Source organism: Mytilus trossulus, chromosome 1, assembly GCF_036588685.1.
Source record: "Mytilus trossulus isolate FHL-02 chromosome 1, PNRI_Mtr1.1.1.hap1, whole genome shotgun sequence".
NCBI lineage: Eukaryota > Metazoa > Mollusca > Bivalvia > Mytilida > Mytilidae > Mytilus > Mytilus trossulus.
The window spans coordinates 19,455,195-19,527,283 of record NC_086373.1 but is presented as its reverse complement, the minus strand read 5'-3'; the positions used below and the strand labels follow the sequence as shown (position 1 = coordinate 19,527,283).

Here is a 72,089-nt window from a genome sequence, read left to right as displayed (position 1 = left end):
ATCATCTGCGAACCCGATATTCAATAACAGTCAAGTATTTCGAGATAGTGTCCGTTCAAATTTACCATGACAACATTTTGGAATTGAAATAAGATAAAGGAATATATTTCTTTTGAAGTTGACTCTGCCGGATTTTAGGCTTTACGTTTTGTCCTTTTTAGTTTCAAAGTGTTTCATTTTTGGAAAACGTTTGGGATTTCAAATATTTGACATCGAGCATCACTGAATATATATATATATATTGTTGGGTTGATGTTTAGACGAGTTGTATATATATACTTTTGGAAGATGACCTAGACAAGTTAGCAAGATCCCTCAGAATTAAGGAATATTTTTCGAAAGACACCACAAAAAGTTCCACTGATAGTGACACAAGTGATCTCGACTCAGATGACGACCAAGAAGATGTCGATATTCCCAGATTCAGGAAAAAAAGTTCATGGATTCCTAAACCCAGTAAATGTGCTACTTTAGAACATATTATTGACAAAATTAAATCCGACGTAACAAATCTGTCCACTGCTACTTCCCAAACATTCAACAATTTATCTTCTGAAGAAAACGAAGCTGTCCGGTTACTTAAAAACAGAGACGACATTATAATTAAACCAGCAGATAAAGGTAGCGCTGTTGTCGTCATGGACAGATGTGACTACATTCAAGAGGCGGAACGTCAACTCTCTGATGAGAGATTCTATAAGAAATTAGACTCTGACCCCACCCCTCAATTTAACACAGAGATCACCACAAACCTGAAAAACATGTGTGAACAGGGACACATTGATGAAACCACATTTAAATATCTAAAACCAGAAAAATCAAAGCCGGGGCGTTTCTATCTACTGCCCAAAATACATAAAGTCAATAATCCAGGTAGACCAATTGTTTCCGCCAATGACCACCCTACAGAAAAAATATCAGAATTTATTGACTTTCATCTCCGACCACACGTAGAAAATTTACCATCATATATTCAAGACACAACACATTATCTTAAAAAAATGGAATCTTTGAACCCTCTCCCACCTGAAACGATCCTTGTCTCGCTTGATGTTACCTCCCTCTATACTAATATCCCCCATGACGATGGTATAGAAGCCTGTAGGGAAGTCTGGAACTCTCGTAACACCTTACATCCACCAACTGAATGTCTCATCCAGCTTCTTACTTTGGTATTAAAATGCAATAACTTCACATTCAATGGTGAGCACTTTCTCCAAGTTAATGGAACAGCAATGGGAACAAAGATGGCCCCGTCTTATGCCAATATTTTTATGGGGAAATTAGAACAGAGAATTCTCAATTCTTTTCTTTATCAACCCCTCTCTTGGTTCCGATTTATTGACGATATTGACATGAAGTGGGATAATACTGAACAAGAACTAGATTTGTTTATTCAACATGCCAACGATGCCCATCCCTCAATAAAATTCACATATGAAATCTCTGACTCTAAGATCACATTTCTTGACACTACAACGCAATTGAGGGATGGAAACATATTTACAGATCTGTATTGCAAGCCCACAGACAAACATCAATATCTGTCGCCTTCAAGTTGTCACCCTAAACATTGCACCAAGAGCATTCCCTACAGCCAGGCCATACGAATAAAAAGGATTTGCTCCACCAACGATGTTGCCAAAAAACGACTACAAGAACTTCGCGGTCACCTAAAACATCGGGGCTACAAAAGGAAAGACATTGATAAAGGTTTTTCTCGTGCTAGCAACATCAGCCGAGATGAACTTTTACAACATAAAGTCAAAAAGGTCAACAGGAGGGTGCCTTTTGTGTTGAATTACCATCCAAAATTTGACAACTTGTCTCACCTTATCCGCGAAAGTTGGAAAGATATCGAAAAACATCCTAAACTATCCAAGATCTTTCCCGAGCCACCTGTACTGGCTTTCCGCAGGCCAAAAAGCCTTAAAGACTTGCTGGTGAGAGCTGAGTTATGCTCTCAAGCAGGCTCTTCGTCAGTGGGCTCTTGTAAGGGTTGTGGAAACAAACGATGTCTGACTTGCAAACAAATACTGGATACCCAGACTTTTAACAGTCACTCCACTGGTACAGAATACACCATATTTTGCAATGTTAATTGCAAGACTACAAATGTTGTGTATCTCCTACAGTGTAAATGTGGTAAACAGTATGTTGGCGAGTCAGAACAGCCGTTTCACAAACGAATGAACGGTCATCGTAGCGACTACCAATGCAAGCCAGACCTCCCTCTTAGTCGTCATTTGAGATCCCCTGGCCACACTAAGGCAGATCTCAATCGACTGACCATTACTATCATTGACCACAACTCTGCTTGGTCTAGGGAGGATAGACTTACTCGGGAAAGATTTTGGATAAGAAAATTAACAACTTTGGCACCAAATGGGATAAATGAAAAGATGTAATTCGCCACCATGCAGTGCTTCACATCTGGGTTATATTACTTATTATTACAGTCCCCGTTTTTATTTCTATCCTTACTCATTTCTAAAATATATCTGTTGAATATAACAATCTAATTGCTTAATTTTTTGAGGGATGTATAAGTACCAAGCCACGTCCAACTATTTTACTTTAGTCAAAATTTGTTATTTTTTTTAAAAGGCCGTTTGTTTTAAACATCGCAGACTCTAATATAACTACACTACAGTTGTTAAATCTGAAATATTTAGAAATTTAGACCGTTCAGTGCTGTTTATTTAGAAATAAGACCGTTCAATGCTGTTTATTTGGAATTCTTATTAACGCAATCTTTCTTGTAACATCATATTTATCGACACTGTTAAAGCTTTAGAAATGTGCTAGTTCATATCGCACATTATTATTTTTATTTAAAACATTTATTTGAACTCTCTGATGTAATTAGTCATATAACCTATTTCATATTCAACATATTTTTGCAATGATGCAAGCGTCTTAACTGATGTTCGGTTTGCCTTTTTTATTGTATAAATTTCAAGATTTAGTAAAAGTTTAATCTAAGAAGACTTAAAGATGATTCATTTAACATCAGAATCTGACTGACGAAGGATATCTGTTATCCGAAATATTTATAAATAATTACATTTATAGTTCCTTTTTGTGTTATTGGTGTTGTTATGTACACTTTTTAGGCGTTTATATAATTTATTTTATTGTGTACATGTATCGTTACTTGTAACGATCCAGCGCCCTCGTGGGAAAAATCGTTGACTATTATTCAGACGTTATATATATATATATATATATATATAAGTACGTCTGAGTCAGTGACAACCCTACAACAGATGTATCCATCGGATCGCCATCAATGATGGTGATACATGGCTGTGTACATAATGTATATACAACTCGTCTAAACATCAACCCAACAATGTTAGATCTGTAAATTTGCTTTCGCAAATTTTTGGTTCTTCCCTCGCCGGGATTCGAACCCATGCTACTGTGATATCGTGACACCAAATCGCCTGCACTGCAGCCGTCCCGCTAGACAACACGACAACCTGGGCTCTCCGAAAAAAAAGAGCATTTCGGTGGGCATGTGTTACCTTTCCACGTCAGTTTTAATCTAGCGGCGTACTACAGTACATGATATATAAGGCATGAAGATGTTATTGTTACAGATCAGCTAAATTATCTATAGTAAAGGATCCTATAAATTAATGCATGATACAGTCACAGAAAATAATTATATTCATAAGTACGTCTGAGTCAGTGACAACCCTACAACAGATGTATCCATCGGATCGCCATCAATGATGGTGATACATGGCTGTGTACATAATGTATATACAACTCGTCTAAACATCAACCCAACAATGTTAGATCTGTAAATTTGCTTTCGCAAATTTTTGGTTCTTCCCTCGCCGGGATTCGAACACATGCTACTGTGATATCGTGACACCAAATCGCCTGCACTGCAGCCGTCCCGCTAGACCACACGACCACCTGGGCTCTCAAAAAAAAAAGAGCATTTCGGTGGGCATGTGTTACCTTTCCACGTCAGTTTTAATCTAGCGGCGTACTACAGTACATGATATATAAGGCATGAAGATGTTATTGTTACAAATCAGCTAAATTATCTATAGTAAAGGATCCTACAAATTAATGTAATATACAGTCACAGAAAATAATTATATTCATAAGTACGTCTGAGTCAGTGACAACCCTACAACATATGTATCCATCGGATCGCCATCAATGATGGTGATACATGGCTGTGTACATAATGTATATACAACTCGTCTAAACATCAACCCAACAATGTTAGATCTGTAAATTTGCTTTCGCAAATTTTTGGTTCTTCCCTCGCCGGGATTCGAACCCATGCTACTGTGATATCGTGACACCAAATCGCCTGCACTGCAGCCGTCCCGCTAGACCACACGACCACCTGGGCTCTCAAAAAAAAAAGAGCATTCCGGTGGGCATGTGTTACCTTTCCACGTCAGTTTTAATCTAGCGGCGTACTACAGTACATGATATATAAGGCATGAAGATGTTATTGTTACAGATCAGCTAAATTATCTATAGTAAAGGATCCTACAAATTAATGTAAGATACAGTCACAGAAAATAATTATATTCATAAGTACGTCTGAGTCAGTGACAACCCTAGAACATATGTATCCATCGGATCGCCATCAATGATGGTGATACATGGCTGTGTACATAATGTATATACAACTCGTCTAAACATCAACCCAACAATGTTAGATCTGTAAATTTGCTTTCGCCCAGAATAAAACAGAACACTGTTTCAATCAGCTGTTTTAAGATGATTGTTTCTTAATATGACTCATAATCATAAGAGTAATGTAACAGGTGTCACTAGTTGAACAGGAATTGACGGCTCTTCTATTACACTTGCGTTTACTTTTGTGACTTTTTGGCTTACTCCTTAGTATTTTTTAGTTCTATTCCACCAATATAGTCAACATACTTTAGAAATAAATCAGTTCAGGTGCGTGATTGATATACAGGAACGTAAAGTAAGTGTTGATGACAGCTTCTTCAAAGATGCACCTGTATTAAATTCGCGTCGGCATGACGAGCTAGACAGTTTGTTTCCAGAGGAATAAGAACTTAACAATTCATTTTGCTGATTATTTTAACTACTTTGAGTGCATTTTGTCTTTAAAAGATAAAGTTCATACCATACACATGATGAACTATGATATTCAGGAGCACATTTCCTTCTACATTTAGATTAGAAAAAAATATCAACTATTACTGACCTCACCATCACCACACTGTATATGATGGGTGCACTCGCTAGCGGTTTCAACTCCACTGCAGGACCAACATTCTTGTTTACACTCTAGTGTGAGACAACAAATTAAAATACATTAAAATGAATGTGATCATGGTAAGTATAATCAAATAAGGGTTTATTATCACAAACAATTCCATTGCAGAGTTTTTTTTAAGAAAACCATTTGGGGTTGTGGTTATTTTTTAAACGGTTTTTCCAACGTTTTGAAACGAATCCTCATAGTTCACATTTTAGATAAATTTCTTTTTTATCATGCTTTATTAAAATGTATTTACGAATTTCTTCAAATATTCGTGCTTGTAGTAAGATACATACAAGCTAAGCATTATGAATATAGTGTAAACATTGTTCATGAAAAAACATACCTGTGTGACCAGCAAAAAATCGAAATGATTAAATATTAAATCAAAATTAAAGCAAATAATTGTTAGGTAGAGCTATTTTCATGTTCCTTTTTGTATATAACTCTTTAATTGTTTCCTCCTTGTGTTATAGAGCTTAACTCTTGAATAAAACAATACCAAGCAAATAAATTTTATGTTGCAAACAAAAGTAATAGAGCAGCATCTTATGAAAGATTCTGGTCCCCGCCACATACATTTTTATCGAGATCTATCATCGCTTATACTTTAAATTATACTATAGCGAGCAGTTGGTATTAGATTTTTACTTTATTTATAGACATACATGCATACTAATGGTAAGATTGCAGTGACTATGTGTTAGTAGTGAGAGAAGTGTGACTGTGAGTTGATATTGTTTTCTTTCATAACTATATTGTATTATGAATATCAATTTAAAAAAAAAAAAAAAGGATAGTCTTGTATATAACTTTCAAAGTTTTCCCAAAAAAACACAGTCAGGTGGTGATTGTAGGGCTATTGTAAAATCCTGACTATTGAAAAACAAATAAAATATAAAAACAAAAAAGGTCCTTGGCTTCAAATATTTGGCTTAACATCGTTCCTGATGCAGGTAAATCCTAAAAAGCGCTTTGACACATGAACTTTATATAGCTTGTTTTTCATTTTTTACAAATTCCTTACCGCAATGAAAAACCTAATTTTTGGTTTCTTTTGGTTTTTTTAGCTTGTTAAATTGTTCCTTTTAAAATTGTTATACGATGATTACTGATGTACCCATATTATGACTATTCTATTAATTGTGACTGTTTATTTAACGCATCATGTAAATGTAGCGGAATTTGATGAGACTGTTATTAAAGTGAGAGGGTTAGCGCTATAGAACCAGGTTTAATCCACCATTTTCTACATTTGAAAATGCCTGTACCAAGTCAGGAATATGACAGTTCTTGTCCATTCGTTTTTGATGCGTTTTGTTATTTGATTTTGCCATTTGATTATGGACTTTCCAAATTGATTTTCCTCTGAGTTCAGTATTTTTGTGATTTTACTTTTTACACAAATTAATGATCACATTGACAGTATACTATTAAAATCAAATGAAATATCTGTTTTATGTTCTATTCCTGAAACTTTTTTATTTGTATAAATCAGAACATTTTCTATATTCAGTGTAGCCATCATATATAAAAAAATATGAACTAAATGAAATGAGCATCTACTAGTCCAACTTCCTCATCTGTTCAACTGTATTTATATCTTGAATAAATACATACCTACAACGGATATGAGAAGCACAAAGACAGACCATTGGACTGAAATGTTAAGTAATCCTATAGAATTGTTTTAAATCAAAAGATCAGAACAGATTGAAATAAAATAAGTTCTAAAGGATTTCATCTGTTATAGCAGAATATATTTTATTGATGACGTCACTAACTACGTGACCAAAAGTGAATTCAATTAAATCCGGATATTAAGAAAAACTTTCACTATTTGTAACCCAATTGTGTTAGCTCTACACATCTCTGAATTCATTCTAAAACTTATATTTTAACAGCAGTTGCTTTATGTGCTTATGTGTGGAGATAAATATTTAATTTTTAAGTTTTAAGTTTTCACAAGAAATCATCAAGCACAGTTCTAAAATATAGCATGAAAGGTTACAAATGCGATTTTACTGACCTAAATTTCAACAGCATTTATAAAAGAATATTTCAACACGACGGATGCCACATGTAGAGCAGGATTTTCTCACCCTTCCGGAGCACGTGAGATCATCCCCAGTTAATGGTTGAGTTCGTGTTGCTTATTCTTCAGTATTGTATGTTGTTCCATGTGTACTATTGTTTGTTTGTTTGTCTTTTCAGTTTAGCCATGGCGTTGTCAGTTTATTTTCGATCTATGAGTTTCATAATTTGACTGTCCCTCTGGTATCTGTCGTCTCTCTTTCATATCTGTTGTGTTTTACTTGACACATATGGCATCGATTGTGATTGTGCACCATACATTTTGGGGATTTGGTGCTGAACTTATATGCAAGATGCTTTTCATGCTGCAGAACTAAGTTAAATCAATAAAAGTAAAACTGTGTCCCAATTGATTTTTACTTGTGATTTATTTTTGCCTCTTTTGTGAGTAGAAAAATAACGTTTCTAATAAATCGTTGAGAATATTTCAATGTTTTTGTCATGCCTTATTTAACAATATCAAATAAATTTTAAAATCGTGAAAATTAATCTCAACGAATTGGCGTGGAAAAAGGTAAACCCTACATAAAAAATATGTGAAAACCGGTAGGTTTACAGTGAGCAGATCAGCGTTTTGTGATCTCTATATTAAATTACATTTGTTGAAATTGAGTTATTAAATTATAGAGAAGTGATATGATTGATCCTAAAAAGACATAACGAATAAGGACCTGATCACTACATGTCATCGTACGATTTTCCACAATGAGGATAACGTCTACCTTACAGTAAAATATAACATGTATTTTTTTTTTCAAAGAGAAAACAAATGGTCTTCGTTTTATTAAAGCTATAAAGCTATAATTCGCTATACAGGGATTAACGACAACCTCGGTCTTCTGACTTAGGACCAGTATATACAGTATTTGTCGGGGTAGCCATATATGTGACATTCAAATCTATCTAAATAGAAAAGGTACCACATGTGGCAGGATCTGCTTACAATTCCGGAACATATGAGATCTTCCGCAGTTTTTGATAGGATTCGTGTTGCTTAGTCTTTAGGTTTTTTCTATTTTGTGTCTTCTGTATTTTTATTCGTTTGTTTGTCTTTTTATTTTTTAGCCATGGCCTTGTCAGTTCATTTCCAATCTATGAATTTGACTGTCTCGTTGATATTTTCGTCTCTCTTATATATACCTCCTTCAACACAAAATAAGAACAGATAAAACATTTATAAAACTTGTAAATCAGTTTTCAGTTTAATACAATTATATTTTTCATTTATTTTCCGTCAAAAAACGACACAACAATACATCTATTTTTCATGGAAAAAAACGATCTGAAAATGCTTTACATGAATGTTGTTACACATATTATTCCTACTATAAACATTATTATGTATAATTGATTGAACAATGGTTAACTTACTTACACGTTTTCTCAGACATCCGCTTTCAAACAAGACCTCAGTCGATAAGTCGGCAAAATGAGATAAGATAGTACACATAAGTATACATGAACATTTTGGTAATATATAAAGTGTTTCTTATCATTATTCGAATCATCATTTTCAATACCAAAATAAGTTCCTGTTTATGCATCAAATTTTCCAGGATTCAAATGAACATGTCTTTTTGTGTGAAATCTTCTCATCAACTTTAAGTGTTTTATCAGTGCTTGTACCTAGAGCTTATTTCTGTGTAGAAGTAATTGTAGAACATTTTGATCAAGAACGTTATATATAAACAACTACAGAAGATTATAAAATGTGGACCAAGATCTCCAAGTCTGTTCATTTATCAAAAGCTATTGAGACTTTCAGATGATAGTTATTTCTTAGCTGATGATTAATGTATTTAAATGTTTCTTGAATTACCTAAAAGCGAAGCTTGAGTTATGTAGTGTTTCTGACATTATAAGGGTTTTTCCATCTGTAACAAGACAAATGATTGTCCAACATTCGATGATTTCCGAATAACAATAATTCTAGGAGGTTAATGAGAAAATTTATCCACACACAACAAATACATTCCCTGTGTAAATGTGATAGTGTTTTATTTTTCCGTTCCTAGAACGCAATTGATGTTAAAATATTTGTGAAGTTCTACTATATGCTTCCCGGATGAATTATGAACATTTTAGGCAGATTGATTTTTTTTAAAAAGCATAGAAACTGTTAAAATCAGAACATGCATTAAACCATATTTTCAATAACGTGTATTTGAAAGTATTTTTTTTAAATGCCTTTTTTGATGTTTAACCTGATTAACTTTTCAGTTGCTTTCAAGTTAAATTCAAAGCATTATTGAGTCTCTGATATTCTCACTCAAATACATATAACCATCATATGTATCAGGCTTTTATCTTTAATTTATTTTGCTTTATCTAATAGGTTTATTTATGCCATTTTAAATTACTTTCTATACTTTAGTTGACAGAATTTCTCAGAAAACTTATACATATATCATTATTCAATATTGTAGTTTTGATAACGTGTTTAATGATCTTCTTTTTCATTACAATTGTTCCAGTTTGTAAAAAAAACGGGAGATTAAAAACAGTTACAATTTGTTGACAAATTGCTTGTTGATGAATGTGTTTTCTCAGCATTTAACATATTGATATATGCTCTAACAATATAGCAACATCAATACACGATAACAATACAGCAAATATGAAGTTATGCCTCGTTGACTTGTAAACAGACGTAGTTTAGTGCAATCAACATATCAATAAACAAAAAGTCGTGTATTTATTTCATGTATAATGAGAAACTTCTCATTAAAAACCTGCATTCACTCAGTTGTCAATTATCTAATTATCTTATTAATTTGATAGATCTAGAAGGTGTCTACATATTGAAATAAATCATTTTTATTTTCCCACATTTATGAAATCTATCTTCTTTCCACTTTTTGAATATGAAAATATGAATCCGCCGCTGAAAACTTTCATTACGTCATGCCATTAACATTTGTCTTAACCAAAATAAAATTGAGAAGGAAATTGGGAATGTGTCAAAGAGACAACAACCCGACCATAGAACAGACAACAGCAGAAGGTCATCAACAGGTCTTCAATGGAACGAGGAATTCCCGCACCCGGAGGCGTCCTTTAGCTGTCCCCTTAACAAATATATATATACTAGTTTAGTGATAATGAACGCCATACTAAACCCTGAATAAAGTATATATTGTTCTATTGTGCATGTGTACATGTGTATTTAGCGATCATCCATTTTCCAAAACAGACTAGTCGTGGGTTACTATGTATATGCATGCATGAGTGCAGAACATATAATTAACATACTATATAGTAAAAAATCATTTCAGTAGATCACGGAAAGGGGAAGTGGTCTAGAACACAGTATTATTTTATTTAGGGGGTTCACTATACACGCAAATTTTTATTAGTCTTCACTTCAAGGTTAATCGAGCAAATTTTATTAAATAAGGCTTTTTACAGGTTTTTTTACTTTACTACGGGCTCATGAGGATCTTAAATCTGATTTTATTGCTGTGTCCACAATAGTCACCAGCAATATTATTCTACGTATTTCACCTGTATCGGTTTGGACAATTCCATGGACTATTCCATACACACACCATTATGCTTAAGGGGTTTTCATATGTCATGTCAAGATGATATAGGCTATTTACCGTTGTTTGCCACAAAAAAAAATCTGGTAAAGTCACTTTTCTGAAAAACCAATATAAATATAATTAACATATTTATATATTTAATCTAACTGTGTTCATTGACCCGAATGTTTTAATGACAACACACACCTACTATTCGTTTTGGTCTATTCCATGACATTTGCGCGGGAAATATTCATCAGAGACTTAATTTTAATGGACGTTCATTTGGAAAATTTTACTATCTATTTTATATGAACAATTGTCATATGCGTTTGTGTTTCGTACATTTAAAGGATCAACGTTATTTAAATTCCGTATATCTTCATTTGACATCAGGTTTGTACGCATTTAGTCTCTTCTCTAGTCTATAATCTAAACTGAAGGCCGTGAAGGGACACATGTCATGATGACACGTGCTGCACAACCCCACATGTACACATTTCAACATCTATATGCATTTCATCCCCTAATGTCAGTCATGATAACACTGGCATTAACAGCGGAAACCGTGTATTCGCGAATTCTGTCTTTCGCCTGCTATTTACGATTCCGTACAACATTGTATGTTGGGGGTTTACATTATGAACGATTCCATATACCATTGTAGAACAGTTTTTTTTTACATGTTTAGTCGTATCTGGTATCTTAATGAAAACGATGTACATAATTTCTAAATATATGTTGAAGGAAACAGATAAATTGGTATACAGAAACATGACATAAGTTTTTTGTATGTTCAGTCATGCAGGGGACTTACTGAAATAAGTGATTTTTAAATCACTTTTTTTAGTAGAAAATTCAATTTGCAAGGTTTAGTCACAAATTGGGATTTTGTAGTTTTTCAAAACTTAAAACAAATAGATTTAAATGATATCTTTTATTTAGTACATGTACATTTAAAAAAAAAAACATTTTTGCTACTTTTAAGTAGCAAGGTGTATGCCTTTGATGCTATCATTTAGCTGAAAATTCTATTATAGTTGAAAAAATGCTATAATAATGGCTTTACATATTGAACTGATACTTTTTTAAATGATTTTTCCCAGCAATGGGAGTATTTTTCCTGTGAAGTTCAAGGTTTCATCTTTCAGATTATGTAATGAAATTCTACTGTTTGCGATAAAAACATATTCACTGTTTATGGGTGTTGAAATTAGGTCTTACATAGTTGATGCGTATCCAATCTGTATATATTTCAATGGTGCTCTCGGTAAGGCCAAAAAATTATATGTTTGTTTACGGGTACCTGACCGATCCTATTTTGAGCACCCACCCTAAGCCATTTTATTGCCGTCGTAAGAAATAATCCAATCATTATAAATAGGGGAACTCTAGCCCCATGGACAACTCAGACCATGCAAGATGGACCACACAATTCAAAATCATGGCGCAAAAAATAAAATGGACAAAATAATAAAAAGAAAATACCGACCTACCTTCCTACCCTAAATATTATGATGATGTAACCTTAAACATGTAAGTTTTCTCGTTTGAATTGTTTTACATTGTCTTATCAGGGCCTTTTATAGCTGACTGCGGTATGGGCTTTGCTCATTGTAACATGTACAACAATCAAACATCAACCCACACTAAACTGAATGTAATTGAAAGACATCTAGAGGTTGATATCAGAGGCGGATTTAGGGGGGGCCCTGCTTTTCGAGAAAAAATTTGGTTGCTTATATACAAATGTAGGGAATCACTGAATCGTGACTGGAGCTAGCCCCCTCTTAGGTCAGTCAGTGGGCCCCCACTTTAGAAAATTTCTGGATCCGCCACTGGATATACAGTATCGAACAGAAGATAAAAAAAAGGGAACAATATGGTGAATTTTAGAGATTTATATTATTTCATGTACATGCATTTGAAATATTTAAGATATATTGTTTCGATTTTTTTAGTTCTAGGTTCCACGGTGACCTAGCTTTCATTTTCGAAAACTGTGATTTAAATGCTAGTCTATTAGAGGGATATTTCCTTTTCATTGGTTGTAGATATGGAATCTTATTTCACCATGAAGTCAAATTTGAAAATGACTTTGGGAATGAAGATATCGTAAAGACTGAATGTCAGTTTTAGTCTTATATATGTACTTCATAATTTTAGTCTTGCATGTATATAATTATGTGTACATATATTCAGTGACAATGGTAAATAGACACTGACAAGTCTTAGATAATATTTTATATTTTTGAATCTTTTGTCCGTTGACTAAAATTAGGTGGAGGTTTGTGTGTTGTTATTTCCAACAGAGGTAATAAACTCAACACATATCAATATGTGCATGAAGCAAAATGATAGTTGCTAGATACGGAATGATTGTACCACAAGAAAGTTTTAACCTGTGTATCTATACTTAAAAAAAATATGATAAAAAAAATCATGTCTTTTTCAGGACTTCTGAATCCAACCATGAAGTATGGAATGTTTTTGAGATGTGGTTTTGGTCGATGGATGTTAATGAAGGACCTGTAGTACAAAGTATATCACTGAATTTAGCTCTTTGTCTAAGTGTATTATTGAATACTTTGCTTTGAGCTCAGTTCATTGTTATGCAAATCATTCTTTGTGAAATAAAGATTTGACAGAAAACTCTCATGTACAAGGATTTGTCAAAGTAGTATCACCTCTATTTACAATGTAAGTATTAGGGAGATAAAAGCATTCTATTTTGATTTGAACCAAACATATTATAAAAAAAGGAACAAATTTACCCGAGAATGCTACTACCACTACTAGCAATATGATGCTAGGTTGTTTTAATACATCTGTACTAGCTGCCTACTGATGACTTGGTTCTGAGTGTAAAAGGTCCTTCAACTATGCGGGGAAAAATTATAAGGCATATCTAGGCTTATCAATTTCTAAAACAATATTTCATTGTACATGTTTGAAATTTTTAAACAACCACAGAAATTTTTGCAGTTGAAATACATGGCGGTATCCTGTCGTCGTCTTCCCAAGACGGATGGTTTCCAGATAATAACTTCAGTATAAGTAAAAGAAGCCTTAAAATTATAACATACTGTGGATTCATTTATTTTCGTGGGTACCAATTTTCGTGGATTAAAGAAAATTTGCATTTTCGTGGATATTTAATTTTGTGGTTTTGCCGAAGTCTGCATACAAGCCTATAGAAAATTTGTTAATCGTTGAACATTTAATGTCGTGGTGAGACTCTACCCACGAAAGCCACGAAAATTGGTATCCAAAGAATAATAATGAATCCACAGTAATATTTATAATCATAAAAGGAAGCTTGGGATTGTTTTTTTTTTTTGGGGGGGGGGGGGGGGGGGGGTTATATTTATAGTCCCTTAGGTTTAGGAATAAGGGTTCCAAAGGTGACCAAAACAAGCATTAATCTTTAATTTTTACAAAAAGTCGTGTATAAGTATTTCAATTGTTCTGAAATTGTACCATAATATTGAATACCATAAGTAGAAGGTTGAGGTCTATTTTGTGGGTTATGGGGCAAACAGTCTAGGAATTAAGGGCCATAAACAAACATTTTTGTAGATTCCAGACAATATATTGGAGTTATTTCTTTGTCCAGAATGGTTTTTGAATTACCTAAAACCAATGCTTTATGAAATCTTCTTTAAAAATTGGAGTTTAGTTTTCTCTGTCCAGAATAGTAGTTGAATCAACTTAAAATAATGCTATACATGTACATTTGTGTATATACAATATACAATGCAAAATTCACTTTACTACCAACTGATAAATTTAAGCAGTCTTTAATAGCCATTCAGTGATTACAAGCACTTTGATTATCATTCTAGGGTTATGCCCTTTCACAAATGGAAAAATTTCTCAACTTTGTCTCAACTAAATTTAGTGAAATGTGTATATAATGCTTACTACCTCTAAAATCAGTTTAAGTTAAATTTTTGGCAGCTTCACTTTATGTACCTTTTTAACGTTATATGCTAGTGGGGGCATCATCATCATGACTGTATGACATTTATATTTTAATACTTTGTTTTATTAAAATGAGTAGTTGAATAATTATTGTATTCAAACCTCATTAGAAATTTGATTTGAGATCATTTTTATATGACCGCAAAAATTGAAAACTTTTTGGTTGTACATTGGTATCACGTTGGCGTCATCGTCTTCATCCAAAGACATTTGGTTTTCGAACTCTAACTTAAGTAAAAGTCAATAGAAATATATGAAATTTAGACACAAGGTTTATTACCATGAAAAGAAGGCTGGGATAGATTTTGGGTATTTTGGTCTCAACAGTTAAGGAATAAGGGTCCAAATTAGCATTGTTCTTGGTTTTTGCTCTATAACTCAAGTATTAGTAAACAGAAATCTATGATATTTAAACATAAGGTCTATGGCCACACAAGGAGGGTTGGAATATATTTTGGTAGTTTTAGTCCCAACAGTGTAGGATTTAGGAACCAAAAACAGGTCCCAAATAAGCATTTTTCTTGGTTTTTTGAACAATACCTTTAGCATATAAGTTAATAGAAATCTATAAAGGTTTATGACCACAAAAGGAAGGTTTGGATTATTATTGGGAGTTTTGGTCCCAAGGATTAAGGGGCCAAAATTAAACTTTGTTTGCTTTCATCAAAAAATGAATTATTGTGCTTCTTTGATATGCCAAATCTAACAATGTTAAGATTCTTAATTTTTGGTTCTGTTTTTAAATTGATCTACATTTTAAAGGGTCCAAAATTAAAATTAGCTTGATTTTAACAAAAATTGAATTTTTGAGGTTCTTTGATATGGCGAGTCTTAACATGTACTTAGATTTTTGATTATGGGCCCAGTTTTCATGTTGGTCCGAATCGGGGTCAAAAATTATTATACTAAATATTGTGCAATAGCAAGAAATTTTCAATTGCACAGTATTCTGCAATAGCAAGAAATCTTTAATTGCACAGTATTGTTCAATAGCAAGAAATGTTCAATTGCACAGTATTGCACAATAGCATGAAATCTCCAATTGCACAGTATTGTGCAATAGCAAGAAATTTTTAATTGCACTGTATTGCACAATAGCAAGAAATATCTAATTGCACAATATTGCACAATAGCAAGAAATTTTCAATTGCACAGTGTTGCCAATAGCCAGGAATATTCAATTGCACAGTATTGTCCCGTTTTCAAAGTGGTCTACATTAAGAATTAAAGGGTCAGAAATTGAACTTTGTTTCATTTCAACAAAAATTGAATATATGGGGTTCTTCAATATGCCGAATCTAACCGTGTATTTAGATTTTTAATATTTGGGCCCGGTTATCAAATTGGTCCACATGGAGGTCTAAAGAGTCAAAAATTAAACATTATTTGATTTCATCAAAAATTGAATTATTCGGGTTCTATGATATTCTGAATTTAACCATGTATTTAGATTTTGGATATTGGACCAAAATAGGTAAATGTCCAATTTAATAAATTTTTAAGTTGAAGTTCTTTAAAGACCACATTCAATCTGTGTCAGAAACCTATGTTGTGTCAACTATTTAACCACAATCCAAATTCAGAGCTGTATCCAGCTTGAATGTTGTGTCCATACTAGCCCCAACCGTTCAGGTTTCCACCTCTGCAGTCGTATAAAGCACCATGCGGAGTATCTGTTCCATTCATTTGTTATTTCTTAATTTGTGTGAATTAACTGTGTGTGTCCCCATGTCTGTTACAGTAAATGTACTACACTTGCATACCACAACAAATACTGTATTGGTACATGTATCACTTATATTTGTATCCATATAACAAAACAAAAATGAAAATGAATAATTTTGCAATACCTTTTGAGTACTAAATAGCTTTTTAGGTATTTAGACATATTAAGACTTATTAAGTAGATGTTGATGATATCTGCTTGACATGCTTCAAATTCAATCAGATTACTTTTGGAGCAGTTATGAGTCTTTGAAGCATGCTCACAAAGGTTCTTTTGGTGAAATCATTTTTATATTGGTCAAAATTTGTCTTTGCTTCGACCAGCTTTGGAGGAGATATAAAGAATTGATATAAATCAGCACAGAGGTTTACTTCCTATCTTATTTAGCCCCAATAATCATGTCAGACATAAGTCATTGCCATTACTTAAAACCAATAAATGTATTTTAATCTGAGGAAGAAATTCGACATTTTAACAAAAAAAAATACTATTGATACTGACGATCCACCACAAAGTAATGTAAATAGAACCATACCAATAGTAAGCAAATACATATAAAAAAGATGAGGTATGATTGCCAATGAGACAATTCTCCACAAGAGACCAAATCGACACAGAAATTAACAATTGCTCTCCCAGCTACAAAATGTATCCAAAACCAAAGATGTAGAACATGTTCTATCATAATCATTTGGTAACTAATGTTATTACTGTCTCCCCATGTCTGTATTGAACATAAAAAAAATATCAAATAAATAACACTCCTAATGCTCAGATCGATTGTCACCGTGCAACACAGTTATTAACACCATTAGGAAAAACATAAAACTTTTAGTCATAAGACACTGTCAAACATCCAAACACACTATCCACACTCATCTGTGTCCACACTTGTTTCATAGGAAAAAGAATGAAAAAATGGTATTGATGTTTGATTATAAAATTTTTAGTATTGAAATGTATTGATTGTATTCAAATGGTTTCGACAACTCTCAGCACCTATGTTTTTTTTTATTGATTTAAGATATCACAGTTAGAGTGAACGATTTTCCGTTTCTGTGTGTGTTACACATAATGTCGTGTCGTGGTTCTCCTCTTATATTTAATGTGTTACCTCAGTGTAAGTTTGTTACCTCAATTTTGTTTATTGTCCATAGATTTACGAGTCTTGAACAGCGGTATACTACTGTTGCCTTTATGTACTAAAAGAACCTCAAGATATTGAGAAGATTCCTTTTTATGTTCACGTCAAACTCTAAAGGTAAGGGAATCCGTTCGGAAGTATAATTGCTGATATGACGATATGAGAATATTCTTCGAGTCTTCTTCCATTTACTCCAATCAATGAAATACCGTATTGAGCTGTGTTATTCTACTTGTTTTATACAAGTTTTGTAAATACAAAAGTATACATAAGAATGAAAAAAAGTTATTATTGCCATGGTGACAACTTTTCACAAGAGACCAAATGATACCGAAATCCACTACTATTGATCACTATACAGCCTTCAACCATGAGTAAAACCCATACAACATAGTCATTTACAAATATCCAGAAATTACAAATGCCAAGAACATACAAACGAAAAACTTACCGTCTTTATTTATGTACTAAATGATGAACGAAAAACAAATATGATATACAGCAACAACCGAAAACAGTCCTGCCATTTCTGAATTTTTATTTCCAATCTACTTGATTATAAAAATTAAAATATAGTATGATTGCCAATGAGAAAATTCCCACAAGATACCAAAATGACACAGACCTTAACAACTATAGGTCACCATACGGTCTTCAACAATGAGCAAATCCCACACCGCACAATCAGATATAATAGACAAATGTCCACAAGATAGGAAAATGTAAAACAATCAAACGAGAAAACAAACGGCCTTATTTGAATAAAGTAATGAACAAAAAACAAATATATAACACATCAACAAACGACAACCACTGATTACAGGCTCATAAATTGGGACAGGCACAAACATAAATAGTGCGGAGGGATTAAACATGTTAGCGGGATCACAACCCTCCCCCTAACCTGGGACAGTGGTATAACAGTACAACATAAGAACGAACTGTAATAATTAGTTGAAAAAGGCTGAACTCATCAGATGGACAAAAATACAAGTTAATGTGGCCGGGTACTTGTACATCCCGACAACAAAAAGACACTAAGAACAGATCTGAGAGTACTCGCAGTTATCTGACAGCTAGTTCAAAGCCACTAACAACTAATTAAAAAATCATGCATCTCAGACTAAATTCTGTTCGTTTATTTACGGTCTTCAACACGGAGCGTTGGCTCACACCTAACAGCGAGTCACAAAAGGCCCCAACATATTACTTGACGTGTAAAACCTTTCAAACGAGTAAACCAACGGTCTAGTCTATATAAAAAAAAACGAAAAACGAGAAACACTTATGAACCACATCAACAAACGATAATTACTTAATATCAGATTCCTATATATATGTGGTTTTATTTCATTTTGTGTCGTTGGGTTTCTGTCTCATTGCTATTGTCATAAACACGTGAAACTCTTTTGGTTTTACACTATCCGAAACATTTGTTTTCAATCGTTGATGTGTGAGTGTAAGTGCCTCCGATTAAAGATATACTTATACCGATTTCTAATGTGATTCACATTTTTGATGTATTCCAAAATCTTTAAAGGGTCCTGTAAGAAAAGGAATTATATATTTTATAAATTTTGAAAGACCTATAATTGATGTGTTCTACTTGCATTTAAAAACAAAACAATGGATTTCTTGTAATGTATATTCAAACATTTACACATTAGTATTTCCGAATCATCATCATGATAGTTTTCATCGAGTAATAATACCCATGAAATGTATACCAATCTATCCCAGTAGCGTATTCATCATGATGGCCATGAAAATAAACTCCATTTAAATTTGAATAATGGCAGCTGGCATACCACCAGGCACCTTTAAACAGTACAGCGCAGTTAGATCCATGATCGTCATTATCTCTGTCAAAAGTAGTGAACTTGTGTCCATTCTGTATTGTCAAAGAATCACCTAAAATTAAATAGAGCTGTACAATGTTAATAATCATCTGATTAATTATTTCATATTATTGTTGTGAGGTTTTTTTCGGTCTTAGTTGCGTTTCGTTAAGGTTTAACAAAAGTTTAAGATGAAACAAATGTCATTAATATAACCGAGACAAGACACCATTGCAAAAATAATAAATGTTGTTTCTAACACACTCAAGGGTGTCTCCTTCAATCTCCAGTTTCAAATGAGCAGATAACAATTGGTTTAGATAGTTGCCTTTCCTGGTGATATTCGAAATGGTTTGAATTTACTCAAACACGCACTCTTTGCTTGTTGATGAAACAGAACACTATTGTTCACTTATTCCCGGAAATAGATATGTGTTTTCTTTTTAAAGGCCAAACAGCAACTGTTAACCATGAAATCCACAGTAATTAGGTTTGACAAAATAATAAAATGCTATCTCATTAACAATTATAAGCTATTAAGTCATTTTAGGTGTTTGTCTGGCCAGACACAATGGGAACCAGTTCACTACTTTTGACCGAGACTATGATAGTCATGGATCTAATTGCGCCGTACTGTATAAAGGTGCATGGGGGTATGCCAGCTGCCATTTGTCAAATTTAAAATGGAGTTTATCATCATGTCCATCATGATAAATATGTTACTATTGTTTTGTATCGCCAAGTAACAGAAATATATTTTTCAATTAAAATTTTCCTTCTTTCGGAAAATGCACTACATTGAGAACAATATTCATAAAAGAGGTATCCACTTAATTTTGAAAAAGAAGAAGACATAAGTCCAGGAATAATAAAATATTTTGATCATATAATGACAGATATATGAATATATAGTTCTTTGGGAAAGTTTTTTTTATCAAATAATATAAAGATGTGCCTTTTGTTCTAAGAAGTAGATTTTACAAAATAACAATTGTTTTATCACTTCCCTATTGATTCTCATTTTGATGCATTTCCAATTATTCACAAGAGCCTGTAAGAAATGAACATGTATATCGTCAAAACCGAAAAATGAGGTGTTCTGCTGACATTTAATAAGATAACAATGTATTTTATATAATTTTATTAAACATTTTCCCATTAATATTTTCTAATCATCATCATGGTAGTTTTCATTGAGTAATAATACCCATGAAACGTATACCAATCTATCCCAGTAGCATATTCATCATGATGGCCATGAAAATAAACTCCATTTAAATTTGACAAATGGCAGGCGTCATACCACCATGCACCTTTATAGACTACTGCGCAATTAGTTTTATCAGCATCATTATCTCTGTCAAAAGTAGTGAACTGATGCCCATTCTGTCTGGACAGAGAATCACCTAAAATAGAAAAATAGAGCTGTATATTATAATAGATTTAGTGTCTTATAATTCTCATAAATAGTTAGTTTGGGTTGTGTTCACGTCAATAGTTATCAAAGGTACCAGGATTATAATTTAGTACGCCCGACGCGCGTTTCATCTACATAAGACTCATCAATGACGCTCATATCAAAATATTTATAAAGCCAAATGAGTACAAAGATGACGAGCATGGAGGATCCGAAATTCCCAAAAGATGTGTCAAATACGGCTAAGGTAATACTAGTATATGCCTTGGGTAAGAAAATCCTTAGATTTTTAGTATTGTAAACCGTCAACTTTTTTTGAGTTTTGAAAACAAGTTTAATATGAAACGAAGTAATTCATTCAACCTTTATTATCCAATAGTAACACTTGTGGAGTAATGTACAATAAAGAATAGGGTGTATATCATAAGATGCTATGGATTATTTAAACATCAATCAATGAATTCTGTTTTTGAAACAGTCTTTGTTTTGTGACAGTTACAGTTATTTTAAATCTGAGTATTGATCTAACAATTTATTTTATGGGCTTTATTAGTAATCATATAGTATGAAAGCCAACAACATATTTTGTACTAGTATATGCCTTGGGTAAGAAAATCCTTAGATTTTTAGTATTGTAAACCGTCAACTTTTTTTGAGTTTTGAAAACAAGTTTAATATGAAACGAAGTAATTCATTCAACCTTTATTATCCAATAGTAACACTTGTGGAGTAATGTACAATAAAGAATAGGGTGTATATCATAAGATGCTATGGATTATTTAAACATCAATCAATGAATTCTGTTTTTGAAACAGTCTTTGTTTTGTGACAGTTACAGTTATTTTAAATCTGAGTATTGATCTAACAATTTATTTCATGGGCTTTATTAGTAATCATATAGTATGAAAGCCAACAACATATTTTGTGGCGTAACTGAACGATAGAAATATGCTTCACCAACAAGTAAAGAGCACGTGTTTTCGGTAAATATTTATACATATCGAAGTCTATCAGGAAAGGCTTCTTATTTACTGAGTTGGTCATTGACCAAGGACAAAAACAAACTATTCTATAAAAAAACAAACCAATTATAATGGGGCTAATATAACTTAGCTAATCTATGAATATCAATTAAAGAAGATAGTGTACGATTGCCAATAGTTTAAACATATTTATTTATAGTAGATTGGGAAACAAGTTTTGCAACTTATATTAATCCCTTTCTACTTTGCGGGTGCGAGTTCTGCCTTGTAGCGGCATTAGCCTACTCTTTTTCGAAATCTACAAGGGTATCTTTAACGTTCAAGAGATATGACTGTCTCTAAACACGGGTCAGCCATTTATCGTCCCCTTCCGACGGACTATCATCGTTTCCTCAAGACCATACTCGCAAACGGTGTCGAGGGAGAGCCGAAAATTGAGTTCCTGAAATTTTCATCCCAAACGGGAATCGAACCAGGAACCTTTGTGTAAGTAGTCCGATGCACTTACCACTACACCACGGCTCTCACGATTGCCAATGAAGCAACTCTCCACTAACGACCTACTGTCATAGAGATTAACAACTTTAGGTCTCATGTGCTCGAAAGAGCAAGCATGTGCTACTACACAGTACTATCCGTCTTGTCTTTCAAGTTAATTCAATCCGGTATATGGTCTAGGAAGGAAACACAGATATGTGTACTGGAAACGTTTTGGTATTTAATTCATTCAAAATGTTTCATAATTTGCAATGACGGTGTCTTTCAGTGTACTATAAGTTATGTATTTGCTCATTGTTGATTGCCGTGTATTGCAATATAGTTCATAACAATTTATGCCTTTGATTTCTGATGGATAAGTAGTTACAAGGCAAGCATATCATACCTTTTTATAAATCATGTGTAAAATTGGTCCTTGAATTGTTAAATAGATATAGAAAGATGTGAAAAGAGTGCCAATGAGACAACTCTCCATCCAAATAACAATTTATAAAAGAAAACCATTATAGGTCAATGCACGGACTTCAACAGGGAGCCTTGGCTCACTACGAACAACAAGCTATAAAGGGCCCAAAAATTACTAGTGTAAAGCCATTCAAACGGGAAAACCAACAGTCTAATCTATTAATATATATATATATATAAAAAAGCATGACTTAAAATAACTTTAAACATTTTTACCCCTTGCAAATAAATTTCATTTGTTTTTCACGATAATAATATAAGTTCATGCTTATTCATGGTAGTTTGACGTTATTTTTTCATTGATACCCACATAAATCGATGTGGGATTCATTCATGTAAATTTGTTCAAATTGACTCAATGTTATGACAAATACATAGAGCACTGCTATCGATATTGTTTTGATAATACAAAAATGTATACCATACCTGCAGTTCCATCATATTTACTGACCAATAACCGGTAACATACCTGCAGTTCCATCATATTTGCTGACCAATAGCCGATAACCATTCGCCTCAGAAGATATATGGAATGATAGATATTCGGCAAACTTTGTTACCCCGCTAAAATCTGTCATCACTACCTTCAATTCATGGTTTCCGTCTGATGTCAGCTCATGTATGTTGTCGTTTCCTGTGAAATAGATTAGTTTAAACATATTTATTTATAGTGGATTGGGAAACAAGTTTTGCAACTTATATTAATCCCTTTCCACTTTGCGGGTGCGAGTGCTGCCTTGTAACGGCATTAGCCTACTCTTTTTCGAAATCTACAAGGGTGTCTTTAACGTGCAAGAGATATGGCTCTCTCTTAACACGGGTCAGCCATTTATCGTCCCCGTCCGACGGACTATCATCGTTTCCTCAAGACCATACTCGCGAATGGTGTCAAGGGAGAGCCGAAAATTGAGTTTCTGAAATTTTCATCCCAAACGGGAATCGAACCAGGAACCTTTGTGTTAGTAGTCCGATGCACTAACCACTACACCACGCCTCTCACAATAGATACATATATAATGACATAACTTACCGAATTAGGCTATATACCAGGTTTGTAATAACATGAGCAAAACGATGGATGCAACATGTGGAACAAGATCGTCAAAACCTTTCGAAACACCTGCAATCACCACAAACTTTTCTTGGGTTCGTGTTGCTTATTTCTTATTATTTCATTTTATGTTGTGTTTTGCTTATTATTAGTTTCCTTTTTGTCCTTTTTCTTTTGTAACTCCGAAGTTGTCAGTTTATTTTTGATCTATGAGTTTGGAAGCCCTCTTGAATCTTTTCCTCCTCGTTTACAACAGATTATTAACCAATCGGGAAAAGGTATAAACCGGTAATGATAAGAGAACTCTAGGTAATCTGCTACGTTCATTATTTACGATAATGATTTCTGGTAACAAAGAGGTAGTCAGAAAACTCACAGTGTAGTGTTATAACTTCAACATACAAACATTTTGTGCGATCAAATCGAAAAGATGATAATATTGCACAGCACTTTAATCTGAACAGTGACGAGATTGACCAGTAATCATACAACACAATCAAACCAAAAAACAAACCCAAAGTATTTGAACCTGAAATTTGCATAACAAATGTCGTCAATGAAACGATATTTATACTATGAAAATAGATAATCATTAAATGAATAAAACGATTTATAACTGATTAAGAGAAACAGCCTTAAAAACTATAGACCAACTCAATTTCCGAGTTATTTATTTTTAGCAACTTTCGCGAGTAGAACATTATTGTGGAAAAAAGACACGAACATGTAAAACTTGAGGCTTCTTGTTTTAACTGGATATAAGGAGATGTGATTTGAGTGCTAATGAGAATATTGTCCATTCAAGTCGCAATAGTAAAAGTAAACTATTATCCGGTCTTCAATCTCTTCAGGATATAAAGGACCCAAACAAATGTCTAGTGTAAAACCATGCAAACGGGAAAATTAACGGTCAAATCTACATAAAAAGCGAACATCACTGAACATCAAGTTCCTGACTTAGGATAGGTGTAAACAAATGCAGCGGGTTTAAACTTTTTAATAGGAACCAACCTTCACCCTTACCCGAAACAATAATTTAACATCACGACATAGTAAGTCACACTATAAAAATGAAAGGAAATTGCTTGTTCCTTGGCACTTATTTCTTTAATCTTTCTCTTTTTATTTTACCTAACCAATATTCGTCGTTTGCGTGTCCAAATCCAGTTTTGTATGCTTGCCAGTCTCTATAAAAATTGACTGATCCATTTATTCTTCGTTGAATAACCTGAAATATAGTTATCAAGTTTATTTTTTGAAAGAACGAAAAGGAGTTACACCTAGACCGGTTTTTAGTGGAGTTTTTAATGGAGTTCGTGTTGTTTTTTATTTTTTATTTATAACTGTTGATGTATATGTCCATTGGTTTTGTGAGTCTTTGTTTACTCCTTGGTTTTGATTGTTATTGTCTAGAATATGATACATGTATCGTAAATGAAGTCAACAGTAGTATACCGCTGTTCGAAAATCATAAATCGATTGAGAGAAAACAAATCGGGGTTACAAAGTAAAACTGAGGTAAACACATAAAGTATAAGAGTAAATCGACTAAACAACAGAAACACCGAAGTGCTACAAAAAACAAATGACAACGCTACACACTCAGAAACGAACCGAACTACAAGATAACAACTGTCATTTTCCTGACGTGGTACAGGACATTTAAATGGTGGGTTGCACCTGGTTTTTTTGGCTAGTTAGACTTGCTTTTATTGCAATGTGAAATATAACACTGAAACGATAACGATAACATGACAGGAATACAGCACAAATAAATACAAGAACATTACCGACAGAGAAAAACACAAATAAACTTTACAGTAGTACATTTTGACATGCTAATAGCTATCAAAAGTACACGGTTTATAATATTGTAACATTTTATCAATATTCAGGACAAATAGATATACTTTTTTAAGGGAACTCACCTTGTTCACAATCATTTAAGTTTCACTTTTTATGCATCATTTTGCAGATGCCAAACATTGTTTTAATTTATAATCGTTGATACATCATTTTTATACTGTAGTTAATATGTTATTCAGTTTTGATATATATGCCATTTGGTTGAATACATCTTAACAGATTTTAAATAAACATTGAATGAACTACAGTTCTGTTTTCCTAACGCAAAATTTGGAGTAAATTGGCTTTTATACATCGATGACTTTGATCAGACAGCTCTTTGTGTTTTTGCGTCACTTATACATCATTGGATTACAAATCTTAGATTTGACCGTTCCTGATTCAGGCAAATCTAGAAAAAAAACATCGAACGCATAAAATGTATTGTTATGCGTTTACTTTTCTACATTGGTTAGAGGTATAGGGGGAGGGTTGAGATCTCACAAACATGTTTAACCCCGCCGCATTTTTGCGCCTGTCCCAAGTCAGGAGCCTCTGGCCTTTGTTAGTCTTGTTTTATTTTAATTTTAGTTTTTTGTGTACAATTTGGAGGTAAGTATGGCGTTCATTATCACTGAACTAGTGTGTGTTTGTTTAGGGGCCGGCTGAGGGACGCCTCCGGGTGCGGGAGTTTCTCGCTACATTGACGACCTCTTGGTGACCTTCTGGTGTTGTTTTTTTATTTGGTCGGGTTGTTGTCTCTTTGACACATTCCCCATTTCCATTCTCAATTTTATTAATAGTAGTTTTCATCTTTAAAGCCAGTTCAAGATTCAATTGCAATAACAAAATCAATGATGATTCTCCATTAAGAATGTAGTATATTTCAATATTGTTACTAGACAATAAAAACAAACGAAGACTTCGTGTCTATCAGGACCGTTCAAAACAATACGATATGAAACCAAAGAATTAATACATACTTGAAAACTTCGGGTCCTGTATGACAAAAAAAAAGACATATAAATAAGTCACCTAAATAAGGGAATATATAATTTCAATAGGACTAAAGTCTCCTTAAATGTACATGTAACAAACAAACTTACAGTCCAAGTATGGAAACTTGAATCTACGTAGCAATAAACAGATGCCGGAAGCTGCATTTGTCCATATGGGTAAATTGTATGGACGCCACTTACAGATAATTGTAAGTCGGTACATTCTCGTGGAAGTCTTGAGGCTGAAAAAATATCCAATATGATAGATATAATCATTGTTATTTCTTCTCATAGATATAATCATTGTTATTTCTTCTCATAGATATAATCATTGTTATTTCTTCTCATAGATATAATCATTGTTATTTCTTCTCATTATGTAACTGACAAAACACATATATTTATAAACAGAATGTATAAAAAATTAAAAACCAATTGTTCAGAGAACAATTGAAGGTCTTTCCACAAAAAAAATGTATTTTCATATGAAAGTAGTAACATTAAGTTTTAAATGTCATTTCAATCGTCGAATGATAGCTTATTGTACGCTGATTCAAAAAATATATGGTTTCCATACAATATTTTTAAATATGGAGGATAATTTGTTCCTTCCGATTTGAAAAAATGTTAACTCAGATTATATTTGAATATTTACTTGAAACTGATTCCAAACATATCTGGTTCTACATACTTTTATACTAATAAAGTATACAAAATAGCTACTTTCGGTTTACTCAAGGTCACTTCCGGTTATTCTTTTAAGGTTAAATGGTTTCATACTCATGGCCAAAAGTCACATGTCTTTATCATGTAAACATGTGATGTAAAAGCAAAGATCAAAATCTAGAACGTCAAATAGAGCTATGACATTGAGATCAATTTCAAGGTCATAAAGCAAGGACCTAAAATCAAAAGACCATAGGTCTTAATTATATTTGGTTAATGAGTTATATCAACATACGCATATTTTTAAATACAAGAGGACAGAAAACTCCTTTTACGTTGCACGTACCCTTGCAATCAAAATTTACGTGTTACGACATGTCGCAACTAACAATTTAGTAAAAATGATTTGTTGATATCTTATATGGTTTTTGGGATTAAGTGAAAATAAGCCAAATTCAAAAAATTAAAATATGACCTTGACCTTTGACCTTTACCTAATTGTCATTTTTTTTACCAAGGACCTCAAATCACAATATCCTAGATCTCTATCACTTATGGTTTACAAGATAGAAATTCATATCACTTATATCAAATGCATAAGGGGAAATAACTCTCATGTGGAGCGTTCATATTGCTTCGGTCAAAATAGGACAAATCTTGCGAAGGATATAATGAGCAATTTATAAAATAAACATGTCGTAAACTTTTACGGTTGCGAAGGAGTCGTGGACACAAGAAAAACGGTGTTTGAGGAGATAACTCCTACAAAGAAAAGTAGTCCGTTACCCAGGGTAAATTTGAAAAGCGCATAAATTGTTCTATATCATATACCAAATATCTAAGCGACATATTACGAAACAAATGTTTATCGCAAGAACAAAATTAGGCAGAAGAAAAAAAAATAATAATCAGAAGAAAAACAATAGGTCTTTCTACAGAAAAGTGGAAAGACCTAATAATTTCTTTAACTGTCAAGTAACAAAACACTGGATTTAAATACTGTTTTTAAGCAATTTTAGTAGAAATTTATTTTAACATATTTAAGTCCAATGTCACCAACAAAAAAAGAGCCTGTCGATAACTTAATATGCTTGTGATGTTAGTCTAATAAAAAAAACGAACGAAAAAGGTGAATGTCAAGAGAAACAACTCAATGTAACTGTGATGGACTTCAATATCAAATATAGGAAGAAGTTTAATTTCTTTGCAAAACATAACTGTTCTGGTATAATTGCAGTTAACAAGTCTACGATCTACTGTGAAAATCTTGTTTTGACATTATAGAATATCTATTGTTTATGGATTGGAATGTGACCTGTTGTGTTTTGGATAATTTTGACATAGACAGGCGTGCATATCTCCCAAGGACAATACTCACTGGTATTACGAGTTAGAAAGGCAGTTCATAATATTTATAGATTAAGATGACAGTAATTACTGATGTTCAAATCTCGTAAATTGATAGAAAAATTCTTCTTATAGAGCAGTTATTATGTACACATGTAGCGCGTTTCGTCTACAAACTGAGCGAAAATGGAAAATTAGATCATATATGGTTTATATCTCTGTCCTGAACGTTTACCCATTTATTTGAAATGTAGTCATGTCATGTTATGTCATTTTAGTGTTAAATTTAACATTGGTATAAAAGCGGGATGTTTGGGTAGCCACAAAACCAGGTTCAATCCACCTTTTTCTTTAAATGTCCTGTACCAAGTCAGGAAAATGACAATTGTCATAGTTCGTTACTGTTTGTGTTGCTGTGTAGTTCTTTTCTGTTCCATTTTAATGTTTCTGTTGTTTCGTTATTTTCCTCTTATATCTATTTGTTGTGTTTCCCTTAGTTTTAGTTTGAGACCCGGTATTTTTTTCTCTCAATTGATCTATTACTTTCGAACAGCAGTATTCTACTGTTGCCTTTATATAAGTCTATGTGTGTTTGCGATTGTTTTTGTTGTATTTCGGTGTTCCTGTTGTTTCTTTGTTTTCCTCTAACAGTTTAATACAGATTTGGTTTGAAACTCAAATTTCAACAGGTGAAAAGCGAAATATATCGTTTGAATGTTTGTTGGTGAAACAGGAGATAACCACTCTCTTCTTTGGTTAGAATACAGGAAATTCGTGCAAAAAAATTATAATTAAGATACCAAATAGATATACAACCCATAAGTCAATGACAAACTAACATCACTATAACATAATATTGACTCAAATAAAATTAGGAAATATAATTATAAATTGAGTTGAATTTATTGTTTCATAGCTAATTATTGTCGTTCCAGATTTATAATCGCTTTTAATGACTGATTTCCGATGTCGGCAGTAAATGCGTCATGTGTGCAATGTTATTAATAACACTAACTATTTAAAATCTTATCATGAGTTATAAAATCTTAAGTTTACTTACGCAGTTGACCAGTACTTGTGCAATTCAATTTATCATTACATAGTCTGGTATCGCAACAAAGTGTGCATTTCACATGATGGCCTTCTGATCGTCGTCCCAGAATCGAACTACCAGAATTACTACAAGCCTTTATCGATAGAAAAGAAAATGAATTGTATCATTTGTTGAAGGAATAAACAAATTCAGATTATGTTTTATGAAAGCAATTTTACTTTTTACAGATTTTGAGAATAATGCACATATCTTTTCCGCAGTTAAACACCTTAGTCTTTTATCTCGTTTTAAGGAAGGAAATTCTGTGAACGATCTCTACTAAGTAGACGTATATGTTTTCATTCATTTTGTGTTTTGCTTTTATTATCTATAACAACCTAAATTAAAAGTTAAACGAACAGTTAAATGGAGAATATTTGTCTCGTCTTTCAAATTATTAGTTTGCAAAGTTTATTACCAGTGATGAGCCACATCCATAATCAAACTCTACGGCACCAGATTCTGTTACAAAATTGTGCATATAGCAAACCTACAATAAAAAAAATATTACTTACAATAGTTAGTCTAAATAAACAACCATTACTCATTTGACATGAAGCTTAATGCGTAATACAAATATAAAGGAAAACATAATAGAAACATGTAAAACTTGAAGCTTCTTGTCTTAATTGGATATAAGGAGATGTGATATTTGTGCCAATAAGACAACTCTTCATCCAAGTTACAAATTGTAAAAGTAATAGGTCAAGATACAGCCTTCAACACGGACATTTGGCTCACACTAAAGAGCCCAAAAAATACTTCTGTAAAACCATTCGAACGGGAAAACCAATGGTTTAATTGTTTACTATTTGATACTTTTAAAATTGCCCCTTGGTATCTTCTCTTTTGCAATTAACATACTAGTATTCACCAAATTTGAACAATTTAATCAAAGAGCATAACCAATATAACATACCTTGACGTTAAAAGCAATTGACCGCTTCCTTAAATTCTCATCTCATGAAGAAATTTTGTAGAAAATCAGCTTCACAAGGATACAGGAACAAGTTGACAAAAGGAAAGGTACAACTTGTTGCCAAGGTAATTATAACTTACCGGTTCACTCTGCTGAATACTTTAACACTATAATCTCAGAGTTTTGTTTGTGAATTAAAATAAAAAAAATATTAACCTTCAACCACGACATACATGACCTCATTTTATTTTAATTGTTCATGTAGATCTAAAAAAAATCCTTATAACATATAACTTACCTCACCATCATCACACTGTATACGATGGTTACACTCGCTAGCGGTTTCAACTCCACTGCAAGACCAACATTCTTGTTTACACTCTATAATTAGAAAACAAAACATTCATAAAAGTTTTGAAATGTTGTCATACTTGATTGTATTGTCATAAACGATTCCAGTGTCGAACGTTGTTTTGAGTGTGATATGAATAAATTATAGGTTTATCCAAAGTTTCGTAATCAATCAAGTGATGGGTTCCGTTTACTATAAAATCATGTGCTTGAGATCTTTATTTTGAAAAAAAATACGAAATTACAAATTAGGATGTGACCAGCAAGAAATCGAATCACTTGCCCGGTAGTCATCACTTCTGTGTTGACTTGAGTTATCATTGATATTTTCATAATTATAAATTAACAATTAACAAAACTTTGAATTTTGGAAAAACCAAGTTTTTTCAACCTCAAGAATAGAGTACCTTAGCTGTATTTGACAAAACGTTTAGGAATTTGTGGTATTTAATGCTCTCCAACCTCGTATTTTATTTGACCTTTTTAAAATGTTTAGATTCAAGTGTAGCCAATGAATCTTTTGTAGACAAACGCGTGTCTTGCGTAAATATTAAATGTTAAGCGTGGTATCTATGATGAGTTAAATTGATACACTATTGAAACAAAATATTAGCAAATATCTATGACAAGTTACAATCAACAATAAAAATAAATTGAGTCAACAAATTGTTTTTTCTGTTGTGATGGTGATGTTTTTTTGTTTTTTTTGCATGTTATATGAAAAATAGAAATGGACAGTGCATGATATTATGATACTATGTTAATAATGAATGGAGAATTGGAATGGGGAATGTGTCAAATTTACAACAACAAACAAAAGATAAAAACCCAGCCTAAAGCCAACAATGGGTCTTAAACATTGCAAAAAGTTCTCGAATTTGGGGGCGGATATTTACTGGACCCTGTGTAGCAGTTCAGCGAAAATGGATGTCATACTAGACTAGCAAAAAGGTTACTCCAACAGATACAATCATATGAATACTCACTCTAAATGAAAAAAACCTTATGAAAATTACATTTATTTATAAATTGTTTTGATGCTTGAATTTGTTTAACGTTATATAATGTTTATAAATACATACCTATAAATGATATTAGAAGCAAAATGACAGCCCATTTAACTGAAAATTATAAAACATTTGCTTTAAATAAAATATCTCATATACTAGTATAACAAATTGAAAAAAGAAAATATTTAAGTAAACAGAATTTGTGTAATTTTGTGAGGTCCATGATTTACTTATTTTAAACCATTTTCAAAAGCTCTGTATACGTTTTTAAATATTCTAAGCATTGCATGTTAACCACAAAACAGTAGCATCATATTTTCATGTACGAAATGTAAGTTTTAATTGTAAATTTTTCACAAGAAATAGATAAGTACCGGTCCAAAATTTGTGATAATCAAAGTAAACAGATGCTTTTTTACTGAGTAGAGTTGCATCAATGTTCCTGGAAAAACTCAGAGCCGTGGCGTTCACCGAACAACATGCTATAAAGGGCACACAATTACAATTGTCAAACAATCCAAGAAGGATAATAACGGTCTAATAGATATAGAAGATGTGGTATGAGTTCCAATGAGACAAGACAAATCTCCATTCAAGTCACGATTTATAAAAAAAAAAGACTTTTGTATACAGCATTCAACACAGAACTCTCGCTCACACCGAACAATCTATATAACATTCGAGAAACGAGAAATACTTATGAACCACTGAACAAACGACAACCACTGAACAAACGACAACCACTGAACAACCTTAGGACATGTACACCAGTATTTGGCGGGTATTAATGTTGGTTGTGAGCGCAAATATCTCCTCTATCCAACCCTCAATTCATTGTAGTGCTACAACAACACAACATAACAACATATAAAATATGTATTACTCTCTAGAATCAGTTCAATTTAGATAATGTTGCTCATTTATCTATCTCATAATCATTAACTAAAAAAATTAATAAACAAAACGATACAATCTAAATCTACGGCATACAATAGATCTGATAATGTTTTACATATACGCTGTTGTACTCAATCAAACCTTAAACATAACTATTTATGAAAGACTGAAGCAGAAGTATACTGACTTACACATTATCTCCGACTTCCTATTTCATTCAAGACTTTCAGTCGGCTTAAATGAGATAAGAGAGTACACATTAGTATAAATGTACTATTCGGTAGATTACAGACAATACAATAGGTGTTGTTTATTATTAAGTCATTTTTCATTTTCAAAGCCACAAATCAAACGTCTAATTCTTCGTTAACTGAAATAATCAGGTAACTCGATTCGGTCGAAGAATGTACACCATTAATCAATCATAAAACAGAATAGGCTAGGAGTGGTCAATATGAGTGAGCACAAGATATAGGGAAGATGTCGAGCGTTAATTAGAGAATTTAAAAAAAAGCTTTTCTTACCTTTTCTGAAGGATTATAAACTGACATCAAAAAGTAGAAGGATAAAAATACCGAAATTAAAACGGAAAGTCCCTAATCAAATGCCTAATCAAAAGCTCAAACACATCAAACGTTTTCTTGGATTTTGTTTTTGTTGTTTTGTTGACTTTTATTGTAGCGTTTCTTTTCTTTTAAAGTGACATAGAAATTTTATATCCATGTTGTGTCTATTTATATGTTATATATGGGGACAAGCCTAAAACTATTACCACCTGATTTCCTGAAATGTCCATCTCTATTTATTTGTGGTTCTCGTAATTCAACCCTATACCATTGTGTAGTCCTACCACTCCATTCTTTGACAAATTGTTATACTGTTTTCCTTTAATATGCACTTTTCTTCTCAACACGTAGCAAGAAACATCCCCATCGGCCGCCTTATCTACTTGTTTGTGTTTGTTCTTTAAAAAGCATGCCACAAGTTTTACTTATTCCCAACAAACAAATTATTCTCTTTCCATTGTCATTCACACACTTCACGACAGTGAACAATATTACCTAACATAATATGATAGTTTTAAATGCACAGCCTTTTGTAGACTCTTTTGCTATATTTAAACTTTATAAAGGTTTTGCTTACAAGGAAGAAATTCAAGTCAATAATACGAGTGGCTGTGTGTTATCCTACCGATGAATGAATGGCGGTTTGGAACACCTTCTTTACGAGGATAACGAAGGAAAAGGTATGTATATAAATTCATTATAGATACCAGAATTTAAATTTTATACTTACGCCAGACGTGCGTTTCGTCTACAAACGTCTCATCAGTGACGCTCAAATCAGAAAACGTTCAAAATACCAAATAATGTTGTATCAAATGGCAGGTTGAAATGTATTGATTGAAATTTAATGATTAAACCAATTCTCAACACATACTTCTTTATTATTCTAAAACATTGTAATTAAACTGAACATTGGTGCTATTTGTTATTGAATGTGGATTTAAACAGATTGTTTATATTGGTCAATGAGGCAACAACCAAATAACGAAAACAACTAATAAACTCATCATAGATACCAGGACTAAATTTTATATATTCGCCAGACGAGCGTGACGTCTATTAAAGACTCAGTGACGCTCGAATCAAAACAAGTTTCAAAAAGCCAAATAAAGTACGAAGTTGAAGAGCATTGAGATCCAGATTTCCCAAAAGTGTTGCCAAATACAGTTAAGGTTATCTATGCCTGAGGTAGAAAAGCCTTCGTATTTCAAAAAATTTCAAAATTTTGTAAACAACTTATTTATAAATATAACAATATCAATGATAATTCATGCCAGCACAAAACGTAAACGATATCAAGAAGGATATAAACAACCTCCATTCTTATTGATAGAATTACCATCGTTAAACACATTATAAAGAATGAATACCTTTTTCCAAGATGTGACTAACTTCATTGACACACAATTTTAAAGGTACAGATAAACCTGGTTCATATGTTTTTTAAATGTTAATACTATTGGATAGAATATCTCTTGAGTTGTAACATTTTGTTATAATCCATAGTAACCTGATACAAGTGTTCTGTTTAGCTGTTTTGTGTTTTAAAATATTTGGAACAAAAGAGAAAATTTGTACACGTAAATTTTAAGTTAAACCTTTTTCTGCAGAGTTGATTTATGATGTACACACTTAAGATAATATAATTTCCATCGTTTCCAAGTAATGGTTTAACATAATATAAGCCAAAACTTAAAAGGAATAATATATGTTCGTTTTTTGGATCTAAAAAAATGTTGTTTTTTTTAGCTAAATTCAAAACAAGGTCGAAACTTTTACGAATATAATAACTAGTGAATATTGTACAGATGTTCTTTGTTTATTTTTCCGGAAAAATCTACTTCAGAAAATGTTTACAGAAAAAAATAACCAAAATAAATCGCTAAGGTCAACATTAGCACACCAAAAACAAAACTTGCCATAGAGGCCATGTTTTATCCGTGAGTTCGGCATCTGTGTGTTTCATAATATCACAGAGATTTATTTTCATTGGAGAAATTATTTCATTATCAAAATACAGAGCATTTATTATTTATGCCAAGTTTGTTTCACATTTGGTTGGTTGTTTTAAAGACGATTAAGTAACTGTTAATTTGAATATAAAATCAATTAAAAGTGACCAAAAGAATTCGGCATTCCATTATTTAGAATAACTTTGATTTTCTACACATACAGACTAAAGGAAAAAGATAAACAAATATTATTCTCCTGAAATTCTTAAATGTATCTGCATCGTTTACCCAGTATTTTTTTAGAACATTAAAAGACCAGCAAAACAACTTACACAAAACAAATATACATATTAATATAAACTATAAACTGAAACTGTATAAGAAATGAACAAACAAAATTGAAACAAAACTTCACAAGGGCATTCTTTATATAAATTCAAAACCAATTCTTCAGAGAAAAATTGAAGGTCTTTCCAACTCGTAAAATCGTGGTAAATCAAACTGATGTAAACAAAAAATAAGATAAATAACCTCACAATTTATAACATGACCTTGACCTTTGACCTCGACCTCAATTTCCTTCAAAAAGATCAAAAGACTGTATGCCTCTACGACTTATAACGTATTTATCCAACATATCGCCTATCTTAAATTTTCAAAGGGAAATAACTCCTATAAGATGTCTTCCGATCACTCCTGTCAAAATTAACCAAATCATTTTATAAGAGTAGACAAACAATTTGGTGAAACAGATTGTTAAAATCTTTTACGGTTTTAGAGATATAGCGATAACAAAAAAAAGGGGACGCGGGTAGATAACTCCTGTAAGAATAAGTGTTTGGGCATACAGGGTGAGTTTTGAAACCCCAATTACTGTACAACATCATTGGCCAAAATTCCTATTGATATGTTGTTTAACAAAAAATCATCTCAGACGGCAGAAGAAAACAAATAATAATCAGAAGAAAAACAAACGGTCTTTCCACGAAAAGTGGAAAGAATTTATAAGATTGGACTACGTTGGTTAATGATAATTGGTATCATAATATTCATGAATTCTTGTAAAATAAACTAATACATTACTACTTTTTACTTATATTTTAGGTAAATGTGAATTAAATTGGTGATATAACTTCACAATGGCAGATGAAGAGATATATAACCGTGTGGACAGCAGTTTCAGTAAAGAAACTATACTACATAAATCTATCAAAGATACTCGACCAGATTTACTTCAGTGCTGGTTCGCCTCACAGAATTGGGATGATGTTAATACCGGTAATAGATGGAGCCAAACTCCCCTTCATTATGCTGCAATAAAAACAAACACATATGTCCTAGAGGTACTCCTACATGTACCTAGAGTTGATGTTTAAACGGATACAATGTTTTACACAGTTTAATTTACCACATTGTTGCTGTAGACGATTGGCAAAGAACCATTCAAGTCCTACTAAGTTTAGGAATTGATATCAATCAACAAACTAAGCACGGATATTCTATACTTCACTTAGCAAGCAGAAATACTATACCACCACGTGTCCTCCGGTTTATAATCGAGTCGTGCGCTGTGTTGAATGTAGGCATGATAAACAAAGATGGGGAAAATTTTCTTCATTCTTTTATACAAAGTATAAACAAAACAAGCCCTGTGTCGGATGAATTCAAAGATAGATTCGCACTTCTTGACGACATTGTTAGAGGAAAAATAGCATGCTGTGTACAAAACAATTTGATAACATTGTTGAAACAAAGAGATTTAAATGGTACAACCCCTTTTCTTCTGATAATAAACCATTTCGATAGATATCGAAACGTAAATGCCATCAAGGTTTTGCGGAAAATGGCTGAGGCTGGGGGATGCTCAACGATAGCAGACAATCTTGGAAACCATCCAATTCATTATGCTATAGCCTGCTTGCGCAAAACACCTGTTAAGATGCTGCAAATGCTTATTGAAACCGGAGCCGATACAAATGCTAAGAACATATATGAGCAATCGATAGCCCATTTAGTGAGAGTTGATAGCAAAGATTTAACCTTTGAAAGAATCAAATCAATAGTAAATATAATGAAAACAACAGACATTAAATTTAACGCATCTGATAAATGGGGCTGTTTTCCGTTAATGTATATTAGTGCATTTTACGATTCCGATTGTCTCCCTTTTCTGAATGATATAACTTCAGCATCGACCGTTCTAAATGCAATAGACAACAATGGGTCGTCTGCATTGCATTATGCTGCCTACCACGATTCTGGCACTTTTGTCAATTTGTTGATTCAAAATGGCGCAAGAATTGACACCAGAGACAAACTCGGCGAGTCTCCAATCGAAACAGCTAAACGTCATCTAAGAATAAGTTCAGAAGAAGCTCTTGATGAAAGCACAACATCGGAAAGCTAAACGACAGAAACATACAATTCTTTGAAAATTTTAAGTCATTGCAAATATCCAAAAAAATAGAAATGAACATGGACCAATTTGTTGAAGAACTTCTTGATCACAAATACAGAAATGCAGGAGAAGAAGAGGAAGAAATCAATTCCACCATCTGCTTTTTTGTAGAATTATTATGCAAAATGGTCTCAAAATACGACTCAAGATTTGAAATGACAGTTTTTCAGTCGGGTAGTTCAAAAGAAAAAACAAAAGTAAATGCTCCAGATGAATTTGATTTTGTCCTTTGTTTAGATAAAATCAGCGAATTTTGTGACATCGAAGAAAGAAAAAGTCCCGAAGAGAGAAAAATTCCAAAAGAAAGAAAAAGTCACAAAAAAAGAAATACTCCCAATGAAAAAATGAATAATAATGTGTTATAGCTGAAACTTATTGAAGGCCATCAAGACGTATTAGAGTTTTTTGATGAAAATGGAGTTTTGATTTCACCTCCAATATTCATTTACCTCCACAAATATTTGAATCAAGCCTTACATGATCCCAGTTTATGGGAGAATGATGAACTCCGTAATCTATGTTACGTTTTTGAAATGCCATTCTTGCAAAAGGACATGAAAACGACAGTTTTTATGGTCCGTCTTCTGTGGTTTGGTTCTAAACATAAACAACTCAGGATTAAGATAGACATGGTTCCCGCCATCAGAAAAACTGCTTGGTGGTCAATTGACCCTAATTCGTTACCAATTATGACTCAGAAGATTCAAGATGCTGGCTGTCTGCTTTTACTTGACACAACTTCCGATGAGCAATCGTTCACCTCTGAATATCTCAAAGAATTTATAGTGGATACAATTGATCGAATCAGACCAGTACAAACCAATTTACGCGTCTCTACGGCGCCAGCAGAAATTTGCCTAATGGAAACTTTTCCTCAAATAGTACGCGATAGTTACGCACTTGCAAAGCTCTTTGTTGACATCTGCAATGTAACTGACATAAATAGCTATATGTTGAAAAACTGCACATTTCACGTATTACAAGAACTTCGATGGAGCCCAAATATACCAGATGACATTTCAAAATTACCATCACTTATGGAGCTTACAGTGAAGATATTCATGAAGCTTTTAGCCTACAACAAAACTTATTTTTTGCCTAGATTTTTCCTACTTTTCCTCAAGACCAAGACATTCAAGATAAACAGCATGAGAAATGGGAAATTAAATTCGTTCTTAAAATCTTAGGACAGAATCTGTCATTAGATAGTGATGAAAGTGATGATTATGACGATTATCATGATGATGATGCTGATGATAATGAAGATTATCATGGTGATGACTCTTCTGATGATGATTATTGAAGATAATCATGAACTTGATATTCATGAAAATACTGATCAGAAAATGATTTTGTCAGTATGAAATTTACAAAGTACTCAAAGAATTTTATCAAATGAGATGAAGAATCTTTTTTCAACAAGAATATTATTTTAAATCGAATTATTGGAAAAATAATTATCATAATAAATGTGGATTTTTTTTTAACTTGTCATTTACAAAATGTAAGTCGTAGTTTTCTGACATGAAAATCAATTAATTTTATTTTCAATCGTCTTAGGATATATAATTTTGTGCTCGTGTTCTTATGGTTTAGAACAGTTGCTGTAAAATCATGAGCAAACTTAAATGATCTGATTATATCTTTCAGAGCACGTGAGACGACCCCTCGTTTAACTGTGTTTTTTTGTTGTTCAATCTTTAGCTTGTCACAATTGATTTTTTTTGTGGACAGATGTCTGTCTTTTCGTTTATTGCTATTGATTTTTTTGTCAAGCAATTGCCGGGTTTTTTTTTCGACTTATATTTTTAATTGTCCCATTACTAATTATCAGTCATTACGATAATAGAAAAATTTCGTAAAATAGCGATAAATGTATATATTTTACTCAATTGTTTTCCATGGGTACTTCTAGAATCGGGAGAGCTGGGTATCGCCCTGATATAAACCCATACTGAAGTTAAGTATAAACAAATATGTTCCCCTCATAAATGTATGATACTTTCTTTTATAATACTAGGATACAAGTACATTACAAACCATATATAATACATGATGCTGACAGATCGATAGTTTTAATTATATAACATTTATTTCCCTTTTCAAGATTGCACTGATAAATGCATTTCTCCACATACAAAGTACTGTAAATAGATACAAGAAGATGTGGTATGTTTGCAGATGAGACAAATCTGCATCCAAGACACAATTTGTAAAAGAAGAAAAAAACATCACTATAGGTCATAGTACGGATTTCAAATTGGATCCTTGGCTTAGACCGAATAGCAAGTTGTAAATGGCCCCAAAATGAATAGTGTAAAATCATTCAAACGGGAAAACCAACGGTATAATCTATCAAAAAAAAAAGAGAAACGATAAACACTTATGAACAACATCAATAAACGATAACTACTGAAGATCAGGTGCGGATGCAAACAAATACAGCGGGTTTAAACGTTTTAATATGCACCAACCTTCACTCTTACCTGAAACACTAGTGCTACATCACAACATAGAAGGAAGCCCTATATCAATTAACTAGAGGCTCTCAATAGCCTGTATCGCTCACCTGACTCTACCTTGGGTTTTGAAATCATATAAAAAAAAAAAAAAAAAAAAATGCTACAAAGTTACAAAACTTGGTCAGCCCCTCATAAGGAACATTCATGCTATGTTGGGTTTCATTCCATTCAGTGGTTCTCTAAAAGAAGTCATGTGTATGCATTTCGCATACCCGGGTCCTATGTTAAACTAAGTCACCCGCTGGCGGCTATCTTGGGTGATGGATCGGCTACAAAGTAACAACACTTGGTCGGTAGCTCATAAGGAACATTCATGCCATGTTTGGTTTCATTCCATTTAACAGTTCTTTAAAAGAAGTCATTTGTATGCATTTCCAATAGGGTCCTATGTTAAACTAAGCATTTTTTTACATAAATAAGGCCGTCAGTTTTCTCCTTTGAATTGTTTTACATTGTCTTCTCGGGGCCTTTTATAGCTGATTATGTGGTATGGGCTTTGCTCATTGTTGAAGGCCGTACGGTGACCAATAGTTGTTAATGTTTGTGTCATTTTGGTCTTTTGTGGATAATTGTCTCATTGGCAATGATACCACATCTTCTTTTTTATAAGTCCCCCGCTGGTGGCCATCTTGGATGATGGATTGGCTACAAAGTAACAACACTTTGTCAGCACCTCATCAGGAACATTCATGCTATGTTTAATTTCATTCCATTCAACAGTTCTCTAAAAGAAGTTTTGTGTATGCATTTCCCATAGGGTTCTATGTTAAACTACTTTTTATCTATAGTGTCTGTTTATTTAACGCATCAATGTAAATATAACGGAATGTGATGAGACTGTCATTAAAGTGAGAGGATTAACGCTATAGAACCAGGTTTAATCTACCATTTTCTACATTTGAAAATGCCTATACCAAGTCAGGAATATGACAGTTCTTTTCCATTCGTTTTTTATGCGTTTTGTTATTTGATTTTGCCGTGTGATTATGGACTTTCCGGATTGATTTTCCTCAGTTCAGTATTTTTGTGATTTTACTTTTTTCATGTATCACGTGAAGACTGCTTAATCCATGTGATTTTCGCAAAGGCACTCATCTCAGAAAAAAATGTCCTATATACCTTTATATTTAAAGGTATATATTATATAAAGGTATATAGGGAATAAAGGACTCTGAGACGAGCGCCTGTGGATTTTCGTACTTCCAATATGATCAGTGGTTTAGTAACTGTATCTTTTATACTTACCGTCATATTTTCGTACCATGTTTACTTTCTGTGTGGTCATCTGTCGGCACTGCATCTAACTAGACGGATATGAAAAACTATGAAAAGAGGCTTATCAAATTAAGCCAATACAGATTATAATGCGATACACATGATACAGTCATTACGAACGTCAATGCCGGACTAGGTCAGATATTAATGCTGACTTCTCGTAGATCTGAAGAAAATAACAGCAAAGAAAACAGAAAATGGTTAGAACAAGGCAGAAATCCTAAATGAACATGATGAATACATTCACCAACAAATTTGACGGACGGAACTTTTTTCAATTGTTGTTCCAATTTGAGTGGTATAGTTTTAACAGATACTGAATACAAAATAAAAACAAAATCATTTACCGTTAAAATCTATTCAATTCATGGTAACATGAGGTAACAAAAATAGAAAAAAACAAGACTTTAAAAGTTACATGTGTATAAATTTTACATGCGCTCAGACCACCTTCTCTGTATTGCCCTTTATCAGATACGCTCCATGTTGAAACCAGCTTAGTTTCATTGTTATATATAACATGTATAAACGGACAAAATATTTCTTAGAAGTCATGTCAGTACCAAAGTACATACTACTGAGCTGATGATACCCTTTTCGGGACCGGTAATTGCCAAACTGCAGCGGTATGAAACCATCATAGTGATATAGTATAAATCGAGTGCGTCCTCTGCATTTGTTTTATGACCTCATCCCAATCTCCACCAACGCTTCAGTACACGGCCCGTTTTTCAGCTCTAATAAATAACAGTATTTTGCTCAATTTTGAAGTAATTTGAAATCATGCAGTGATAGAATCATATAGTTAAACTATTTTATTTGGGTCTATTTCTGATCATAAAAAAATGTCTGCTCTTTTCTAAAACAAAACATAATATAAGCAAATCTCGATGTATGTGCGAAATCTAAATCTAAGGTCCGAATCCATCCTCATCTTTTTATTCAACAAAAATTCGAGAATTCGAACACGGGCTCAAACTCAAATTCTAACTTAACATCGAACAACGATGGTTTGCAATACTAGGGGGAGTAACTCAAAAGAAAAATGGCAACTTCCGTTTTATGTCGAGTCCAAAGTTTAAGAAAAGATTTATTCCTTTCGGTGTCAAGATGCTCGGTTTTGTTGAAAAACACTTATTTGGTTAAATCAACTGAGACTGATGAATGCAGTCTTGAATTTTTGGAGTGTGACAATGAAGGTAAACGAAATGAAAGAGAATTGCCCCCTTTTTTTGTTATTTTCTCTATGAAGGGTTATTTCAGTCATAAGACCTTTAATTTATATAGCCTTGATCATTCCAACACAATATTACATAGGAAACAGGATGCATGTAACACTTGATTACTATTTTACATATAAAAAAGAAGATGTGGTGATGATTGCCAAGGACTGAAAGAGACAACTCTCCACTAGAGACCAAATGGCCACAGGCACTTGTCTCAAATCCCCCCCTATATACCTTAACCCTTTCAACGCTACACAAAAAAATAGAAAAATGGCTGCTGCTGCTGCATTTTTTTTGTGTTCATTCATTAGAACAGTATATTCCTTTTCAGACTGCTGTATCTTTTTTATTATAAGAGATACAGAGAAAGTTATTGCATGAAAAATGCTCAGGAGAGTATGAACTGTAATGTTAGCCAGTTATTATAGTAAAAATTTTATCAGGTTACCTGCATTTTCAGGTAATTAACAGGTAAAAGGTGTAAATTATTACATTTGTGTTGAATTTTGAATAAAAACTACTTTTAATCTTCATCTAATTTGTTGTTTTATCTGCTATATAGTAAAGCAGACACCTATTGCTCGATTCCGTAGCGTATTTCACTAGACACAACGTTTTATGTGATCGTGGCACAAATCAGTGGCTCCGTCTTCAAAATTTTCAGTCAACCTCCGTTTTCCCCCCCTTTTTCTACGTCTCGTAATGATCGATCAAATCATATTTCCCACACAAAATTAAATGTAATAAACACATTGAGATAACAAGAAACCTTTTAACTAATCCTCGTTGTCAGTTTCGCCATAGAAATGCTGAAATATTTCAATATTTACAGCTTCGTTTCCGATTTCCGCCATTTGCATTTGTCAAAATATTTGTTTTTATTTTCCTTCAATTTTCCTTCTACTGCATGATTTTATAATTAAAATTGCCGGGATTTCAAACGCAAATGAGACCTTGTATATCCTCGATTCATACAAGGAAAAATAAGAGAGGACCCAAATGAAAACCGAATGGTTTAAGAGTCCTAATGAAAAATCCGTTGTCATCGCGGCATATGCCGCGAATAGCAGTGGCGGACGGCGTATGTCATCGCGGCATATGCCGCGAATAGCTTTGAAAGGGTTAATATAACACAAGGTACTTAACTATTTTTTTTAAAAATGACCCCCAGTCCCTAAATCCCGATATTTTTTATTTCTATGTTGTCAAACCTACTTAAACTTAATATGCCGTAATAGGCTGGGTGTTGCCAAAGCTTGAGACAAATGCAAAAAAACATCCTAATGACCGACTTCTGAGGACTGCTACTAATGATCCCTCAATGATAGTCGTTTCATATACCATTGTGTAGATAAATCAATTTAGCTTTACAGCATATTACGTTTAAATAGGTTTGACAACCGAGAAATAAAAAAATAACAGGAATTCGGGACTGGGTGTCATTTTTCAAAAAAAATAGTTAAGGGCATACGATACAGTTTTGATCCTGTATTTACAAGTTCATGGAAATTTGCATATAGGCTATTTTTCACCTGATTAAATCAAATATGTTATAAAAAATATACCTTCATGTGCTACTTTTTGAGTAAAACGAGGTCGAAATTTTGTATATTTGCTCAAAATTCAGATTTGTGGCCGTAATTTCTTTTTCAAAAGAAAGACATAACTTTTTTGTTATAAAAGATAAACACAAATTGATTTTTGTTAAATAATCAGTAATTTCTGTATTTTATAAATATCCTAAAAAATATGCACTTTTTAAGTCAGAAATAACTCATATTTATCAAATGTTCATGAATTGAGGAAAAAACGTCATTTTTTAATGCATGCTTATCAAAATTAAAAAAAATCCTCTATTTACAGTTTTATAAGATTTGGGTCACATAATCTCCCTGCAAAATGAAACAAAATGCTGTTTTGAAAAATAGGGGTCCATGAACTCGTTTTCAAATTAAATCAGTTTGAATGATAAAAATCAGTCGAAAAATGCATCTTTTCCCGATATGTCACAGTTGTGTTATATTAACATGATTAAGGTATATACAAATATTTTTTTTTGAGACAAGTGCCTGTGCAAATGGCACAGAAATTAACAACTAGCCTAATGGGACGCAATTACGACCAGACACAATTACGAACGATTTTTAATGTTTGCCCCTTTATATTATATTTATGCATGATTATTAATAAATGTTTCTATTAATTAAAAACCCACTACGTTACTTAGGTTTTCACGAAAAAAAAGTTCATATGCACTTGGTTAATGTTTCAGACAATGAAAAATTAAGTTTTGTATACGTAAATGTCAAAATAATGACTCCTTCTCTTGGAAATTACATGAATAAACACACAAGCTAGTGCAAATTGCCTTCTTTTGTCATGATATAGATAGAAAAATATCTCCTGAATCTGTTCATGTGTGTGATACTCTTTATCTTGCCAAAATAATCCAAAAATTTACGATTTCTCAGACTCTGGTGACCATGAGCATTTATTGAAAAGTCCCAAGAACTTTCAAAGTAAAGGTTAAATATAAACTAAAATCAAAGGTTCACTAACTAAAAAGAAAATTCAGTGCTTCTTAGACGAAAGAACTTGCATAAAAAGAAAAAAATCCAAATTATTTCCTTTTCAAAGATGTGTTTAAGATAAGATTAATGTATGTTTCATAAATTTAGATTGTTGTCATACATTTTTTCTGCCAGATATATCAATATAGTGCTGTTCGTAATTGCTGCCATATTGGGCTTGCTAGACCCATAAAACCAGGTCATGAAAATCTTACTAAAGTATTCCAACGTTAATTAATAGAAAATATGTGTGTTATGATTAAAATGAAAAGCCTTCATACATCTTAAATTCTATGGTACAAACAATTCAAGAAAATAATTCTACAAAGAAAAAAAATAATTAAAGTTCAAATATCGTTCGTAATTGTGTCCAGTGAGGCTATTGGTCACTGTGCAGCCTGCAACAATGAGCAAATCCCAAACTGCATAGTCAGCTTTAAAGGCCCCAAAATGACAATGTTTAAAAACCGTTCAGCATGTTCAAACGAGAAAACTAAGGGCCTTATTCCAGTACCAAAAAAGAATGAAACACAAATATGTAACACATAAATAAAGAAACGCCAACCACTGAAAAGGGCTCTTCACTGTAAATTTTGGCCATATTGGTTAGTGGGTAGATTTTTTAGAAAGCGGTGGAAATAGTATGAAAGTTTGGGAATCTTTTTGTGTGTTTCCAAGCAACTGCTCTGTTTTAATGATGTTTTCCTGTATTTTTCATACCATTTTTACCTACATTATGAAAATCTGCCTCTATCCAATATGGCTGAACTAACTGTGAAGGTGTCAGGGGTATTACTTGAACAAGTTATTTTTAATTACTCGAAGAAGTCATATTAATATACTTATAAGTAAATTTGTAGGATACTTGTACAAGTGAATTTTATTTATTTGTATAGGTAAAAAAACATATTGGCTGAGTTATGTCCCTTAGACATTCAGATGTTTTTTACTTGTAGAAGTAAAAAAGTCAGCCTATCTTCTTTTATTGAAATTTCATGGATTCTTTGCCCTAATAGAATCTTAAATTATCTGCCTTTTGCAAATGTCTTTACTGATCATTTAAGTGTAATTTCATGGTCAATGAAAATTCCATTTGACTTTTGTCTGTTATTTTCAGAACACTGCTCATTTACAAGTCCCAAGGAGCAATTTTTGAAGACCTTGTGCAAATACTTGAGATCTGTGCGCAAACAGTTTCTCTTTTGAATTAATGAGTTGAAACATCTAATAAAAAAATTGACCAAACCTGGTAAAAATCATTAAAGGCATGATTTTACATCTCAAAACTTGAGGACTTCTGTGGGATTGTAAGAAAAATCTACTTATACATTGTCATGTAAATTTTTGAGAAAATTAAGGGGAGATTATCCAAACATTATTTATTTACTTCTACATGTATGTGTATACTTTTTTTTACTTCTTCAAGTAAATAAAAATAACTTGTACATGTAGTGCCCCTGACTGACTTGGGACAGGGACATACATACAGAATGGGGCAGGGTTAAACATGTTAACAGGATCCCAACCCTCCCCTAACCTTGGACAGTGGTGTATAAACAGTACAATATAAGAACAAACTATAAAAATCATAAGTAAGTCATGTAAGAGTAGAAAAGTGGTCCAATAATTATGATGTTTATCTTAGGAATATAAAGACAGGGCTCTAACCAATTGAGTCAAAGAAGATCTTCCCTAACTCTACTAGTTCATTGAAGTAATACTACCTTTATCAATGTTTATATCTCCAGGTCTACAACAATTTTTTAATATTTTTTGTTAGACACATTACTTTAACATGTTCAAGGTGTAACAGCAAAACTCTCTAGAACTTTTTTGACTAGCTTAACCTAACAGCCTTGAACAGACGTGGATCCTGAACTTAAAGCATTTTTATGCCCCACCTACGATAGTAGAGGGGCATTATGTTTTCTGGTCTGTGCCTCCGTTCGTCTGTTCGTCCGTTCGTTCATCCCTCTTCAGGTTAAAGTTTTTGGTCGAGGTAGTTTTTGATGAAGTTGAAGTCCAATCAATTTGAAACTTAGTACACATGTTCCCTATGATATGATCTTTCTAATTTTAATGTCAAATTAAAGTATTGACCCCAATTTCATGGTCCACTGAACAAAGAAAAAGATAGTGTGAAGCTCAGGTTAAAGTTTTTGGTCAAGGTAGTTTTTGATGAAGTTGAATTCCAATCAACTTGAAACTTAGTACACATGTTAACTATGATATGATCTTTCTAATTTAAATGCCAAATTCAAGTATTGACCCCAATTTCATGGTCCAGTGAACATGTAAAATGATAGTGCGAGTGGGGCATCTGTGTACTAAGGACACATTCTTGTTTGTTTGTAACTTTGTTTGAGAAAAATAAATTATTGAATATCACTTGAGGTGACTTATAAGTCCATTGAGCCGGGTGTATTCATATTCATATTTATCATATGTTATTTGTTTTATAATCTGTACATGTTTACACAAATAGTTTACTTACTTATCTACAGAGGAGTATGTGTTTGTAAGGAAAATTCAGTATGACCATGTAAAAATACTTTGACAATAATATAAATAAAACATGCTTTTTCTTGGAGTTAATAAAAAAACATGGGTCAATGAGCCATTATTCAAGTTACATGTTGTGCAAGCTTTGTCTTATTATGTATAGATTAATCTTGAAAAACACTTTCTGTGAATAGTAAGAAGTCTATGAGATATAAATTGAGATAGTATATCACATGAGAAGATAGGTTTTATAATATGCTTTTAGAAAATAAAAAGACAAAATGGTGTCAATAAACTTGTTTTTGTTGATATCATATGAGTGATAAAAGAACATTTCATGATTCCTTTTTAAAATCTTAACAGTAGGAATTGTTTCCCCTTATATATGAAGCAAATGTTTTTATATTACAGGTATTGCTGTTATCTCAATGAACAGACCAAAAGCAAAAAATTCTTTAGGGAAAGTATTTCTGAGTCAGGTAGGTTTGGTATTATAATGTACATAATAAATAGAAAAAGAAAGTTTTCAAACTTTTTATTGTCTTAGGGAAATTTGTATATGTCAAATTGTTTTATATTACAATTCAGTAATCCCATATGTTCAATGATGCTTTTTACTATATAACTTGAAAAATGTGTGGAGTCCAGTTCAGAATAAATGTTCTACATTCTTTTACTTGGTATTAATTTGTAATTAATATTGAATTAAGGTAAGATTGTATGTCAATAGCAATTTAAAATATTGTAGTTTCCCATCATGCCCATAGGTACATGATTTTTCTATTAACTGTTCCAAAATTTTTGAAACTTTTTTTTTACTCTTTTTTAAAATCAATTTTAGAATGCTTTAAAACTTTTTTTTTTTTTTTTTAATTGAACTTGGAAATGATTTATTCACAGTTATTTAAAAGTCAATTTTAACATGACATTGGATGATGATACTTGTCTTTTGTAGAAAATGGAAAGTTAAATATATCATGTAGACATCATTGTGCTTTCTAACTTCATTGTACTTTAGGATTGAGGACTCATTGTCCATTACTTTCTATAGATTTATTATCCACATAACCATTTTCAAACTTAAATATGACAAATCTTTATTACTAATCATTTAAACTTTTTTTCAGTTTCAAGGCTGCATTAACAATGTTAAATTTGAGAAAAACATCAGAGTACTGATTATTAGGAGTATGGTACCTGGTGTATTTTGTGCAGGTAGGTACACACATGTTTCTAATGGTTCATGTTGAAGATACAGTTTATAAATCAAATCAAATAAAATAATTTTATGGGTGCAAATTCCTATACAGAAATGATACCAGACGACATTTACAAAATACAAATACAAATACAAAAATAAACAAACAAACAGAAAAAAACCAACCAAACATATTTTCTCAATGATAAGAGATACATATTTTATATTTACATTGCGTGGAGGTATTATTCATACAATATTATTAATTCAAGCTATTACCATGATTACAATCAGCTTTAATACTATAGAAATATAAAAAAAAAAATTATATGAAAAAATAGATATAGATCACTGTTAAATAATTAATGAGATATTTGGCACCTATATGGCAGTCTATTGTAATCAATTTACTACAACCTTCTTATTGTTGAAAGATGTACATTTGCATATAATTGCTTACATTTTCTTCATTTAAATTCTAATGAATACCACATCTCATTATTTTATTGTCAAGATAATTACATCAATTGCCAGTAATGATTACCTGAGAATCTTGTATCTAATATATAAAAGAAGATTGCCAATGAGACAACTATCCACAAAAGACCAAAATGACACAATTATTAACAACTATAGGTCACCGTACGGCCTTCAACAATGAGCAAAGCCCATACAGCATAGGCAGCTATAAAAGGCCCTGATAAGACAATGTAAAACAATTCAAACGAGAAAACTGACGGCCTTATTTAAGTAAAAAAAATGAGCGAAGGCAAATATGTAACACATAAACAAACGACAACCACTGAATAACAGGCTCCTGACTTGGGACAGGCACATACATAAATAATGTGGCGGGGTTAAAAATATCAATTATGTCATTGTTAAAAAAGAGAGGTAAAAGATTCTAAAAAGGAGAATGAATTTCATAAGAAAAAGTAAACTGACTATACCATTTCTTAAAACAAATAAAAACCATAAGACCATAAGACTAACAACAGAATACAAAACACAACATAGAAAACTTAAAACTGAGCAAAACAAATGATATTTTAAATTATAGTTATCTCCCCTTGTTCATATGTGTAGTTGAACATACTTCAGTTTGCTTCAAAGGAAGATATCTTTAACATAAATAGTATTTTCCTTCAATGCTCATTACAACATAATGCCTAGTTTTAGTTCCTACTACAAACTAAATGCAATATTTACCCTTCAGTGCTCACAAGCACTTTGATTACATTTATTTATTTTACAATGTTGTTTTTTTCAAATTCTTAAGCAGCTCATCCCTTTAAGCATGGGACATTAGAATTTAGTATGTCACATAATGTGGTCCATTTATAAAAACCTAATTATGATGAAGGAAACATAATGCAAAGTAAAAGTATAATCACTAAAAAAAATAGTTATTAAAGTAATATAATCTTTGTTTTAGGTGCTGACTTGAAAGAGCGAGCTAAGATGACCAATGAAGAAGTAGGACCATTTGTAGCTGGACTCCGACAAAGTGTGACAGATTTATCTAATATACCAATGCCAACCATAGCTGCTATTGATGGTTATGCTCTCGGGGGAGGATTAGAAATGTCTTTGGCTTGTGACATGAGAACTGCATGTAATATTGAATTTTATAATGCTTACTTATTAAATGTTTTTGGCTCTTTTAAAATTATATACAAACACCTGTAAACTCCTTTTTCTGTTGCTCAAAAGTACAAAAAATGTATATCAGAGTATGACTCTTTCATAATTTACAATTGTCCAGATTATACCACTGCTCTATCAATCCAGACAGGACACATTTCTATATGGGTATACCATAACATGTAATACCTTTTCAGGTTCTTTTTAGGTATTTCTGATCAATGGACGTTTAAGACAATTTAAAGCAGTGTAAGGGAGGTAATTCTTAAATATTGAACATACAATGTTGGGTATGTTCGAATTTACTTCCCTTACAATACTTGTATATTATGTATAAAGAAATGTCAGGTTTTGGACTAATTGCCAAAAAAGGGGGAGGGTATTACTCGATTTATTTCACTTGACTGGGCGGAGTTTAACCGGTTTGCTCATAATAAACCAGTCCATCTATAGATAGGTGTATAAGGATAAACTCATCAATGAAGTGTCCAGTAATTCTTTTGTAAATTCCTTTGATGACACTGATAGGTGAATAGAAATCAGTAATAATTATAACGGCAATCATCCTTAGCACACACATCTTCAAATAGACTGTCCTTATGTAAATTAAAACCTAGCTCCGCCCGATCAGTTGAAATAACATTGGTAATAGGTGTTTCCAATTTTTTTTTTCACAATTTCTTAAATTCCAAATTTTTTAAAAGTTAAAAGAAGAAATCTCTAATTGCGCAATGTTTCCTGCCCCAACTGTTCAGTGTTCCACTTCTGCATTCCGATAAAGTTGTGCCCTGCGGAGCACCTGGTTTATTCCTGTTTGCCAAAACTTTTTTTTTAAATATCATTTGCATAGTATCAATAACATTAATAACTGACTGATAAAATTTACTATAGATGAAACAATAATAATAGCTTATTGCAAAAATCTACACCACTTTTATTTTATATTTCAGCAAGTAATGCCAAAATGGGTTTGGTAGAAACAAAGAGAGGAATCATACCCGGGGGCGGTAGGTATACTGTTGGGTCAATTGGAACCTATATAAATTTTTAAACTTAAAATGTATCATTTTGAACTATATACTTGAAGATTGTATGAATATTTGTTGTTTGCTTTATTGTAACATATCTTGTCATACGTTACATGTATTTATTCTTGAATGTGGATTAGATTTCCTGTGGTTTATTTACTGCTATGCATTAGGTTCAGTCACCAATTTGTGATTTGAACATGGGTAAGGATTAGGAAATAACTATATTATTTTTTATGCTTGGCCTTCGTAAAATAACTGTCTCAAATTGAGTTTACCACATAGTGGAGCTAGGTAAACGGATATTTGTTTACAATAAAACATTTGTAAAGAATTGATATAATGTAATAATTTACTTCAACTGTTTTAATGATCTTATCTAATTGGCTGCCTCACATCATTGACAGTGATTTGTTTAATTGAATCATGATTATTTATATTTCAGGAGGAACTCAGAGGTTAACCAGAGTTGTTGGACCTGCCCTAGCTAAAGAATTAATATACACTGGCAGAATGTTTGATGGTCATGAAGCTGCTAAACTTGGAGTAGTTAATCACTCTGTAGATCAGAATGAGGCAGGGGATGCTGCTTATCAAAGGGCTGTAGAATTAGCTCTAGAAATTACACCAAATGTGAGACCTGCTTTATGAAATTTGTTGTACTTATTTCAATTCTTTTCTAAGGCATTCCCTAAGCTGAATTTTGCTTAGATATAGGAAGATGTGGTGTGAGTGCCAATGGGACAACTCTCCATCCAAATAACAATTTATAACAGTAAACCATTATAGGTTAATGTATGGCCTTCAACACAGAGTCTTGGCTCACACCGAACAACAAGCTATAAAGTGCCCTAAAATTACTAGTGCAAAACCATTCAAACAGGAAAACCAATGATCTAATCTATTTAAAAAATGAGAAACGAGAAACACATACAAATTACATTAACAAACAACAACTACTGTACATCAGGTTCCTGACTTAGGACAGATGTTAAAATTTGCAGCTGGATTAAACGTTTTAATGGTACCAAACCTTTTCCCTTTTTCTGAAACAAAAGCATAACACCACAACATAGAAAAACAACTTATACTGAAAAAAAAATCAAATGTGTTCAAAATATCTCACAATCTAATGTCTAATTTTCAAATATCCAGTGTACAAGTTCAGTGAAAAATGTTATTTGGTAGAACAATTCTCATTATGTTGAATTGTATATAATTTAGATAGGAAAAGTAAACTCTTTATTAATACAACATGGACAAAAAGAAAACAAGCAGAACAGTCAACTTAAAAATGTTTTCATGAAAAGGTGATTAATTGCTTTTTCTTTAATATACTCAGTTATTCAAATATTTAGCTTACAGTGGATTCATTTATTTTCGTGAATACCAATTTTCGTGGATAAAGGAAAACTTGCATGTTTGTGGTAATTTAGTTTTGTTGTTATGTCCTAAATCCTTATACAAGCCTTTAAAAAAAATGTCATTAGTTGAACATTTAATTTCTGGCTTCACCTATTCCCACGAAATCCACGAAAAATGGTATCCAACAAATAATAATGAATCCACAGTATTCATAGTAAAAGGTTCACAAATTTATTTTTATAACAGTATTTCATTTATCTTATTATTAATTTCAGGGCCCTGTAGCACTGAGAATGGCAAAGATGGCTATAAGCAAGGGTTCTGAAGTAAGTATTAATAAAGATGTTAGGTCCATAAGGCCCTTAAAAGGTTGGCCCCTATTTCTCCATCTATTGGTAATTTAATGGCTACTATCACAATGTACCTTAGTTTCGATAATGTCTCGATAGGATTTTGTATATTTTGTTTGCTGATTTATATACCCCAATTCTTTTTATGACCTATTAATTATCATACATTTTAGTTTTCCACCAAAGTCAATGAAAACATGCAAAAAAAATGTTGAATCAAGAATATTTTTTCAACATTCACAATTAAACAATGTGGTGTCATGAAAGACCCTTAAGGTAGATCATCTGTATAAGTTTCCCTAGATAGAATAGAATTTTCTTATACTTGGCCAAAATGGAGATTTAACTGTACTCTTTTAAAAAATATAATAAAAAGGTTGGGTCACTGCGCTATTTTACAAGCTATGAGTCGTTGAAAGTTGCCTAAATTTTCTTTAATTAATCATGAAAAACATATTTGTGTGCATAAAAAGAAATCTATGAGAAAGAATTTTGAAATAAATTGTGAGACTATAGGTTTTATAATATGTTTTAAGAAAATAAAAAGAAACTAGATGTGTCAAAGCCACACCAATGGCCCCATCTCAAAAAATCGAAAAATCTGCTATTTCAATAACACATGTGGACACAAACATGATTGTAGTCTCACATATTAAAAATCAGCTCAAAAACTGATTTTCAACAATTTTCAAAGTTGTCAACCCTTAATTTTGGCAGAACAAAACTTAAACTTGTTCTGTATCTCATCATGAGTAACTCACACACAAAAAACTGCCCTGAATATCTGAAAGCTTTAGAAAAAAAAGTCTGTATAACTGCGATTTTGAACAATTTATGAAAGTCCATAGCCCATAATTTCAACAAAAATAAGCCATGTGGAACAAAACTTAAACTTGATCTGTAACTCATCATACTTAAAATCATCATGATCATCCCAAAATCTGAAAGAGTTAAGAAAAAAAGTCTGTTGAACTGTGATTTTCAACAATTTATCAAAGTCCAAAGCCCGTAATTTCAACAAAAATTAGCACAGCTGACTGAAACTTAAACTTGATCTGTAACTCATCATGGTTAACTTACATACAAAAAATTAGTCTAATATCTTAAAAAGATTAGAAAAAGTCCTTATAACTGTGATTTTCAACAATTTATCAAAGTCCAAATCCCTTAATTTCATCAAAAATTAGCAGAGTGGAACACTACTTAAATGTGATCTGTAACTCATCATGGTTAACTCACATACCAAAAATCAGCCCAATATCTGAAGGCGTTTAGAAAAAACTCTGTATAATGATTTGTTGTGGAATGAAGGAATGACGGAATTTTCGAAATTACAGAATTACAGAATTTCGGTATTACGGAATTTCAGACAAAGGTAAAACTATATGGCGCTGACAACTTCATTGTGGGGCCATAAAAATGGTTTCACCGAACTTGTTTTCTTGCTACAAGTAAAAATTTAAAATTTCCTTATCAGTCTTTTATTAGTTTAGAAAAAAAGTCTGTATAACTGTGATTTTCCACAATTTATCAAAGTCCAAAGCCTGTAATTTCCTCAAAAATTAGCTAAGCGAAAAAAAATTTAAAACTTGATCTGTAACTCATAATGGTTAACTCACATGCTAAAAATTAGTCCAATATCTGAAGGTGTTTAGAAAAAACACTCTGTATAATGGTTTGTTGCGGAATGACGGAATGACAGAATGACAAAATTATGGAACTACAGAATTTTGGAATTACGGAATTTCGGACAAGGGTAAATCTATATGATGATGGCAACTTTGTTGCGGGGCCATAAAAATAGTGTCACTGAACTTGTTTTCTTGCTACAAGTAAAAATCAGTCTATTATAAATATTCCATCTTAAAGAGTTATCTCCCCTTAAATGGCTTAGTTGAAAAAATTGAATATAAAACATAGATATTTTTGATACTGCAATAAAACAGCAAGTTTTCTTCATATAAATAAACAGTCTAATCAACAAGATTGCACATATGTTTTTAATTATGCATATAACTAGACTGATTGTGTACTGCGATAGTACAATACAAGATGGCGCTATAGTATGAATCAACCTTCATGAACTGGATCTTCATCTTTCTTCTACCTCTCTTTCACCAATATTTAGTAAATTTGTTACTCTCAACATTAATTTTGTTCTGATTAGGGTATTTTCCTTTTAAGTGAAAGATTATTTTTCTGAAATTTTGAAATAGATAATTGCTTTGTCTGAATTAAATTAAAATTGAGAATGGAAATGGGGAACGTGTCAAAGAAACAACAACCTTACCATAGAACAGACAACAGCAGAAGTAATGGAAATGGGGAATGTGTATATACATTTTGTGTTTCTAAACTTTTAATGGCTGTTTAAGCTAGGATCAGTTAATTGAACTATAGTTAATTTTTTATATCAGAAATCCCATATTTGTTTGCTTATATATATTGATTTTTAGCTCAATTCCTTCCAGTAATTGCCCTTGAAAGACAATTTTAACCCATTGATAGGTTTAATTGTGAAATCTATATTAAATTGTGAGAACCTAATACAAAATGAAAATTCACAGCAGAACAGGATCTATAAATAAGTCAGCATGGCCGATAAAAATTTAGTGAACTCCTTTATATAGTGTTTTTTCCCTTGAAAGACACTTTTTTTTTTTTGCCAGAAGCTATTCGAACTATTCTTAGTGCATTGTATCATTTATATGAAAAGAATACAGGTAAGAATAACAGGCTCATTTGAGATTCTAATTTCAATTTTTAATCTCAAACCCTTTTCAATATGCAGCATGTGTAACTTATGTTGATCAAAACTTCAAAAGTATTTTGATTGAAGTAGTACAAGACAAGTTTACTGTGTATTGTATTTTTCTTCTGTTCTTATTACAGGTGGATCTCACAAGTGGTATGGGATTTGAAGAATGTGGTTACGCTCAGGTAATTATCTGATTTACTAGTAAGAACATACTCACAAAAATGGATAAGCATAAAATTATATGTTTACAGAGAATCTTTTTTCTAATTTATTGTAATTTTTTATATGATTTTGTCTAGCATTCAAAAAGGTGCCTGCCATTCATATGATTACAAATCAAATGTAATGCATTTCAGTAAATGAAATATTTACTCTGACATTGTTTTTATATTTAGATGGAGAAAAGTCAATAAATAAAAACTCAGCTTTCCATTTGTTCTATAACCATATTGTCAAAATTAAAATTATTTGAATATCCAAAGAGGCACAAGCCAGGGAAGACCCTGCAAGGGCTGTACAGCCAGTCAAGTTAGTTAAAAAGGTCCATTTGTTTGTCATTTGTTCGAAAAAAATGCATTATTTTATGATGAAAGCCCTTTCTTCTTGTGCTTTCCATACATGTACTGTTTAAAATGGTCAATTGACCCCTTAAGGAGTTATTGCCCTTTATAGTCAATTTTAAACAATTTTCATAAATTTTGTAAATTTTTACAAAATGTTTTAACTACTGGAACAAGTTCATCATAGATAGAGATAATTGTAAGCAGCAAGAATGTTCAGCCATGTCTGTTTATTCATGACTTTTTGGTTTGAGCTCTCATACTTCGCCTATCTTTAAATTGTAAATATAACAATTGTGGTTAGTGTTCAAATACAGAGTATTTAAATTAATTTAAATGTACACCTCATACCAATCATGTTTACATAGATTTCAGAAGTCTTGATTAACAAACAAAGGTAATTTTTATGGTTTATGATGGGTTAATTATTAATCGATGAAAGTGTTGATTAGTGTACAAACACTGTAAAAAAAGTCTCTAAACAGTTGCATAGGGTTCACCGCAAGTCACTTTGATTTTGTTCTTGTTTAGAAATATGAACTGGTCAACAATTTCAGACAAAAGACTGTTTGACTTTTTATTTTTTGTTACAAGTAGTGCACATGAAAACATTCCCTCGGAAGGAAAGTACGTTGCTGGTACTACTAAAACAAATAGTATCATCAGGATGAGCACGTCCACTTGTATTTTTTGTTTATCTGATGAGTTAAGCCTTTTTCAACTGTTTTTTATAGTTTGTCCTTATGTTGTACTGTTATACCACTGTTCCAGGTTAGGGGAGGGTTGGGATCCAGCTAACATGTTTAACCCTGCCACATTATTCATGTATGTGCCTGTCCCAAGTCAGGAGCCTGTAATTCAGTGGTTGTCGTTGGTTTATGTGTTACATATTTGTTTTTTGTTCATTTTTTTACATAAATAAGGCCGTTAGTTTTCTCGTTTGAATTGTTTTACATTGTCTTATGGGGGCCTTTTATAGCTGACTATGTGGTATGGGCTTTGCTCATTGTTGAAGGCTGTACGGTTACCTATAGTTGTTAATGTTTGTGTCACTTTGGTCTTTTGTTGATAGTTGTCTCATTGGCAATAATGCCACATTTTTTTTTTATATATTTATCATGTTAATTGTTTTTATTTAGTATTACAAGGGAATATTTCAACCGAACTAAATGTGAAGAGAAATATCTCAAGATGTATAACAGGCAAATGAGTATCTGAGTACTAAAACTGTACTAGAGTATTCAGACTTTTGAGCAAGTACCCGAGTACTCAAGTACTCATTGCCATCTCTAGTATAAAGCTTTATATTTCAGGTGGTAGAATACAAAGATGCTTCATACCTCGTATGCAGATACATTATGTTACAATTTACAAAGTTCCTGTTTGTCATATGTCCATTGCCCTTGACCTCATTTCCATGGTTCAGTCATGGCTTTGAAATAAAATGGTATTTTTTAGTGTGGTGTGAATTTCTCACAAGTTTGTTAATATATTTGGTATATGGCTTCCTTGCAATGTCTCCATGTCTGTTAGACAGGGTTGACCTGTGGATGGTTGAGTCTGTATCTCATATATTAACGGCAATAGGTTAAATATATTTTGTGTAGGATTGTAATGTGAAAAATATCAGACACACAGGTTTCATCTGAACTTAATCTTTATTTCTTGGTTCAATGAACAATGTTCTATAAGTTTTTGTGTTTGTTTCTGGTGAACTATAAGCAATGGAATAATTGTAAGGTTTATATGTCTATCTGGCAGGTTTCATATGACCTTAACCTCATTTTGATAGTTCATTGGTCAATGTTACTTTTTTCCTTTTGTTTTTAGTTTATCAGATACATTCAGCAATTGGTCAACTATATTTAGTTTATTAATTTCTTTTAAGGTCTGCTTGTCTGCCAGACAGGGCTCATCTGACCTTGACCTCATGTCATTGATCATTGGTCAATGTTCAATTTTCATTGTTTGGTCAGTTAATCAGATACTATAAGCAGTAGGTAAACCATCTTGTGTATACAACATTTATCTTGCAGCATTCATATGCTTTTCAACTTTGTACTTGTTTGGCTATATAGCTATTTTGATTTGAGTGTCACTGATGAGTCTTATGTAGACAAAAGGCCTGTCAGGCGTATTAGATTATAATCCTGGTACCTTTGACCTTGTTTTCATGGTTTATTTGTCATAGTTTTTTTTCATTATTTCATTTTTCAGATTATCAGGTACATTTAGCAATTGGTTAGCTATATTTGGTGTATGGAATTATTAGATCTACATGTCTGTCTGGCAGAGTGCTTATGACCTTGACCTCTTTTTCAATGCTCGATGCTTTTTTTCATGGTTTTGTTATTTTTCCAGGTACATTAGGCAATAGGTCAACTATATTTGTTGAATGGAATGTTTGTAAGGTATGTCTGTATGGCAGGGTACATTTGAACTTTACCTCTCATTATTACTTGATTATGATTCAAGAAAAAGCAGGCAACTTTGATCAATAATTGTCTCACTGAAAATCATACCACATCTCCTTATCTTAATAAGACATTTCAGGGTATGCAAACTTGTTTAAACTTGGAGGACCAGAAGTACATTTGTGTTTAACCTAGTTTTTTTATACCTGTATTTGTATTGTCACCTGATTAAGTTGTGAATGCAATTATAAGATGCACAGTTTTCTATGCTTTCAAACAATTTCTGTTTGAACTCAACATGGTTTTCTTACTACAACTGGAAATTTCATGTGACATTTACTATGTAAACTATTGATGACATATAGAATATTGAACTCCTTAAGATTACCTAACCTCGGGTCAAATGTGGAAAATAATAAGACCAGAGTAGTGTCATTTTTAATCAACACAATTGTCCTACATTATTCTTATTTAAACTTGAATCGTTTGACTTTCTGTTTTAATTTCATACCAGCTATCAAATTGGACCTCAATATTTTAGAAGTATAGACATTGAAAATATTTACATGATGGAGGGATCTGACACAGGATATATGTTCCAAAATATCTAATGACAGACTCAACAAAATTGACTGATTATGTATGTTATTTAATAAATAGACATAACAAGTTGTGAGTTGTTGTACATGTATCAAAGTAAGGTTACATCATTTGACTTTTTAAGTGTACATTTTATAAAGTAGATAAATTGAATTTTTTCAAGTATGTGCCACAGCCATCACTTATAAAACATGAAGACTCACTTTGTTTGAAACATATATATCTAGAATTCTCCAGTCCATCGCTTATTAGTACTTTACTATCCTTTCCATCTTTTGATATAACTATTATTCTATGAGAACCGACATCTACTACTATAATGTTACCATAAGTATCTGTACAAAGTCCCATTGGTTCTGATAAATCCTGTGTATATTTCCAGATCTGTTTACCTGATCCATCCACACAGTATACAGCTTTACCATTACAGTCACTATAGATTATTCTGTCATTACAGTAAACAAGGTTCAACAGGTCTGTTTGGCTCTCAACTTGTATTGACTTCAGTGTATTTCCTTCCAAGTCTATAATACGGATTTCGTCAGCATCCAAACCTACAACAAGAGAATCATCTGATGATGATAATCCATAGCATACTTTGTCTAATGTGATAACTTTGGTTGCTGTTTCATTCTCCATATTGAAGATCAGTATCACTCTCTCCCAGGGATTAATTATGGCAATAGTAGTGGTCTGATTGATCTGTGCAACACTAAAGAATATACCAGATATAGGTAACTTTTTCTGAAGCTTGCCATCAGGAGTAAGTAGGTTAACTCCTTCATACAATTCTAGTATTATCAGTCTCCCATCCATCAGACAAATCATGTCACTCATCGACCTCATGTTAATCTTTATCTTTTTCTCAATGTTCATGGTCATGTTGTTTATGTTTGATTGTTCTTGTGATTCTACTTGTGCTTTCCTACTCACACCTGTCTCTTTGTTCAAATCCATATCTGTTTTTACAACGATTAATTCTCCTAAGGATCCTAACTTTTTTATTATTTTTTCTACTTCATTGTTTTGCTCCATTTTGATGTTAAATTCTTTTGCCCTGTCGTCTTTATCCAGATCATCTATGTATCGTTGACATTGATGTACTTTTTGTTCAATTTGATGAACACCTAGAAATGATTGAAGTTTTGAGGCATATGGTATGACTGTATGAAATTGGTCTTGCATTTTCTTTAAGTTTTTCTGTTTTCCTTCAATTTCAGTGATTAAATCTGTGGTTTTTGATTTTTCCTGATTCAAGATGGTATCTGCTTCTTGATATATCTTCTTCTCTAGGTGGGTTAAATGTTTATCTATTTCATTGCGTATTTTCACAATGAATTCTTTTATGCTTACATATTCTTCTTCTCTTTTAATGTTTTGTGATTTGTTATATACAATGTTACCTAAGAGATGTAAGATGGTGTTGATATCTTTCTCTACGGATTCTTTCTGTTTTTCAATCTTGGTTTTCACCACAACGCTAGCTAAACTTTTTATTCCCATACACTTTGAATGACTATTTGAAATACATTCATCACAGCAAGGCATTAAATGACTGGGGCAGTACAAATTGAGTTGTTGACCATGTTTGTCACATTCTGTTTTAATAGCTCGGACAGATGGGTTATAGCTTTTAATATCAATGGTTTTATGGTCACGTGACAATCTTGATCTTTTGTGATGTCCAGAACATGTTAAACACAATCCTTCATCACAGTTGTAACACCAGATGTCAGCTTTAGTGTTTACTTTTCCTTCATGACAAGGTCCACATGGAATAGGTTTACTGGATGCCATGACCTGAAAATTCCAAGAGAAAAATTATATTTGGCCTATATTTATGTACAGAACAATGAAGGAAAAACAAATATAATGTACAACAAACAAAAACCACTGACTGACTACAGGCTCCTGACTTGGGACAGGGACGTGTTGAATTTTTCAGTGGTTGTTGTTTGTTGCTGCTTATTGTATTTGATTATCATACATTCACCCTGTTGTATTGGTCACTAGCTGTGCTTCTTGTTTATTTCACACAACAAAACTAATTCGGATATTTAATTCTCAATCACACAAGTAAAAATGAAAGATTACATTGTTGGTTATAATTTTGAACAATAAGATATATTTTTTTACAATGTATGCACATAGGTTACATACACATTACTCTGCAGTTTATACTAGTCATTAAATAAGATAACTAATATTTTAACCAAATACCTCTTGATGTTGGGATGACAAAAGTTTAGTTCTCTTTCACGGTTTCTTCAATGTCAACAAACCAGGAAGTAATTAGGACATGTCTATACCTGATTCAACTAATTAGTAAATATTTAAATGGCAGAGAAAATAGCTGACCCAAATAATAAAAGTTCAAAATAATTTTTTGTCATAAAAACATAAGTGGGATTTAAATTTTCTATAAGTGGAATTGGTATACTTGTTAATTGATTCTAAATACAGAAACGTTTTAAGAAGAATCTGGATGTATTTTATTTCTCATCTTATTAGTTTGTTTACAAAATATTTGCTGTTGTTTATAAGTGTGATTTTATGCAATTACAATTGTTCGTTTTGCAATCAACCTGTCAATAAATATTTCAATGAACATCACAAGCTAAACAAGAATACTTTACAAGTTTTCTACTGTATAACCAGATAACTTTGTCTCTCCCGTGAAGAAAGTCATCATATACATGTGTGAGACATAGGAATAACTATCTGGATTCTAGAGGCAGCATAAACTTAAGTATAAGGCTAAATATTTCAGATTGTATAAGATCTGGGTGCTTCATACTTTGTATGTCATTGTTACTTTTTTATTATCTCAGTTGGCCTGAATGGCCATGTGAGCTAGTCTCATCATTTGGCGTCCATCGTCCTTTGTTGTCTTTAACATTTTATACGACCGCAAAAAGTTATAAAAAAAAATTGGTCATATATATTGTTATCACGTCGTCATCGTCAGTGTCGTCTGACGACAGATGATTTAGGGATAATAAATTTAGTATTAGTAAATAGAAATCAATAATATAACCACTAATTGCAGGTTGGGATTGATTTTGGGGGGTTTTGGTCCCATCAGGTTAGGTATAAGGGGCCAAAAATGGGCACAAATAAACATTTTTCTGGGTTTCCACACAATAACTTTTAAAAAAAATTAAATAGGAATCTATGAAATTTATATATAACGTTTAGGACCACAAAGGAAGGTTGGCATTGATTTTGGGTTTTTTGGTCCGAACCGGAAGTTAGGCCAAAAGGGTCCAAATTCCAACTTTGTTTGATTTCATCAAAAATCAAATTATTTGGGTTCTTTGATATGCCGAATCTGGCATGTATTTAGACTTTTGATATTTTGGACCCTTCATCAGATTGGTCCACATTGAGTTCTAAAGGGTCCAAAATTGAACTTTATTTGATTTCATAAAAAATTGAATTCTTGGTGTTCTTTGATATGCTGAATCTTTGAACCTCTTCTAGAGAATCACTGAATGGAATGATTTCAAACACAGCATGAATGTTCCTTATGACATGATGACCAAGTGTTGTTATTTTGGTGCTGATCCATGATCCAAGATGGCTACCAGTGGGGGACTAAGTTTAACATAGTACCATATTGGAAATACATACAAATGTCTTCTTTTTCTTCACTGCTTGAAATGGAACTAAACATGTCATAAATGTTCCTTATAAGGTGCTGATGAAGTGTTGATTCTTTGTTTCTGATTAACTGTTCAAGATGACCACCAGGTTAATTATTAAATTATGAGCCAATATTAAACCAAATTTTCCCACAATCAACTCTTATGATTTTATCTTTTTATATGATTTTAAAAACCCAAGTAAAGTCAGGTGATTGTCACAGGCTCTTGAGAGCCTCTAGTTTTATATTATTCTGCGAAAAGGATCTTTACAGGAATATGGTGTCTTATGTATAAATACAAAACTATATTGAAAATGGTATTTTTAGAGGCAAAACATTAGCATCTTCAAAGGAAACGGGCAATTACGAAAAAGTTTTAAATAACAGCTTAAACATTTTATTTCTTCTTACTTTTGTAGGTAATACCAACAAAAGATAGAATTGAAGGAATGAAGTCCTTCATAGAGAAGAGAGCACCTGTATATAAAGGGGAATAGATTTTTTGGAAATGATACTAGAAAAATTCTCAGGAAAAATCAACAAAAGTTAGATGGTCAACTTGAAAGCATTTACATGTTAAGCTTAGTGGAGTCCTTATTACTTGTTTTGAAAATGATATTAGATTTTGACAATGTTATATATTGCTCTGCTCAGAATAAAATATTTGTTTTTGATTGCAGAAATTATAGTGCAGTGCATTATATGTCTTCATATTGTAATATTTTAAAATGAAATGATGTATTGGCTTTTGCATAAAAAAAAGTACTATGTTAAAAATAGTGACCCAATGAATGTTATCAATAGGTGGAGAAAATGTGTAAATTCCAGAGTATGCATGAGTATTTTAATGTATTGAAATGATTGTCTGTGATAAAAGAATAAACATATTTTCTTAGCTATGTTTTCCTTGTAATTATATAAAGATTTCTTAAAGGGTTTTGCACCACCTTTACCACATCGAACAAATGGTAATAAGTGTCATATTGTTTAATTGTTACAGGCAATGTATAGAAAATGGATAATTAAACCTGGGTTTTAGCTAGTTAAACTTCTCACTTGTATGACAGCTGTATACAAGTCATTTGATCAACAAAAATAAATGCATCAATTTTATTTATTCATGATGTACATATTTATTAGATTATTTCAAAAGGATGCTGAACAGAACAAACCAGAGTCATTCTTTATATTTTTCTTAATTTCAGATGAATTGAATATGCCAGTAAAGGAAATTTTCCTACAATGCAAACACTCATTGTTAATTCTTATCCAAATCCTTTGATAGAAATATTTAATAGAAATAGACAAAGGCAATTGTAGTAAACCGTTGTTGGAAATTCATAAATTGATTGAGAAGAAAAAAACCGGGTTACAAACTAAACCTGAGTGAAACACATCAAATATAAGAGAAGAACCACGACAAAAACAGAAACACAACCAAAATTCAACACACAGAGAAACGAACTTTAATATAACAATGAAAAGGAAGAATGAACAACACTATTAGTATCTTTTTCTGCTAGGAGGTAAAATAGCGGGATAAAAATCTGAAAATCATTTAGTTTTCTGAAACATTTACCAAGTAACCAAAAATTTCCTGGGATATTTTTTCCTTTGCCGTGAAATTCTATCTGGGTAGTTAACTTATTGAATAATCCTTAGCAAAAACTTATCCTTTACAAACACTATGAAATAATAATAGTGTATTTGAATTAAACCTCTATTGTAAACAAAAATGTATTATAATGGGATTCATTACACAAATATCATTGAAAAAAATTCCTGAAATATTCAAGTAAATATCATTCTTTTAAAAAGAAAATTATCATTAAACCATAGATGGGTTTTTTACATCTATGATTAAACATAAGAAAGAAAACCAGAAATTATTTCAAAGATCGTAATTGTGAAATAATATCATGATTAAATAAGGTAAGCGAAATACATGTAAACGTGAGTTGTTTTCAGATCTCAGTACAATTATAAATTAAAAAGTAAAGGTAGAAATATAGTTGCATTACTACTGTTAACAGTAATTGAAGAATTTGATTATGATAATATTTTTAACTATATAAATAGTTTTGTCTGGTGAAAAAGATGTAGTTGCATATGGAAATCAGATAAATTATAGCATAACAATATATTGGAACAAAAGCAATTTTAACAGCTGGATAGTATTTACCTGTTAAATTTTATCTGTCATATTAAAAAATTATGTTGTAAGTCATCTTTTTATATAAATGAATATACAAAAAATAAGATTCAAGGACAAAATTGCACTATGAAATAGATTCAGGAATATTATTATATTAATGTCTTTAAAATATAAATTGCTCATAATTACCTCCCTTTGATAAATTATGCAAATTTGTTCTACCTTTGTGAAACATTTTGTGATATAGATACAATGGATAGGCGTTGATTCTTGAAAAAGAAACCATGAGCCCGCAGGGCGAATGGTTTGTTTTTCATGAATCAACGCTTATCCAGTGTATCTATAACTTAAACTATTGTGATAATGTCTTTTCAAAATTAAAGCCTATTCTTAATTAGAAGGTATTGTTAGTGAGTTTAAATAACCATGTTATCGTGACAAACGATGCATTACAATATATCATATATTACATTTAAATCATTATGGTTAAAACAATACAAATACATGTTGTACACAAAACGTCTGCCCTTAAAGATTTTCATTTATCAGGCATCTGAACATTATATGTTTTGACAAAATAATTTATTTGATCTTATTTCTAATAAAAGTGGGGAATGTGTCAAATAGTTATCAAAGGTACCAGGATTATAAGCCGGGAACAACAACTTGACAAAAAACATATATATGGCATATATATAAAGCATGTGTCCGTAATTTCTAACAAGAAGTCTCATTACCTGCATCACGATTTTCTAGCATTGGAATTTGTGAATAAACAAATATAATCATACTATATTGATTTTATAAAACAAAAATAGACACCTATAATGTTAACATTTTCGTTTCACACATGTAGAATAGCTAACAATTATCCAACAATAAACGACCAAACTCGCTTTTATTAAACAAAATATCCAAAATCACTAAATAAACAAGGAACAAACCAGGAAAAGTCGAGAACAGGGACAAAAACAAAAAATACCAGGATTCGAACCTACGCCGACAAGTTCTAACTCATTGAGCATTTCCATGAAACCTCGCGGCTACCAACTCATACTATATGATTGCCTATTATTGTATATATAAAGGTACAATCTACGTGTGTCCGTTGTACCGATGTTTATCAAATATTCAATTTATAAATATGAATTAGACAATTGAATCGTAACCAATTGGTAGCCGAGAGGTTTCGTCGCTGTGTTGATGTGACAATGAAGAGAATTCATGGACGGGTTCGACTCCGAGTGCAGGCATATATAAATTACAAAAATTAAAGGTAAGTTTTTAAAATAATTCCATTACTGAACAGAAATCAGTAAAATTGGCCAATTCAACCTTAATGTAATTAGGCACACAAAAGAAACAAAAGAATGACAAAAGGTGAGTCCATTTCAGCGACGAATTAAGGAAGCGTTGATTCTAGAAAAAATAATCCACGGTAAATAAATGGGCTGACGTCACCACAATGGTTTAAATAATTATAGTCAGGTATATATTGATTGTGAGTAACTTACTTACTAGTTAATGGGACTATATTTCACAAGGTTCTGTGAAATAGTGTACGGCAAAAATATACCGGTACATCCTATCCGCATAACACAGACAGATTTTCACTCCTCTGGAAAAAACCTACCTGTGAAATACCATGCCTGGAAAAATATTACCGGGACAAATTATCCACAGGATCAAATATCACAGAGGAAGAAATAAACCGTTACATTTACACCCCCTGTAACAAGGGAATTGTTGCAAACCTTTTAAATTACACATATTGAAAGTAATGTATTATATATCACAGACTGTTGTTTATACAACTGCATTAAATATGACGACACTAAAGTATGAATTCCTTTATCCATTTTGCGACATTGGTGCTAACATTTTAAGGAAAGGTTGTCTTGTTTGTCGTCACCACAATCTTAACTACATATTTAGACAGTAAGACTGGTCACTGGTTTTGTACTTACATGAGTAACACAACATGCGCAACATAATAATTTAATTACCATTACAAATCAACTTAGATCACCCCCGGTTTTTGTATTGGTTCCTTTTGTTCAGTCTATGGATTTCCATGATTTGTTTTGCATAATGTTGTTTGGTTTTTGATCTTTTTTTGCAATTGGATAATCCTTTTATTTCGACTAATTGTTTGAATGTCCCTTTTGTAATTGAAGCCTCTCTTTGTCAAAAGTTTATACTGTGGATTCATTTATTTTCGTGGGTACCAATTTTCGTGGATTAAGGAAATCTTGCAAGTTCGTGGATATTTAATTTCGTGGTCTTGCCGAAGTCTGTATACAAACCTATATAAAATGTGGTATTCGTTGAACATTTAAATTCGTGGTTCTCCTGTACCCACGAAATCCACGAAAATTGGTATCCAACGAATAATAATGAATCCACAGAATATGCTTATTTGTACATGCATCAATCGTCATGCTAATCTGAAATGTCATCAATAAAGTCATCATATATACCAACACTAAATTTTGTATATACGCCAGACGCGCGTTTCGTCTGCATAAGACTCACCAGTGACGCTCGAATCTAATAAAGGACAAAGTTGAAGAGCATTGAGAACCAACATTCTTAATAGTTTTGCCAAATACAGCTAAAGTCATCTATGCCTGAGGTAAAAAAAGCCTTAGTATTTCAAAAAATCAAAAACAGTTAATTTATAAATATAACCGGGAATATGACAAACTCTGTTAAAATATACATATCCTTGCTTATGTCAAATGACTAATCATATATTCTAGGATTAAAATAGTGTATATGAAATTTAAAACAATACAAATAAGCATATATACACTTTTGACAAAGAGAGGCTTCAATTACAAAGGGGACATTCAAACAATTAGTTTGTGTTTCTGGTGTTTTCCTTTTATAGTAAATGATTAATACCCGATTGCGTGTTATCTACGATGAGCGTTCTTGCGTTTGTTTATACTGCATTCCTGTCACGTAGTGTTGTCATTTTAGCGGTATGTCAGTTTCCCAGTTGTGAACTTTCCATTTTTGTGTATCAACATTCCAGTTGCTCCTAGTTGATAAATGGTAAACATTTTCATGGCTAGTATTTCCTATCACAAATTCCTTGATAGAGGGTTTCTGCTCACAAGGAAACTATTCAACCAAGAGTTTTAAGTGGCGAAGTTGAAATCATTCGTTTGTTAATTTTATGGCCGCCAAACGTTACGAGTTGGTTGATAGTTATAGAATATCCGTTTCACAGTTGATAATGGATATGTTCGGACTATCGTAATTACAATCCCGAGCTCTTTTCACTAATATTAGCTACCGAATTAAGACTGTTCACCGGGTTTGTTCTTACACATTGCAACACGACTAGTGCTACATGTGGAACATGATCTGCTGTACTCCTTCTGGTACACATGCTATTACCCCCGTCTCATGTTTCTATGTTGTGTTTTGTTTGCTATTGTTTGTCTGCTTGTCTGCTTGTTCCTTTTATTTTTAGTCATAGCGTTTTCAGTTTTTTTTTCTCGACTTATGGTTTGATTGCCCCTCTAGTTTCTTTCAGAAGAGAGGCCTCTTTTAATGTGTTTCCATCAGTTGAAGTTGGAAACTCCGATTATATTTTGCTCAATCAGTTTATGACTATTAAACAGCGGTATACTACTTTTGCCTATATATATCAATCAACTTTTTCATATGATTAACGCTCAAAAATGATATTGTGTTGGGCTCTGTCCAACGTATTTTTCATTAAGCCGAGACAGTAAGCTGTTAATCGCAATTGTTTTATCCTTCACAGTATTACCAGTTATTTCAACAATCGGGCGGAGCTTTTGTTTTAATTTGCATGATGCCAGTTCATTTGAAGATTTGTATGATAAGGATGATTCCCGTCCCTATTATTTTTTTAATTTCTAATCACATATATATCAGTGTCACCGAAGGGATTTACAAAAGAACTGAATGAATAATATGGGACGAACAGAATAGTTTAAAACTCATCACATTTATATGTGATATATGTATTTTACATATATCACCTTTCCGAGTCACATATTTAGTTTAAACATATTTATTTATAGTGGAGTTTTGCAACTTATATTTTCCACAGATTCAGAAACACACAGCAACTCAAGTAAAAGCCTTTACAGAGAGAACTACGGAAACTACCCTGATTATCGAGGTTGCTGTACGGAGAATCAATAGATAAAAGGTAGATGTGGTATGAGTGACAATGAGACAACTCTCCATTCAAGGCACAATTTGTGAAAGTAAACCTGGAATACTTTTGAATGAACATTTGCCATGCAACAAAATCCTTCTTTCAAATCAACTGAAAGGTAACAGAACAAATCAACTTAGGGGTTTAATAAAATGTAAGTCATTTACCCATAAAAATGCATCCCAATTTAATATCATAATACAATCATTACCTAAACTTTGTTGTTTTCAACCTCGATCTATTACACAACCAAATGTCTCTGTCCTATACCCATTCGTATGAATTACCGATTATAAATGCACACGTATATCATTAAGGACAACAAATCATTAAAATACATTTTATATAAAAAAAAATAAAAAAACTACTTCATCACAGACCCCAACTACACCTTCTGACTCTTACAATACATATAATTATGCGTTAAGTTGATATTTAAAGACGTTAAACTCGTCCCAATCGATCCATGATACATGCTATGCACCATAATGTGTGTTTTCAAAAGCAAAATGCAAATCTAAGAAATAAAAACTAAAAACAATCTTTCAAGAAGTGTGAAATTCGTTCATTCAAGAACGTTTAAAAAATTACTACATTTCCCAGTTTAAATTATCCACAGATGCAGTATTAAAATAAGAGAGTCTCACAGCACGTTGTCGTTTTTCCATTCCCCGTTGAATGGCTCTTATCATTTCTAGATCTTGTTTTGAATAACGAGGTCGTGGCATTCTTTGTCGAAGTATATGTGGTGATTGAGACCGACTACGAATGTATCTTATTCCTTGTCCAGGAACAAGGACAGGCTGAGAATCCCGCCCAGCACTATGACTCCTCATTTCATACTGATATGGAGGACGATGTTCCAGTCTTCCCCGTGCTGGAGGCGTTATGCAATCGCTTTTGAAAACCAATCTTTGTGATGTCCATGATCTTTCACTAGAATAGGGTGTATGAGGTGAGAAAGGACTTGAATATATTGCTTTAACCCTTTCATGAGCCTGGTGGTGATCTTCAGGACCGTCCTGGTCGTCATAATCTTCCTCATGTTTAGTAGACACATGGTTTTGTGATGAACTGTGGGATTCATTTCTCATCCTGTTTAAGAAAATAATATTCAATCATGCTCCTTTATGTTATATCACAACTAAGGGGAAAAGGATGTATTAGAGAATTCAGTTGATTTTTGATTTAGTTATTCAATACGCTTCTTGAATATACGAAAACCAGATTCTTGTTCGTGTTTCACTTTTTTATGACATTTGTTATCCATTCGTTTGATTTGTTTCTATGCTATTTGATTAGGGACTTTCCATTTTCCTCGTAGTTCGGTATTTTTGTGTTTTACTTTTTTCATTTGAATTATTACAAATCGATATATTTACTATAAAGTGCGATAAGAGATTCCTCTGGACATATAAATGTTTTTCTCTTTTTGAACAAAACATTATTAAAAATTAGACAGAATATTATCACTTATAGAAAGTAATACATCTATATAAATCACATTACAAAAATATGCCAAAGGTCAGTTACTTACATTTCTTGAATAGTTATCATTTTTGTATGTCATAACATTGTAGAAGATATTTCATACGAGACATAAGTCATCTAGTGATTGTGAAAGTATTTGAATTGAAATAATATCTGCTTTTGTTTGTCATAAATCGAGGTGTGGTGTTTCATGTGTTTGACAAAAATGCATTGCTTATTCTTAAATAACAGACCTATTTTTGTTATTCTTGATGCTTTTACTAGCTTGAGGTGTGGCTTCTGAAAATAAATACGGTAAACTAAGTTAAAGGTGTAAATGGTATTCGAAACAACAATTATACATAACAATACAATAGTCAGATGATATAGGTATGAATGATACTAGCTAAAAGAAGACTAAATAAGGGCAAAACAGGCCACTTCTAACAGTTCTTTTTACGGACAGCAGAGAAGTACAATGCCAGTACAGTATTCAGACGA

The 72,089-nt window shown here is 32.3% G+C and overlaps 6 protein-coding genes across 7 annotated transcripts in view; 2 read left to right on the top strand and 4 right to left on the bottom strand.

Moving 5' to 3' along the window:
* LOC134706960 (microfibril-associated glycoprotein 4-like) overlaps window positions 1–8,775 on the bottom strand; it is a 16,136-nt gene extending 7,361 nt beyond the window's left edge. The window contains exons 1-3 of the mRNA XM_063566354.1: window positions 8,745–8,775; window positions 6,896–6,934; window positions 5,219–5,301 (exon numbers count right to left, since the gene is read on the bottom strand). Of these exons, the coding sequence (XP_063422424.1) occupies window positions 5,219–5,301; window positions 6,896–6,934; window positions 8,745–8,760 (138 nt within the window). The 5' untranslated portion in view covers window positions 8,761–8,775. The remainder of the gene's footprint in view (window positions 1–5,218; window positions 5,302–6,895; window positions 6,935–8,744) is intronic.
* A 10,612-nt stretch (window positions 8,776–19,387) lies between these two features.
* Window positions 19,388–33,410, bottom strand: LOC134706949 (microfibril-associated glycoprotein 4-like). 2 transcript variants are annotated; one of them, XM_063566341.1, is made up of 9 exons: window positions 33,317–33,410; window positions 32,301–32,339; window positions 31,166–31,248; window positions 30,367–30,438; window positions 29,916–30,042; window positions 26,951–27,084; window positions 25,131–25,227; window positions 23,418–23,582; window positions 19,388–19,658 (listed from the first exon to the last, which is right to left on the bottom strand). In XM_063566341.1, the coding sequence occupies exons 1-9, from the start codon at window positions 33,318–33,320 to the stop codon at window positions 19,411–19,413; spliced, it is 969 nt and encodes a 322-aa protein (XP_063422411.1). In that variant the 5' UTR covers window positions 33,321–33,410; the 3' UTR covers window positions 19,388–19,410. The 2 variants fall into 2 exon arrangements, with proteins under 2 accessions (XP_063422411.1, XP_063422405.1); XM_063566335.1 differs by lacking the exon at window positions 19,388–19,658 and adding an exon at window positions 20,729–20,991 and having other exon boundaries at window positions 33,317–33,409.
* Window positions 33,411–37,486: 4,076 nt separating this feature from the next.
* LOC134694152 (putative ankyrin repeat protein RF_0381) lies at window positions 37,487–38,050 on the top strand. The gene has a single exon (XM_063555495.1). It carries the CDS (start codon window positions 37,487–37,489, stop codon window positions 38,048–38,050), a length of 564 nt encoding a protein of 187 aa, XP_063411565.1.
* Window positions 38,051–42,914: 4,864 nt separating this feature from the next.
* LOC134717897 (methylglutaconyl-CoA hydratase, mitochondrial-like) lies at window positions 42,915–64,654 on the top strand. Its single transcript, XM_063580398.1, has 9 exons — window positions 42,915–43,097; window positions 48,608–48,675; window positions 49,324–49,411; window positions 50,830–51,009; window positions 51,989–52,045; window positions 52,512–52,699; window positions 53,707–53,757; window positions 56,674–56,721; window positions 64,179–64,654. The coding sequence occupies exons 1-9, from the start codon at window positions 42,944–42,946 to the stop codon at window positions 64,254–64,256; spliced, it is 912 nt and encodes a 303-aa protein (XP_063436468.1). The 5' UTR covers window positions 42,915–42,943; the 3' UTR covers window positions 64,257–64,654.
* Window positions 60,195–62,485, bottom strand: LOC134717888 (uncharacterized). The gene is made up of 2 exons (XM_063580388.1): window positions 62,334–62,485; window positions 60,195–61,913 (listed from the first exon to the last, which is right to left on the bottom strand). The coding sequence occupies exon 2, from the start codon at window positions 61,908–61,910 to the stop codon at window positions 60,246–60,248; it is 1,665 nt and encodes a 554-aa protein (XP_063436458.1). The 5' UTR covers window positions 61,911–61,913; window positions 62,334–62,485; the 3' UTR covers window positions 60,195–60,245.
* A 6,054-nt stretch (window positions 64,655–70,708) lies between the features above and the next one.
* LOC134693310 (uncharacterized) lies at window positions 70,709–71,888 on the bottom strand. The gene is made up of 2 exons (XM_063554432.1): window positions 71,843–71,888; window positions 70,709–71,213 (listed from the first exon to the last, which is right to left on the bottom strand). The coding sequence occupies exon 2, from the start codon at window positions 71,210–71,212 to the stop codon at window positions 70,709–70,711; it is 504 nt and encodes a 167-aa protein (XP_063410502.1). The 5' UTR covers window position 71,213; window positions 71,843–71,888.
* Between the last annotated feature and the right edge of the window lie 201 nt (window positions 71,889–72,089).

Bases quoted from the DNA above. Each gene is read 5' to 3' on its own strand.
- LOC134706949 (XM_063566341.1), bottom strand. The intron at 31,249-32,300 runs GTATGTATTTAT...TTCTAATTATAG, and splicing joins GCTTCTAATATCATTTATAG to AGTGTAAACAAGAATGTTGG. The intron at 25,228-26,950 runs GTAAGTTTGTTT...ACTATATTTCAG, and splicing joins CAAGTTTCCATACTTGGACT to GTTATTCAACGAAGAATAAA.
- LOC134694152 (XM_063555495.1), top strand. From the start codon at position 37,487: ATGGCTGAGGCTGGGGGATGCTCAACGATAGCAGACAATCTTGGAAAC.
- LOC134717897 (XM_063580398.1), top strand. From the start codon at position 42,944: ATGGCAACTTCCGTTTTATGTCGAGTCCAAAGTTTAAGAAAAGATTTA. The intron at 43,098-48,607 runs GTAAACGAAATG...TTTATATTACAG, and splicing joins TTTGGAGTGTGACAATGAAG to GTATTGCTGTTATCTCAATG. The intron at 51,010-51,988 runs GTAATATTGAAT...TTTATATTTCAG, and splicing joins TTGTGACATGAGAACTGCAT to CAAGTAATGCCAAAATGGGT.
- LOC134717888 (XM_063580388.1), bottom strand. From the start codon at position 61,910: ATGGCATCCAGTAAACCTATTCCATGTGGACCTTGTCATGAAGGAAAA.
- LOC134693310 (XM_063554432.1), bottom strand. From the start codon at position 71,212: ATGAGAAATGAATCCCACAGTTCATCACAAAACCATGTGTCTACTAAA.